The following is a 70,895-nucleotide window of genomic DNA, read 5'->3' on the forward strand; positions in this document are numbered from 1 at the left end:
TGTATTCATGGATGGCTCTCAGTGTTGTTCATGGATGATCTTCTCTTTGTCCATGGATGATCCTCACTGTGCTCATGGATGGATGATCCTCTCTGTGTTTATTCATGGATGATCCTCTCTGTGCTCATGGATGTTCCTCTCTGTGCTCATGGATGGATGATCCTCTCTGTGCTCATGGATGATCCTCTCTGTGCTCATGGATGTTCCTCTCTATATTTATTCGTGGATGACCCTCTCTGCACTGTTTGATTCACCAGGTCTCCCCCCCTACCTGGGGATTACACCAGGGCTCTGATTTTCCTGCCTCCTGTGTGTGTTTGCTCCTCCCAGTGCTCTCTGCTCAGCCCCAGTGTTTGTGCTCTTTTCACACCCACTAGCTGAGTTACTCTGCCCCTTTTCCTTGCGTTTCCCGTGGTATTTCCATCTTTGCAGCAAGCACAGCACAGGAGCACCAAGCTCCTGCCTGGCTCTCCCCTCGCTGTTCCTGCTGTTTCAGGTGATGTTCCCTGGTTTGTTTGGAACCTCACTGAGGATCTGTGTGTCCTTCTAGTGCAGTGAAACCAGAGCCAGAACCATGGTCTGTAATTCTTTTAGGGAAAGATGTCATAGTTGGTCTTGATTAAACTTCGAGTTTAATGTTGATTAAACCATGGTTAAATTATTCATGTGTCTACTACTCATGCAATACAGAAGGAGTTCATTGTAATGGGATGGGCTGACATGCCCAGTGTTAAAAACTTGCTGTTGTGCTCGTTAGTAATGAGCATGGAAAAATAAACAAATGGGATTGTAGGGGAAGGCCTTTCCTCATTCCCACCGCAGTGTAAATGGAGCTGACGTCTCAAATGAAACAGCGCTGGGTTTATGGTGATTTTTGGCCACAGATCTCATGTCATAGCCTGCTTTTCTGCCAAGGAAACATGGGCAGGCTTGCTCTCCTCTAATGGGGAAACCCAGAGCATTGCAGAACGTGGCCACTGCCATGGTGGTGGCACAGAGCCAGGCAGAACAGTCGCTCAGTGCCATAATAAGTAATGATTCAGCTAAGGGAAACCTCCAAAGTCAACGCTCAGAAGGAAAATCCCAGGGCTGTTTCGGTGTCTGGCACAGTAAAAGAAACACCAGGCTGAAGGGATTTCTCTAAGAGCTCTCCCCCTCTCCATTCAGGGCTGGCTTTCTTCCTTGGAAGCGGAAAAGGCGCTGGTACAGCACAGCCGACGCTGCTGGGGCAGGTTTGTGCTGGTCACTGGAGGATCTCCTCGTTGCCATCATCCCCAGGGATGAAACATGGACTTGAGGCTTTGTGTGAGCCTGGCCCAGTGCCTGGTTCTGACCGAGGCTCAGGGGCAGCTGGGCCAGAGGAGGAGCAGCTGATGGAGTCTGCCTTTGCATTTACAGAACCTCCCTACTTTGCCAGGCAAAAGCTGAGGGTGGGGAAGGAAGGTGGGGAAGGAAGGTGGGGAAGGAAGGAAGGAAGGAAGGAAGGAAGGAAGGAAGGAAGGAAGGAAGGAAGGAAGGAAGGAAGGAAGGAAGGAAGGAAGGAAGGAAGGAAGGAAGGAAGGAAGGAAGGAAGGAAGGAAGGAAGGAAGGAAGGAAGGAAGGAAGGAAGGAAGGAAGGAAGGAAGGAAGGAAGGAAGGAAGGAAGGAAGGAAGGAAGGAAGGAAGGAAGGAAGGAAGGAAGGAAGGAAGGAAGGAAGGAAGGAAGGAAGGAAGGAAGGAAGGAAGGAAGGAAGGAAGGAAGGAAGGAAGGAAGGAAGGAAGGAAGGAAGGAAGGAAGGAAGGAAGGAAGGAAGGAAGGAAGGAAGGAAGGAAGGAAGGAAGGAAGGAAGGAAGGAAGGAAGGAAGGAAGGAAGGAAGGAAGGAACGTACGTCCTGCAGGGGATGGTCTGAGCCCTGCCCTGCTCTGAGAGCTGCTGTGGGGCTGGGCAGGGGGAGCTGGCACTGAGGAGGGGCAGGGGGTGCAGAGGGACCTGCATCTCCTCTGCCAAGCTGTAGCTGAGGGGAAAGCTGGAGGTGGTCACACTTTACAGAAAAATAAAACCATTTTTGAGCATGGTAAGTTAGGAGAAAGGATGATATGGTGTGTCAGAGGAAAGGGTGATCCATGGCCCAGCCCTGCACTGTGCTGCTGCTCCATAGGAAAACTGCAGAATTTTGACAAAACCCCAGATCTTGAAATCCTGTAGTGTTGTTCAGAGGCTTGTCTATCCCCTCCTTGCTGAAATGGGCACCCACTGGCTTGACATTCCTGGACATTCCTGGACTGGTCCTGCTGCCTGGGTGATCTAAATCTTGAGGTACAAATTGGTTTCACCCAGCCTGCGTGGGCTTGCTGTGTGGCAGAAGGTGTTTCCTACAGTCTGTGCTGCTCACAGGCTCTGGAGGGCTTGGTGGGGCTGCAGGCAGTGAAGGAAATTTTTCTCTGCCCTGTGCCCACCCACAAGCAGGCTCCTCAAAGTTGTTTTTTAGGCCAGTCTTTCCTGGTGGGATCAGGATTCATGGCTTGTTCCAGCTGAAGGTCCCTCAGGAGCAGGGCAGTCTCACCCCCAGGGCTGGGAGGAGGATTGAACTGGCTGAGGAACCAGCTCCAAACCTCAGCTTTAACTCATCTCACACCAGCCTTGCTTTCCCACCCCCTCATCCCTGGCCAGAGGCTGAACACCAGTCAGGGTCTCTCCCATCACCTTGTTCCATGTAAGGGCTGAGTTTCCTCGCTTGGACCCTGCCAGGACACAACTCCAGGGCAGGATCTCATACCCAGCAAGAGCTGCGACCTCTCAGGAGCTGACACTGGATTTTATAAAGCCCTGTGTGCTCCTTTGGGTATCTGGTGAGTGGGGGGACAATCACACAGCCCCTGCACAGCAGAAACAGTGCCTGGGGACTCGTTTGGTCCTCGTTAGCAGATGCTCAGTAGCTGTTTTGTCATTTTTCTTGTTTGTCATAAAAAAAAATAAAAATAAGCACTGTTTAATAGGTGATCTTATGGAGCAGCTTTTGGCAACAAAATAGACCGTGTCCTATTACAAACTTGATGTGTATAATTTAAAGCAAGATGGAATATAAAACCGTTTCCAGCTCAGAGGAGGGAGAGCGAGACACAGATTTAGGTCTTGATTGTGCTGCAGTGAATAACAGCACATTCTCAGATAGTTTAATTAATCAGGCATTCTATTTTATAGAGGCTGAACAATAAACAGTATTTTTCAGAATAATTAATCACATCATTTATTTTTCTGGCTTAAAAAAAATTCAGGGAGCTGATTTCTTTCATTTCTTGGTGTATTTTTAGAGATACCATGTGGGAAAGAGCCTTAAACACCAGGAAGATTATTTGGAGGACTTTAAGGGGATGATCATGACAAAATCCCATCCATTAGCAGAGATTAGGGAATGGCCTGAGCAGCCTTCAGGAATGCTGCATGTGGTGGGGAGGGCTGAGCTCAGGAGGCAGGGGTAGGGCTGTGTGTTGCATACAGGTAGAGATATTATAAAAGAAAGGCTTTATAAAATCGTGATTTAGGCCTGCTACTTTGGCTAAGTGCAGTTAGCCTGCTTAATTCCCCTGAGAAAGAATCAGAGGAATGACAATCAGTTTAAATAACAGCCTGCTCTGGTGAGAAAAACAGTCTGCACCTGTGAAAGCAAGAAATCTGTCCCAGGAGAATCAGTAGGAAAAAAAAAATATATATATAAACTAACCAAAAATAAAAAAAGTTTAATAGATAAGCAAAATACCATTTACCAACCAATAAACTGAGTGTCAGGGTATTGTCAGCCAATTAGATCTTGCACAGTGCCTTCTGATAACCCTATAAAAATATGAACTATTCCATAAAGATGGGGCTTTTCCTGCATGAAGAAACTGAGTCCTGGCTGTTCATTGCAGCAGATGTGCTGGGTGGTGGTGGGGAGGTGAGTGGAAGAGGCAGCAATGCAGTGCAGCTGTGTTAACCCCATCAGGGAGGATGGTGGGCCTGCCAGATTGTCAGCAGAGGTGATGCCTTAAGTTTTAGCTTTTTTATTTTTCATTTTCTGTGGTGCCCACGTGTGTAGTTTTAAGTTTCATATTCAGTGTCAGTGAGCTCTCTTCACAGAGCAGGCAGACAGAACAATTCCTTTTCCAGCTCAATTCCAAGGACAGTCCTTACAAGTTTCAGGCCCAAAAGCAGAAACAGCGGTGGAATGAAGAGAGAAAACAAGGATGGGACTCCATAACCTGGAGCAGTGACTGGACAATTAACCCTGATATGCAGATGGACCAAAACTGATGAAAATGTGAGACCTCGTGACCAGTTGTGCATTTTGTGACCATTTTTGGTCCATCTTGGGTGAGGCCCTGGCCAGGCTCTTGTGCTGCCCAAGGTGTGTCCTTTAAAGCCTTTCAATAAATCCCTGATTTATTCTTAGCTGTGTCCAGCCTCTGTTCCAGGGCAGCCTCCTGCAGGCACCAGAGGCTGCTCCCAGTCTGGCCTGTGGTGTGCTCACCCTCCATCCAGACTGGAATGGGCTGTGCTCCTGAACTGGGCACTTAATTCTTGCTGGGGTCAGGACCAGGACAGGGCTCTGCTCTCACCATCTCCACCAAGGCCCCACTTCCACTCAAGCTGGAAGAGGGATGCAGATTTCTGCCAAGGAAAGGGAGAGCTCCACAGTGCATTTCCTCCATCCTCCCGTTGTGTAAAGACCCCAACTCCTCAGCTTTTGGAGCAGCAAGAAGTGCCTTGCCTCAGTCTACCCTGGCTGCTCTGTGCTGGCTGCAGCACAGCCAGTGAAAACCCAAAACAGTTCTGGGGAAATCAGTCAATTCCTGGAGACTGGAGGCTGGAGGAGATAGGAAACCATTTGCAGCTTGCCTGCAGCTGCTGACATGACATAGAAAAAGCTGGCTGAAGGCAGCACCGTGTGCTACAGGCAGGCACTAATTCTGCTCTTAGTAAGAATTCTGACATTTCCTATTATCAGAGCTTCTTTGCAGTTGTTTATAGGACAGCAAAACTTTAATCTTTTCAGCTGAAATGCATCACCCATGTGCTTTCCATGACACAGGCAGTGCCAACAGGAGAAATTTTGGTTTTCTTGATTTTGTTATGACCTAGAAAGCTGCCCAAACCCCAGCTGTTTAAAAATAGCAAACAATAAAGCTAAAAAGTCTTGTGCCCTGGAGAAGTTCAAGCCAGCATTCCTCCTGCCTGAGCAACTCTTGTGCCAGCCTGGGGAAGAGAAGGTTCCAGGGAGACCTTAGAGCCCCTTCCAGTGCCTTGAAGGGGCTCCAAGAGAACTGGAAAGGGACTTTGGACAATGGCATGCAGTGATGGGGAAAAGGGGGACTGAATTTATGCAGAAGAAGGACAGATTTAGGATTTTATGAAGAAATTCCTGCCTTTGAGGGTGGTGAGGGCCTGGCACAGGGTGCCCAGAGAAGCTGTGGCTGTCCCACCCCTGGAAGTGTCCAAGGCCAGGCTGGACAGGGCTTGGAGCGCCCTGGGGTAGTGGAAGGTGTCCCTCCATGGCAGGGGGTGGAATTCTTCTTTGGGTCCCTTCCAAACCAAATAATTCTGCAATTCTGTGAATAAATGACCCACCAGGGCCCATAGGAAAGCTACCCTCCTTCTACAGCAAGAGGCCATGCACTAAGGTGTATGTCCCAGAAGGTAAACCAACGGTTTTTTGAGCTAAAAATGAATGTTCTACTGGGAAACCAAACCAGTTTTCTTTGCCATCCTCGTGGCAGCCGTTCTCCAGGAAGTTACAACTGCCTGAGGTTTCCCCTCAGTCTTCTCCTGAACAGACCAAGTGCCCTCAGCCACTCCTCACACAGCTTCTCCTCGAGGCCCTTCAGCATCTTCATGGCCTCTTTTGGATGCTTTCTAATAGTTTAATATCTTTATTTTATTGTGGTGCCCATAAAGGCACACAGGAGCGGGGATGAGGCCGCTCCAGTGCAGAGCAGAGCAGAGCAGAGCAGGACATCCCCTCCCTTGCCTGGCCAGCAGCGCTGGGCCTGATGCCCCCAGGACCCTCCTGGCTGCCAGGGCACTGCTGGCTCATGTCCAGCTTGCCACTGACCCCCAGGTCACTTTCCATCTCCCCATGGTGATGGAGACCTTGTGTGGGTTGTCCCTCTCTGGTGAGCAGTGGCTGCATCTCCTGGGGCAAACAGCTGCAGGGCACTGAGCAGTTGTGCTGAGCTAATGACAACCCCTGGAGTGGGGGCTCTGAGGATTTCCTCTGGTTTCTGCTCTGCCCCCAGAATGAGTAAATAAAAGCCTCCTCATTTATTTATGATGCAAATAGCAACTGTGCATTCAGCTCTAGGATTTGTTATTATTTATTTAGAGCCTCTTGTCTCAGAGGCACTGGCAGTTTGCATGCAGGGGGCATCTGTCTGCCTTTATTACCCACAAATAGACATTTTGATTCTTGGGCTTTGGCTGTTAATGCTGTTGAAAGTCTGCTGTGGAACTGTAAATCCTTCCAGGGAGACACAAATCCCTTGGTCCTTCCTCTTCAGAGCAGCTCGATGTCCCCTCAGCCCCTCTCAAAATCCCAGCCACAGTGCCCCACTCTCATGGAGAAGCTGAACACTGAGCTTCTCTGGACATGAAGATTTTCACTGTGACAGCACCAGAAAGGGAAGGCTAAAATCTGCTTGCAGTAGGTCCTTAGCAAAAAGCTAAAGGGAGGATGAGTAGGAGATGGATAAGGGCAGGCACAAAAACAATGAGGCACTATTTGGCCAAATACCTTAGTGATGGCTCTTTGGAACCCCTTTCTCTCCCCCCACAATGGAGGACAGAGTGTTCCTGTGTGCCAGAAGTGCTGGATTGACACAAAAATCAGCTTTGTTGGGTTCCAGGGTGTCAGGGATGGAAGCGATGCTGTCTCATGAATGTCATCCTGAGGCATCTTTAAATACTCCTGCTTCTTCTCAGGCTTCTTCTCAGGCTGATTCAGTTTTGGCACGTGGCTTTAGGGAGGTGGTGACACTCATTTGGTCCATCTCAGGTCACCCCCTTGGCTTTGACAGCTGCTGGAGCACGAGAATTCCTGCAGACAGCACCCCATGGGTGCAGGGGTCAGCTCCAGAGCTTTGCTGAGCTCCCTTCTGGGCAGCATTTCCAGTCAGTGCAAAGGAGGGGAGGGCTTGTCCCAGGAGATGGGTGAGCCCAGAGAAGTCAGGTTGTGATGAAGGAATCCTGTCCCTTTCCTGCTGGCCACAGCTATGGCACCATCACAGGACTCTGAGAGGAGCCAGCAGCTCACCCTGGCCCCCTGCCACCATCTCATTATCCACCAAGTCATCCTGCTGAAATATCTCAGTACCCTCTGCAGAAACCCCTTCCTTGTGAAATGATGCCACAGTCAGGGTTTTGGAAGTAAGAGTTGATTTCTTTGAGATTTCTTTTCAAAAAGCTGCATTTACCCTTTCATGTGACTGCCTGTCTCACAGTCTTAGGGCCTGTGGGTTGGAGTTATTTTCCTGGTAGTTACATGGTGGGTTTCTGCAGAGTAATTTCCATCCATTAAGTCTCAGAACTGTGAGGTATAAATGAAGAATTAATTCCCACCCCATAGCACAGCTGGCCAGCCTGTAACAGAGGACGATTAAATCCAGACCTGGATGATCAAACTTAGCACCAAAAGGAGTGGCCAAAGCCCCTGGTCCAAGCTCAGGTTGTTGTAGGTCTTGGATCTCTTCTCTTGCAGACTGAGAAAAGATTGCCTTTAAGCAAGATAGATTTTGCTTGATTTAAGGCAGGATTTCCAGGATTTTCCAGAGCTTCACCCATTCCCATGTGTCTTCTCTGAATCCTTTTCCAGCTTCTCAGCCTACATCCCAAGGTGTGCAGCTGCAGGACCTTACAGACAGGATCCGACCTAAATTCCAGGTCCTTCGTGCAGCCACCCCAGTGGTTAGTGGTGAAAACTGAAATTCTTTGAAATGAAAAGTCTTCTAGAAGTTTTTAGAGCTAGGAAAGTTGAGAAAAGAGGGACATCTAGGAGCCCCCAGGCTTGGAGAACTCATTTAGGGTTTGGAGGGACAAAAGTGGCCAGATGGAGGTAAACAGCAGAGTGGTTGATGTTGTGCCTGCTCTGTGTGTCCCAGGACACAAACACATCTGGAGGGGTTTGTGGAGGCACTCAAATCCTGCAGAAACCTGCACAGACAGGCCTTGGTGACCACCAAAAGCACATCATGAGCTGGACAGGAGAGCTGGGATGGGGCTGGGCTCTGCAGTGGGGCAGGAGCCAGCTGCTGGCTGTGCTCCACAGACAGCTGGGATCACCCATGGAAAACCCTGCTGCAGCACCAGCTCCTGGGGCCACCACGGATCCTCCAGACACTTCTGTCTCTGGGCTTGGAGTCAAGCCAGAGAGAACCTCATTGAGGGGCTGGGATGAGCAGGGGGTAATGAACTCTTTAGAGGGCCATGAATAGCAGCTTTCATGAGCTGTCATTTCCCATTAGAGCTGATTCAATGTGCAAACACAGCGCAGGGCCCTGGCAGGAGAGGTTCCCTGCCTCCAGGTGCCAGCCAGCTCCATCCACAGGCTCCTCTGGCTCCTTGGACACTGATCCTTGCAGCTTGAACCGGCTGCAGTGACTGCAGCACCCACCAGCTGCAGGACCCTTGACTGGCAGCACGGAGAGGGAGCCAGAAGGAGCAGGACCTGGCTGGGATGTGAGCTGATGTGGATGGTACAAGTTCTGCAGTATCTAACCTGAGTGCAGGGATGCCAATCTTCAAACCAGACCTTATGCACAGGCTCCTGAAGCGTGGCAGCCTCCTGCCTAAAGGTGGCCAGGAATTTGATGTAAAAGCAGAAATTTTCTCCCGTTGTCTTGGGGTACAGAATCCTCCTGAGCTGGCTCAAGGATCACTTTGACCGCCCATCTACCAATACCTCCCAAACCTGGCTGAATTTCAGTGCTTGCTGTATAAAAAGAACAGGGGGGGATTGAGTGTCTCTGCTTCCAATTGACTGTGGGGCAAAGTGCCTGAACCTAAGGCTGAGGATGGAGCTACACCCTGTGTGTATGGAGAGCTGCAGGAGCTGTTGGTGTCATGTCTGGTTGGACATGGGTGTGGTGGTGCTGGAAAGGAAGGAGAGCTTGGAAAAGGAGTTTCCAGCAGGGAGTAACTGAAGGAAATTGGTAGTTTATATGCCAATAAATTGGAACTGAGATTACTAAGGCAGAGAGTGATTTTTATGCCCTGGAGCTCATTCATTTGCTCATTCTGGGTTTGGGTGGTTGGCACATGAAAGGATGAGGGCCAAGGGCTGGGCATGGAAATCCCCAAACCCTGTATCTGGCAGAATTAATCACTGTTTTCTGCAAGCAGTGTGTGGGCAGCTCTGGGTGGTGAGCGGTGTGCCCAGCGTGGTGGCTGCTCTCACCCAGTGCCCAAAACCACTCTGAGTGTCTGTGTGTGAGGGGGAGAAGAGCTGGGAGGAAGGAAGAGGTGGAAAAGCCTCATTGCTCTGAGGCCAGGCTGGAGATGGAGTAGAGAAAGGAGGATTAAGCACAAATGACACTTCTGCAAGACCGAGCCCTACACAGACAGCTGCTGCTCCAGTTTCGTGGGCTCTCCCCACCTGCAGCTCCCTCCAACCTTCCCTTTCATCCCTCCAATCTTTATTTCATTTGATTAACAAAAAACTTCTCTCAGCAGAGATACTGGAGCACAGCCTACGGGTTGGGAGAGAAAGGAGGAAATAGCTGCAGCTTGGCGTCTCCTCTCTGACCAGCAGCCAGCTCCCTGCCTTGGGATGGATCCAACAGGAGCACGGGAGATCACATCCAAGAAACCCCAGTGCTCTGCCAAGGCCACACAGGTAGCAAAGAGCCTGATAGAAAGTCAAGTGAAACATCTGGGAGCCTTTTTCTTTTCATTTTTTCTGCTGCCTCCACTGTGTTTCAGGGCAGGAACTCTCTGATCCTCTGCACAGAGGATTTGCCAGAGCTCCAAATGCTCCATTCTCCAAGGAAGAGCCCAAGGTGTGCACAAACTCACACCCGTGTCAGTCTAGGAAATCTGCATCAGAGGACAGCAACAATAATCCAAACCAAAATGTCAGTTGATTTATTAGAATCACAGAATGGTTTCTGTTAGAAGGGACCTTAAAGCTCATCCAGTTCCACTCCTGCCATGCTCAGGGACACCTTCCCCTGTCCCAGGCTGGCCTTGGGCACTGCCAGGGATCCAGGAGCAGTCACAGCTTCTTTGTGCCAGGGCCTCACCACCCTCTGAGTAAAGAACTAAATTCTGGTTCAGAAAACCATCAGGTCTGGTGCATTTTTGCCCAGGGAAGTGGTGGAATCACCATCCCTGGAAGTGTTAAAAAGATGCACAGATGTGGCTCAGTGGGGACGTGGTTTGGGGGTGGACCTGGCAGTTCTGGGTTAATGGTTGGATTTGATGATCTCAGAGGGCTTTTCCAAACTTAATTGTTCTGTGATTTTAGTAGGGGAAGTGAAGCATCCGAAATGCATCCAGTAAAGCTTTTTAATAACTTTTCCTTTATCCTGAGAGATGTCTTACCCAGCCTAGGAAAAGGAGTCCTGCCATGAAATTCGACTGATTATTCCCTAATACCAACAAATAGCTTAAATAAATAATTTCCTACCAACAGAACTAGCAAATTCTGGTTTTGTGAGCCATCCAGCTGAGGAACAGTGACAGAAGCAAAATGAATTATTTCAGGAATTAATTGTGAGCAGGGAAGCAATCCAGTGTCAGTGATACAGGAAAGACACATGAAAAGGGGAGAAAAAAACCCAAAAACACAGGAAAATATAATTTAAACATCCACAAAGACATGCAAATGCAGGCACAATGAGGGGAATTTTCCTGTGGATTTTTCCTAATGAGCTCTGATGCAAAGAGGAAATGAAAGAACTCTCTTTTCCACTCTCCCCCTTGCAGAACCTCGGTGCTGGAGTGGGGGGAAGGCTGAGGGGCTGCAGGGTGGGGGACAGGGAGGGACATGTCTGCTCTCAGCCTGACTAGCAGGACTGTGTTTTTGATGAAATATTCTTGTTTGTTAAGTGAAACAAACAACTAACTCAGCAAAACTGGAATTTTAGGCAGAAGAACAGCCTGGATAAACTTCTTGGCTGAGTGGTTTTGTTTCTCCTTTTTTTCTAAAAAGGGTTTTCAAGATGATTCAGTATCCAAGGCCATTTTTTTTTTGAAATAGAAAGATCCAGTTTTCTACTCTGTAATACTTTTCATTTTGAATTGTAAGCTAAATATTCCATGAATGGGACTTCTCTACTGAAGGTTTGGGAGAATTGAAACCAAATGTTTGAAAATTATCTATTCAAAAGGACTTGGCTTGACTCGACTCAGACAACTGTTGCTTTTTTAAACTATAAACAATATTGAAATTCTGACTGTTTATCCCCATATGACTTGAGGATTGTTTACAATTTTTAGACATTTCTCAGGAACTGAAAACCTGTTTCTCATGTATATTTATGCTGGCAGCTGCTATCAAAAGGACAGCTCAGCTCCTTGAAAAGTGGAAGCATATGACAATTTTCTCTTCAGTAAAGCTGGTAAAATCTGGGCTGTGAAGCCAGGGTGAATTTCCCAGGCTAGTGGGATAGTTTGGCTGTGCAGGCAGTGCTTGCAGGCTCCTCGGTGGCATTGCCCTCTGGAGTGACAATGCCCAGGGTCCAACGTGCACCTTGAACCCCTCCCTGTCCCCACGCCCTCCCCAGCCAGGGCACATCGTGTCTGGGAGGGGTTTAGGCTGTTCAAACATAAAACTCTGACTTGATGCCCATTCCCTGGGATCCCAGAGCAGCTGGGGCTGCCCCTGGATCCCTGGAAGTGTCCAAGGCCAGGCTGGACAGAACTTTGAGCAGCCTGGGATAGTGGAAGGTGTCCCTGTCCGTGGCTGGAGGGTGGAATGAGATAATCTTTAAGGTCCCTTCCAGCCCAAACCATTCTGGGATGGTGTGGAATGTTAAATCCGGGACCAGGCTCTGCTGGAAAAAGGTCAGTTCTGCTGTTTACAAGCTTTTCTAAGCTGGTGAAAGGCCAGACATGATCCCAGATGTGTATGTGCAGTCCTTTACTACATCAGCAGCATCTTCCAGACAGCAGGGTCACTGCAGGCCAGGGAGAGCTCACATCTTGCTCACTCACATGTCCAGGGTTAATATCCAATTTATACAGGCAGAGCTGGCTGTGCCCTGAGCCCCAGCAGCTCCCAGGAGTCATACAAATAATTTCTTCATTTAACCTTGAATCTTCCCCTTGTGGAAAATGAAGGAGTGAGGTCTCAGGACAATGCTGGGCTTGAGCCAAAGGAAAGGGTAACAGTGAGGGGGTTTTTAAGTCGTGGTGTGTCATTGCCATTGGTTTTGTCTTTATAATTCCCATGGCAGGTGGGTAGAGATGTTCCTGTGGGACAGGATGTGTCCCTAAACTTCAGCCCTTGGACTGCAGCTTCACTTTGGCCCACAGACCCTGTCTGAACTCTACAGAGCTGATTAAAACCCAGCAGGGAGATGGCCCCTGGCATTCCATCAGATCTGGTGATGGGCTGGGTGCTTCCTCTGCCTCCCCCAGCCCTGCTCCTCCTCTCTGGAGCCTGCCCAAATGGCAAAGCCATGGATCCCAGGAAACCACTGGTGGTTCTTTAGCCCTGGCAGAGCCCTGGAGAGCTGTGAGTGTGCAGAAAGGTGAGTAATTAGATTGGTGACTGCATTTGCCCTGTCAATAGGATGTGTTTGGCCTCTTTCCTCCGTCCTTCTCAAGAGAGTGTTCTCACTCCATTGCCATCTCCTCTGTGCCCAGCCAGGGGGTCCCCAGCAGTGAACTGGATAGAAAATCTATTGATTCTGTTCCACAAGCCCTGTCTAAGGGAAGGTAAGTGCTCCCCAGCCAATACCTCCCAGTCATTTCCTTTAGAGTGTTGCTCACACGCCCCAGATCACCGCGGCTGGGGGAAGAACAAAAGAAATGAGCTGGAGAAACTCTGGCCAAGCAAGTCTAACCCACAAATGGAGAACCTCAGAGAGGCTGCTGTGGCTGGGAAGAAGGACCTTCCATTTCCAGGACTGATCTGAGCTGTAGGGAGACATTGGTGGGGCTGACAAGCAACATTTGAAGTTCCTCTGCTGCGCTGAGGCCCTGGGGTAGCGCTCAGGGCAGCGGATTTGGCCTCCAGGAGTTCCTCAGCTGTCTAAAGAAGCGTGCCACGATGATGGCCATTATTATTGCTAATTAACCATGTGCAGTGCAGGTGCTTTCCTGAGGGGCTTTGCTTGGCTCCCAGCACCTTTCCTCACGAGCCAGGGGGGCTCCCAGCAGCTTTCCTGATGAGCCAGGGGGCTCCCAGCACCTTTCCTCACGAGCCAGGGGGTTCCCAGCAGCTTTCCTGATGAGCCAGGGGGTTCCCAGCAGCTTTCCTCACGAGCCAGGGGCTCCCAGCAGCTTTCCTCATGAACCAGGGGCTCCCAGCAGCTTTCCTCATGAACCAGGGGCTCCCAGCAGCTTTCCTCATGAACCAGGGGTTCCCAGCAGCTTTCCCCATGATCCAGGGGACTCCCAGCAGCTTTCCCCTTGAGCCAGGGGGTTCCCAGCAGCTTTCCTCACGAGCCAGGGGGCTCCCAGCACCTTTCCTCACGAGCCAGGGGGCTCCCAGCAGCTTTCCCCATGATCCAGGGGGCTCCCAGCAGCTTTCCTCACAAGCCAGGGGCTCCCAGCAGCTTTCCTGATGAGCCAGAGGGCTCCCAGCAGCTTTCCCAATGATCCAGGGGGCTCCCAGCACCTTTCCTCATGATCCAGGGGGCTCCCAGCAGCTTTCCCCATGATCCAGGGGGCTCCCAGCAGCTTTCCCCATGATCCAGGGGGCTCCCAGCAGCTTTCCCCATGATCCAGGGGGCTCCCAGCAGTTTTCCCCATGAGCCAGGGGGGCTCCCAGCAGCTTTCCCCATGATCCAGGGGGCTCCCAGCAGTGTCCTCCTCCTCCTCCTGCAGCTCCACACCCTGATGGATGATGATCCAGAGCTGTGTCCATGGTGCAGGGCTGGGCCCTGGATTAACCAGACCTTTCCCCACGGAGCTGCCCCAGGCTGGAGGCGCAGCCCCGATGGAGGCCACGTGGACAGGCAGAAGATGAAGGAGAAATAACTCTTTATAAAAGCCATGGCTGGCCAATGTCTTCACTAATAAATGCTGTGAACTGAGGAATGCAGCCTTGCCTCTGCCTGGCTGAGCAGAATTAATTCTGCACGTTGGCTTCTCCAGAGTTTTCTGCCCAGGTGTCGTTGACTTCTTAGCGTCACGTCGATATTTCTGTATTTCAGCAAAATTCTCCACTTCTAATCTGGACAGTCCCTTCTGGGTGGAGTGCAAAGCCTAGATTAACTCCGGATAACGGTAATTAAAAGAAAATAAAATCAAAGGTGCTCAGAAAAGAAATGGAAAATTTTTCTGTGGAGGCCAAAAGATTATATTAAACTTTGGTGGTTTAATAAAATATTATGAAGTTTGGGAGCATATTTTCCCTGGGACTTAATCTGTTTATACATCTAAAAAGGTAAATAGAATATCACTTTACTTGACCACACAGCAAACCTGATACAGGGGGGCTTCTCCACTGTATATATTTCTTGAGGAATTCCTTTCCCCTCGGGTTTCACACCGTGCTCTGTGATCTGGGACCATTCCTGAGCTACCCAGGCCAGGGGGAGCAGGAATTCATCCATCCCCATGGAGAAATGCTGTGGATGTGGCAGGGCAGGGACAGCCAAGGGAGAATTGACTGTTTTAAGGATTTTTGCAGGATTTGTACCAATCCATGGCATTGGCCTGGATGTGGTGGAAGACAGGAGGTCATGGGAACAATGCCACAGGAGGCAGAGACGTGGAGGGAGTTAGGTTTAGGAGACTAAAATCAGACACAAATGGGTAATTTTGTGGTTTTCCCCCGTTTTTCATAAACCTGCCTCCTCTTTATCCAGCTTGCTGCCACCAGCAAAAAGAGAGCACAGCCTCTCAGTACCCGTAAACTTTATTAAATGTGTGCTTTTTCATTCTTAAATTAAATTAAAATCAGGTTTTTTTCATACTGAAATAGCACCAAAGGGAGAAGGATGACAGTATCACCAAGTGAAGGGGAGGGAGGAGAGAAAACCCAGAAACTGTTGAATACAATCAAGGAATTTTTTAATGGTTAGGAAAATGGGCAATTTTCCCCCTTCATCTGGAGACTTGCTGCTGTGTGTGAAGTGTGTATGTGGGAGAACTGAGAATCAGTGCAAGTCAGAATCACTCAGAGCAGGGCAGGAAAGGCCAAATTATTGCTGGAAATTTGACTTTTTAGTGCTGCACCCAAAGGCCACCCTGACATCAGGCAGAGCAGTCTGACACTCTGATCTCCAGGGCACCTTGGGGCATAAACTCCTTTTTTCTGTGTAGATCTTTGAGTGGCAGCATTTCCACAGGAAATAGATATTTGAATATGATGAATTTCCCTGTAGCACAAAATCAGCACCAAGGATGGGCACAGCAGCAACATCCTTGCCCTTCCAGGAATTCCAGGATGGATTTCACAGCAGCAGACACACGTGGCTGCCTTGTCAAACTGCACTGCTAAAGAAAACTCCATTTCTCTGGATTTTTCAGTTGAAACAGAGAGCAAAGAGCTTCCCCACACTCCAGGTTTGGCTGAAAGCTCTTGCTGCAGCAGGTCTCACCTCAATGACCTTTCTGAAATGGGCTCCATGAACCTGTGCCAAGCACATCAACAGCAATTGGGGAAAAAAATGTTTTTTGAAGACTTTGGGTCAATCCTTGTGCTGAGCTCACACTCCTGGGGGTTTCAGTGCAGGAGAGCTGTGGTGGCATTTGTGGCTGTGTCTGTCTCCTCCAAGATCACAGAATCATGGAATGCTCTGGATTGGAAGGGACCCTAAAGCTCATCTCATTCCATTCCCTGCCCTGGGAACTGGAACTTTCCACCATCCCAGGCTGCTGCAAGTCCAGTCTGGCCTTGGACACTTCCAGGGATGGGGAATCCACCCCCACTCTGGGCAACCCAGGCCTCACCACCCTCATTGTATAAAAATTCCTCACCATCAGTTTGGCACTTGATGCTCATAGGATGCCTTGTAAAGATTGGTGTGGGTTTGGTTTTTTTCTTCAAACAAATCCAAAATTTGGATTTGTCCTAAAATCCAAATGTTACATTGTGTGTAAGCCTAAGCTTCTTCAGTGCTTAATGGCAGATTTGATTATTGAGACCAGAAGCATTTTAATAACCTAATTATTTTCTCATAGTTAATGTTTTCATTTTTCTGCTTTTTTTTTTTTTTTTTTAAACACTATACAGGTTACTTTTTTATTTATAGCCACTTTTGATTTCCCCTCCCATACACGTGCTCAGCACTGCAGGCCCAGGAGGGATGTGGTTTTCAGTAGTTTACCTCCAATTCTTCTTAGGTTAAAACAATCTAAACTTCATGGCTGGATTTTCAAATAAGCCTAAAGAGTTTAGAGGCTTAAATGCTATTAGAGTTCAAAGCAATTTGGTTGCATGACCTCTTTTTAAAAGCCATTGTTCATATGTGGAGGGATTTTCAAAACTACTTATGGCCCAGATCAAAACCAATCAATCACAGATCCCTAAATAGCTTTACAAGGTGTGCAACAAGGTATTCAAACCCTTGGAAATGAGGGGGAGGAAAAGCTTGAAGTATTTAGGAGAAAGTATTCCTAAGTGGCTGGGCTTGATGTGCTGGGAAGAGTTTTTAAAGGCACATTTGATGGGCTTGTGTACAGATATTGAGGCTCTACTGATTTAAAGCCAGGGATTTGTGGCAGGTGCAGATACTCAGCTGTAGGAATTGCTTGGTATTGCTGTAGCTTGTCCAACACAGGGAGACCAGTCTGTGGCCATTTAAAGCTTCTTCATAGTAGTGCAAATGTGACTGCATGTGAGGAAATAGCAATAAAACTATACTGATTTTTTAAAACATCATACTCCTAAGTGATTTGTCTGCTGCTTTTGGCTGGGGTAGAGCTGGTTTTGTTCATAGGACTGTGGTTTGGATTTGTGCTGGGAACAGTACTGATAACCCAGGGGTGTTTTCATTTCTTACACAGCACCAAGGCTTTTCCTGCTCCTCCAGTGAGGAGGCTGGGGATGCACAAGGAGCTGGGAGGGGACACAGCCAGGACAGCTGACCCCACCTGATGCAAGGGATATTCCAGACCATATGGCATCGTGCTCAGCAGATAAAAGTGGGGAAAGAAGGAAGCAGGAAAGTTTTGGAGTGATGGTGTTTGCCTTCTCAAGTCACCATTCCAAATGTGAGAGCCCTGCTGTCCTGGGGATGAGCATCTGAGCACCCGTGGGAAGTCTGGAATTAATTTCTTGGTTTGTTTTTCTTGCTTGTGTAGCTTTTGCTTCACCTATTAAACTGTCTTTATCTCAACCCACAGGTTTCCTTAGATTTACTCTTCCAATTCTCTCCACCATCCCACCTGGGGAGTGAGTGAGTGGAGCCGGGATCCCAGCTGGGCTCAAACCACAACAATTTGTCAAAGGCATGTCCATATTATCCCAGCCTTAATTCTCCCTGAAATACCAAAGAAATGGCACTCTTAAATCTTCTTTTCAGCTGGGAAGACCTCAGATTTTGTGCCTTGCTGGTGCTGGCACCATTTGGTTATGCCTGTGAGTGACTGATGCCTCATCCTCGCTACCACTGTGGTTTTTCCATTTGAATGAAAGAGCACAGCATGGGAGGGTGTCCATCCCCTGCTCCTGCCCCAAAAAGCCTTGCTCTTAGAATATTTTTCCCAGTAATTACCCTTTTATAATCCTTTTGGCTACACCTTATGCCCATTCTGAGCAGCACAGGTAGATTTCTCTGCTCACCTCCTGTGACACACTGGGGAGACCATTGCCATGAACCCAACGTTCTCCCAGCTTTTATATGAACTGCAGATGCTGGGAGGGATCGTGGTCTCATGGAGCCAAGGCTCTGTGACCATCTCTGATCTTCTCATGTCATGTTTTATGTGAACATTGAGGGGCTGAAGGCAGGCAGGGAGGAGAAGGGACTGTTGTGGGTCTGTGTGGTGCCTCATCCCCCTTTCTGCTGTCAGGTGAAGCGTTTATGCACATGGGACATTGCCAAAAAAGGCCTTGAAATGGGATATAAATGGGGGAAGGGGTGAAAGCATCAGTGGAGGTAGTGAACATGGCACTGAGCTGTGCCACACCAGGACAGAGCACTGAGCACAGCCTGGCTTTGGTGCCACCAACCCATCACCACTTCTCTACCAGCTGGGGCTCAGGTAGAGCTTTGCAATGGCAGCTGTGGGAGAAGCTCCTGGGGCCTCAGGGGTTGAATGAAGCTACTTTCACTCCCCTGGGAAATGGGCCTGGCATGCAAAACCCTGCAGGTTCTTCAGGGGACAGGGAGGTTCCAGGACTCAGCATCTTTGGGAACAGAAGGTGTTGATAGGAAGGAGGTTGGGGGCAGCCAGGAGAAGATGTGGCTCAACACATGCAGAGGAACTCCGTGCCAGGAGGCTGAGTGGGTCACCAGACTCTTTTCCTCATCTGCAGAGGTTGAAATGCATCTCTCTCATGCAAAATTGTAACTTCTGATACAATTCTCTTTGGACTCTTTGAAATCTCTGCTCTGCTGGGATTTTATTAAGCTCTTGGCTGGCACGCAGGCAGCCAGTGAAATTCATCCCCAGGCTTCTTCCTGATCACATTCCTGGGGGATCCCCACTTTGTTTTACCCCCTCAGGTACTTTTCAAAGTTGTGCTCAGGAGAGGGAGCACTGCTGTGTTGTTTGTGCAGCACCAAGCTACAACTGGGTACTCCCAAAGCTCACAAATGCTGAAGATCAAGAGCCAGCAGATAAATGAGCCCATGGTAATAAAGCACTCTGCTTCACTAACAGATTTCTGTCACTGAAACATTTCCACCAGCTAAAAAAACGTGGTAAAAGAGATTTGTTTTGCCTGACACTTTTTAAAGCCCTTCACAACTTTCCAGCTCCCCCCTCAGTTCTCCTTTAGGAAAGAACTATTGTTCTCTCATTCCTCTTTCTGGACATGATTATTGTTCACTTTTTTACCAACCAACCTTTCCTCCAGTCTATTTAAGAATGACCCAACTGAAAACATCCATCTTTATGGCTTAAACCACGTCCACTGAAGTTTCCTGAATATGCCTGGTGGGGTGGTGGGTCCCCCCCAACACCTTCAGGGTGTGCCACGAGCATCATCTCAGTGTGAACCTTCCCTCCCATCCCCAAAATCCCTTCAGATGGGCCCCCCTTAGAAAAAAAAAAAAACCTTAGAAAACCATTTTGCTGTCAGAGTAGCAGAAGGGATGCAATAGGGAGCACTGGATTTGGAGCCAGCTCCTGTGAATGAGGCCTTTTGACTACCTGGCAATTTTCATTATAGACTCAAAAGAATCATTTGTGTTCTTTCACTTTTGGCTACCAAGATTATTTTGTCTCAAAACAAAACAAAGGATTATTGGTTTTGGCTTCCTTAAGAGGAAAAATAAGTTTGGCTGATGAAAAGAGCTTGATTTAAGGGGGGTAAAAGTAAAACAAAAAATTGGATAAGTGGAAGCAAAATTCACCAAATGTTTCATGCAATAAAAAAATCCCCTAAGGTAACATTTGGAAAGCCAAATTAGGTATTAAGCCTCCTTTGTTTTATTGTCAAAAGTGGTGAGGTCTGGTGAAAATGGCACTTGCAAGCCAAAACCTGGCTGAACTTTCAGGAAGACTCTGAGCTACCCCTGTCACTTCTAAAAACTCTGCACCTGTGTTTTTTTACAGAGGCAGTGCTAAACCCTGGGCCCATTGTACCAATAGGACCAGGTTGCTGTTCACAGCCTCCTTTTCTGGATGTAACAGTGCCTTTCTCTGAGAGAAGAAAGGAAAAAAAGAAAAAACCAAAACAAATCAAGAGCAAATCATGTTTCAGCACAGCTATTTTTTTTTTTCCCCCCGTATTTCCCCCCTCTCTACTGATACGTAAAAAAAATATATATATATTATATTATATTTTCCTTTTCTTAAATTATTTCTTTCAGCCTCAGTCCCAGCCGAAGTCCTGCCCTGTCATCTGGTAGAACTTCATGTTGAAGGGCCGGTAGAAGTCCCGCAGCCTCTGCACCACCTCCTGGTCTATGTCAGGGTGGGTCCTGCCTTTGGTCTTCCCCAGGCAGTGGGGTTTGCTGCTGCCCTCTGCCTTCTTCAGGCACGGGAAGCCCTTGGTTTTGTTGAAGTAGAAGTGTTTGTCAGTGATGATCCTCTTGAGGCCCAGAAAGTCCTGGACCCTGCCCAGCTCCCCTGCGGGGTCGCTGATGAGCCTCTCCCCGCTGACAAAGAGGATCTGCCCGATGGGGAAGTAGAGGAGCCAGTTCTCCAGGTGCTTGGCATAGATGCCGATCTGGATGGCGCTCCATGAGGTGTCGATCAGGCCTGTAGTCCTGTTTTTGAAGGTCAGGCTCTCAAAGGTGGGGATGTCAGGCTTCTTGGAGAGCGTCTGGGTGTAGTCCGAGATGGCTCTGGTCACGGGGTCCCGCACCACCACGATGAGCTTGGTGTCCTTGGACATGGAGGAGATGCGGGCTGGGGCCTCCTTGGTGACAAAGTAGCTGGGGGTCTTCTCCATGGTGATCTGTCCCTCCAGTGTCCTGGGCATCAGGTCCCTGCCAGAGGGGGAATGAGGGACACGTCAGTGCCAAAATCCCCGGGGCAGGGTCGGGAGCTGGACGTGGGCAGCGCCCTGGGGATGTCCTGGGGATGAAGGGCAGGATGGTCCTGAGCCTCCTGCCTCTGGCCCAGCCCTTCCCTCCTTGCATTTATCATCAGCAGGCCCAAAATGCTCTGACTCTGCAAACACCTGAACTCGTCCCTGACTCCCCACTTCCTCTCACTGCCCATTTACCTGCAATTAGACCTGAACTCATTTTGCCTGTTCAAGCCCTGCCCTCTGGATGGGATCCCACCTCCCTTCTGGAAACAGCAGGAGCACATCTCAACCATCCCAACGCCCTATCCCTTTAAATTCCTCCCTGCCCACATTGGGGTTTCCTGCACAGAGGCTTAAATTCCCTGGAATAACAGTGAATTCCTGGAGCAGCAACCCTCCCTTCCTGTAGGACAGAGGAATTTTCAAGGGCCAGGATGGAAGACTTTATTTTTTGGCATTTCCAAGGAGGCAGCAAGTTGATGCCACATAAAAATGTGCAACATCAGCCCCCTGACCTCAGCAATTTCCTTCTTTCACCCAAAGACATCCTTCACGCTGCCTGCTTTGGGAACTTCTCCTGGATTGAAGTGGGAAGGGGTTTGGGGCACATCCATCCTGCTTCATGGTCCCCTTGAGAGTTCAGAGCCCTCCTGGGCCAGGATTGGGTGTGATTTACTACAGAGCCACAGGATTTGGTGGCTGGATACCCTGAGCTCCTCCATGTTAAACAAGGCACAGCAGGAAGGTGTAGGAGCCCTAGGAGCAGGTGAGTCCCAGCTCCTCTCCCTCTCCTCCTCATCCCACCTGCAAGCCACACCACATCCCAGCCCTCACACCCTTCACTCCAACACCACACCCAGGCAGGAGCATCCACAAAACTCCAGGTTTCCACTCCCTCCTTTGCTTACACACAAATCCATCTTGTCCCCTGGGCCCTGGGCTGCTCTTCCCACGGCTCCCATCCTTCCCAGGGGAATGGGGGATGGATGGGGCTGGCTGCAGCCTCAGGGAGCTTCACCACCATGGCACCAGCACTTCTCATGGCAATGCAGCCCCCCACACCCTGAGCCCTTGCCTTGGACCCCGTGTGTGAGGGGAACTGCTCCCGCTGCAGCAACATCTGCTTTGCAAACCTGTGCAATATGCCAGCAAAATTGAAGCCATCTATCAAAAAGAGCAACAATGAAAAGCCAACAGCAGCTAAAAACAGCAATAATAACCAAACCCCAGGCTGTCATGTTACAAATGAGAGAGAGCAAGGAATGGCCCTTCCTAGGACAATTCCCTTTGCAACCACATCACACAGGGGCTGAGCAAAGACACGGGCCCAGAGCAGCCAAACCTCTGCTGAGGGTTTCTGTCTGGGGCAAAACCCAAGAATTTGGGATATCCAGGCTGGGGAATAAGCAAGCTGAGGAGTGTGAAAGACCTCTCGTGCATCCTGAAGGATGTGAAGATGAATCACTGCTGATAATAAGGGTGGCATTTGCTGAGCAGGCACATAATTCTCCAGTGGAATTTGCCATGATTTTGTGCCAATTTGCCTGATGCTGCAAAAGACAAAAGTGTAAATGGTTTAGAAACAGGCTGGCCAAATTCTTGGTGGCTGAAATAAATGGAAGTACCAGAGTCTCAGTGCCCCTTCAGCTGTGGAAACCCCCAAACCCCACTGCCCTCAGCTGGGGGGAGGTAACAGGGGGAGACCTGCACTTTATCCATGTCTGTGGATGTCTGATACCATCTGGAAGGAGGCAGGACTTCACTCTGGACCGGTGCAGCTGGTTCTGCTCAGGGCAGCCTAACTTTTGACAATGGCATGGAGGGGCAGATAGGACAAGGGGTGATGGCTTTAAGCTGAAAGAGGGTGGATTTAGATTGGATATTAGGAAGAAATTCTTCCCTGTGAGGGTGAGAGGCCCTGGCACAGGGTGCCCAGAGCAGCTGTGGCTGACCCTGGATCCCTGAAGTGTCCAAGGCCAGGCTGGATGAGGCTTGGAGCAATCTGGGCTAGTGGAAGGTGTCCCTGCCATGGCAGAGGGTTGGAGTGGGATGATCTTTAAGGATCCTTCTAACACAAAGCAGTCCATGGTGATTCTAAGAATCACCCTTTTCCCCCTCATGCACCAAGCCCACATTTCTCAGATGTGCTGGTGTTGCCCTGCAACTATGGGGAGCACCTGAATCCTTGGAAAGGTGAAGAAACCAAGTCTGGGGCAGTCCCTTCCTGCCAGCTCCATCCCCACTGTCCCACAGCCTTCCACAGCTGAGAGCTGATGCTGAGCAGGAGCAGGAGAACAATCAGGAGAAGGGCAGGAGAATGGCACAGACTCCTGGCTGAGTTCTGCTGGATGGATGCTCACCCTTCCCTTCAGCTGCACTCCCACTGCCCTGGCTGCAGCCCCAAAAGGGGGCTCAGGTCTTCACACCTGTGGGATAAAGGAGTCCCACAGAGCCTGTGGACACAATGCTGGGCTCTCCCAGAGGTGCTGCAGGGTTATGAGACAGCAGAAGGCACTGCTGACCCCAACCCTGCACCCCAAAACACCCTGGGCTGGGGGCACCCTGCTCCAGCTGCCAGCTGCTGTCTCCATCTCTGCCACAGGTGCTGGTCCAACCAGTGAGATACACACAAAGAAAAGGTGGGGAAGGAAAAACCCCTGGGCAGGTGTCAGAGCACCCAAGGAGCCTCCCTGCTTTCATGGCTCGGGATGAGCCGTCAATGGATGTGATAACAAACACCCCAAAGCAAAGTGCAGAGGGGAAATCTCTCTGTTAGCTGTGCCACAGCCTGATTTTCCCCCGGAGCAATGTCCAGGGTCTGGCTGGGGTTTGGGGCACCCCAGCCTGAGGCAGTGCTGGGAAAGGAACCCTGTCCTGGTGAGAAATGCTGTTTTTAAGAAGTGCCACTGAAGGGCACTGCAGGGAAAGCTGTTATCTAAGAAATGCCCCACAGCTCTGAATCAGCTGTGGGACCTTGGCTCCTCTGAAAAGGGTAAGGAAGACTCAAATCTGCTCCCAGAAATGCAAGACAGGGTGGATGGGACCCTCTAGATAAGGTGGAGTAGCAGGGCAGAGAGGGAAAATGAACTGTCTGAGGGGGCTTATTTCATCTCTGACTTCTCCACAGAAACAGTGCCAGGATTTCTGTCTCCAGGAAGGGGCCAGACACTGTGGTGACAGGCATGTGACAGGCATGTGACAGAGCTGGCAGCCCTGGGGGAAACACAGAGCCTTCTCCATCATGAAGCTATCAGACAAGGAGGACAGAGCAACTGAGGCACAGCCAGCATCGTGGCTTGGTGCAACCTCACACCCCCAGCGGGGTGTGTGCTGCTCCCTGGACCACTGCTGCCACCAGCAACTCGTCTTCTTCTTCCCCCACCAGCTCTCTTTTTCTTCCAAATCATTTTAAGCACCGACTCTGCAACAGGAATTTATAAAAAACCCAAAAGTCGCTCTCACAAGCAGTCAGTCCCCTTCCCCCACCTCCAGCCCACACTCCCAGAAGTACCATTACAGCATGTTCAGATGATTGAAAAGAAAGATGCTCTAGCAGGAGTGATAACTCGATGTAACCAGGAGCTTGTATGGATGTATAAATTCAAAAACGCTGCCTAAAGAGATTAATTCCTCCCTCCCATGAGGCCAGCTGCTAAGCCCAGGGGCTGTGCTGCCCCAGCAGCTCTCACAAGGCTCTGCATTTGCTTTGATGAGCTGTGAGTGTACACAGGAGTTAGCTGAGCCTCCTGCTCTGCCTTCCTTTAGATCTCAGGTGAAATCGATACACGGAAAGATGCACTTCAGGAAACTGAGAAAAATTAAAAAAAACCCCAAAAAACCTCCATGAGAAGCTGTGAGACTGAGGAAGCTGAAAGGAGAGGGGCAAAAGATCAGAGAGCTCTGCAAGGAAAATCACTCATTGTGTTGTTGGATGTAAGATCAAACCCAACTGGCATTAATAGCAAAAGGACACCCTTGCCACTGATTTTAATGATGGATTAAGCTGAGCTTGGAGCAAAATAAGAGGCAGGAATAGTCCCAGGAGAGGACAAGGAGCCCTGGGTGTCTCCTATCCTCACCCATCCTGCTGCAGAGGCATTCTCTCTGCATAAAGACAATGCTCAGGGAATGATACAGCTGCCATCTCTCTGAGGATGCTGCAGCCTCACAAAACAAGTCAGGGGCCTTGGAATTTCCTTCATCTCTGCTCTCCCACCCCCATGGAAGCAGTGTGTGCAGGATGTGCCTATCACCTGCTGAAATACTCCTTTTTCTTTAGGCTGTGGGCAGGAAGGTGTCCAGCAGGACTGCTTCATTTCCACCATCAGGAAAGCATTCCTGGATTCTTTGCTTCCACAGGACGTGCTGAGGTGCCTGTCCTGCCTCTGTGGCACGGTCCCTGTGCCCAGTGCAGTGAGGGCCCTCCCAGCAAACAGGTTTTTACCACCTCCAGTACCCCAGAGGAGTTGAAGCATGAAAAAAGTAGATCAGCTATGAAGAAGATATTCTTTACTATGAGAATGGTGAGATCCAGGCTGCCCAGGGAAGTGTTCAAAGCCAGAGATGTCTTCAGTCAACTGTGATGGCTCAAGGGGATAAAACTTCACATTAAAGGTGAATATCCAAGGTAAACCTGAGCATGGGAAATATCTGATTGTTAATCTCAAATAAGTCCAAGTAAGCAAAGAAAACACTTTACTTGAAAATGTTAGGAAGTAGAATAAATCTTAATGACTGAAATCTCGAAGGATTTTTTTCTGTTTTTTACTGTACATTATTAAGAAGCACAGACTATTTTCATTAGCAGGTAGAGACCCATGGACATCATGGAAGATTAGCATGTTAAAAATTATTTTAAATAATGTTTTACAGGGCTTGGAGCAACCTGGGCTAGTGAAAGGTGTCCTTGCCCAAGGCAGGGGGGCTTGGAATGAGATGAGCTTTAGTGCCCCTTCCAACCCAAACCATTCAGGGGTTCTGTGAACCCGGAGCACTGAGCTGTGCTGGGATGACAGGAACAGCTCTCAGAGCACATGGGACATGCTGACACTGTCAGGAACTCACAAAAGTACCCCAAAAACCAGGCAGCCACCTAGAGCTGTGCCAGAGCCCAGGCTGCAGGGACAGTCACTGCTGGGTGACAAACACAGCACACCATTTCCACACCAGCTTCCCCAGCACAGCCCTCAGAGCCTCTCCTGCCCCCAGCCCCCAAACCTGCTCCCTCTGTGGCTGCTGGCATTTATTTGAGCAAGTCTCAGTATTTATGTGTCTCATTACATCTGCAGCCAGCAGCAGCTGTTTCCACACTGGCTCTGTCAGGCAGCATCTCAGCAAAACTGCCTCCCTCTCCCTCCCCTCCTCTCCTTCCAGTTAAGCTCCCTCTGAAGTTTAGGGTGAAAATGCAGCCCTAAAATGCAGCCCCCACAGCTCCTGAGGTGTCTCCTCCAGCCCCATCCAAAGCCCCAGCACTGCCCAGAGCCCAGATCCAGCCTGTGCAGCAGGGCAGGGGCTCATGCAGCCCGTGCAGGCACCCAGGCTGTGCCCAGCATCACCCCTGGCACAGGTGTGTCCAGCCCAGGTGTGTCCAGCAGAGCCTCCCAGGGACACACCAAGAGCCAGGGGCACATCCACTCCCTTCACCATTGGGTTTAAACACCTCAGCAGTTCTAAGAAAAAACCACTCCAGGAATCTCAGTGCCTCCAAAAAGGACTGGGACCCCGGGCTGCCAGTGCAGGGCTGGAGGAGGAAAGAGCTGGGACCATCCCGTGCTGAGGTCACTGCCAGGAAGCCTCATCCTTCCTGAGGAGCTGGGAAATCCCTAAGGAATGCCATGGACAATGCAGCTCGTTTGCTGATAACAAAATCCTTCCTGGACCTCAGGCTGTGGCCTTGCTGAGGAGGAGCAGCATCAATGCTGGGCTGAGGGCAGGGAGCAGAGCCCAGGAGGCAGCGGTGTCCCCAGGATAAGGGGGTCACACACCCCCAGGAGACCCTGCCAGAGCTCCCAGTGTCACTCCCTGGCAGCTCCCCTGGCTGCTGAGCCACGGGGCTGAGGAGTGAGGGGCAGCATCTGCACGCAAAGAGGGGGCTCTGCTCAGCAGCCCCTGCCCAGCTCCTGCCCCACTGCTCTCCTGGGAATGAAGCTTGTGTGGATCAGAGCTAATTACAGCACGCAAACCCTCTGTCTAATTGCTCTGATTAATTATTGATGGGCTGAGCTGCTGCTCTGAGGGCAGCAGGTAATGGGGAGCGCTCTGCCCAGGCACCTGCTGGCCTCCTGGCTCCTTGTGCTGAGGAGTGATCCCAATGTCCAGGCGTCCCATGGCCAGTCTGGGAGAGGAAACTGTGCCAAAAGGTTCCAAAAAATCCACTGTGCTGGAAAGCACATCTGGAGACCACCAGTGCCTAAGTGCTATTGACAGGCAGAAACTCCCTGATGTCATTAGCCCTGCAAGCCATTGATTTTCTCTGCTGGAACAAGAAACTCATCGGAGCCGAGGCAATCGCAGGTGGCACTACCACCTCCTCTAGGCTGTCCAGCTGGGCTTTGGAAGAGGGATTTCAGGGATGTTTTCTTCCCAGTGGCTAATTGCTGGAAAATCCCAGCCCTCTGCCTAGCAGGAACAGATGAAGAGCCCCAGGGCTCTTGGTCACAGCCCCTTCAACACGTGTCCATCCTTTGTACGGGAATGGAGCCACCACCAGGCATCTTCTAAAGGATCTTTCTCTGCCAGGGTTGGGGCTGGGTTCATCTCTGCAGTGCTTCCCCCTGGGGCTGGCCATGAGCTCTGTGACCCAGCCTCAGCTCCCCTCTCCCAGCAGCTCCAGCGAGCAGGGCCAGGCACTGGGAAGGACAAATTCCTCCTGTCCCCATCAGACCTGGACCCAACTCTCATCCCCTGTGGCTCTGCAGCAGCATTCTGCACCTCTCCCAGTGACAGCTCAACCCCAGCAGTGGGCAGAGCTCCTCACACAAGCCATGAGCCACTCGCCAAATTCCTGCAGCACCAGCTGATTCTTACAAGGGAGAAAATCAGGCTCACAGCGATTTCATCGTATTTCCAACGTAGTTCCCAAATGAAAAGTGATTTTTCATTAGAGGCTGCTGACTCTCCTCTCTGTCATGTTATAGCAAAGCAGGGTTTTCCAGCTGAGACAATGGACACGATCCTTTTGCATCCTTGCTCCCTGCCCTTCTCCCTTGCAAATCAGGAGTTCCCTTTTGCCATCCCACCACACACAAGGGTCACTCACTGCTGGAAGAGGACAGCAAGGACATGGCTGGACATGAACCCCATGAACCCAGCACTCACCTAAAATAGTTTTGCTGGGAAGTCCTTGCCTGTTTGTCCACTGCACATCTGCACCATGGAGAGGGAGCTCCCAACCTCTTTCCATCACACAGAAGGATGCCAGGAGCCACAGCCTTGCCAGGGATCAGCACAGCCTTCAGCCTGGACCTCACCTTCCCCAGTTACGGTCTTAAACCACCCAGTTTTGGCACCTGCTTTGCAATTTTTTGTTTGTTTTAAAGATGTGCCTGTGTGGGCTGGGGTTTGAGCCCAGCCAGGATGTGAACAGAGCAGGAGTTGTTCTGAAAAGTTCAAAAAGTAAAGACCAAGGGATGAGAAAAAAACAGGTACAAATGGCCCAGCACTGATATAAATAAATCTCAATGTAATTTTTCCTCCCTAAGGGCACTCCTGAAGTTTGACAAAGGTACATCCTCCCAGGAGCTGCTGCTGGTCTTGGAGGGACCAGGGCTGCACCTTCCCCCTCCTGGACCCAGGAGAACCCTCTTGATGTCCTCAGCCTTGTCCTCAGCCAGGACAGAAGGCTCTGGAATAGGGAGAATATGGAAAAACCTCTATCCCCAAACCAACAACCTCCTCGTGCCTCTCTCACTCAAAGATCTCCAAGACCACACATTTCAGCCCTGACTAAGCAAATCATCTTAAGGAGGAAGGTTAAAAACTGTTTGTTATTGGAATTGTCTCCCTCTTTAGGATTCGTTTTTTGATAAATTAACTCCAGCTTCATTACTTCATGATATATTTCCCTTGACATTTAATTATACTTACCCCAAACACATTAAGCCAATCAGTCTGAACAGCTTCTTATTAATATGCAAATTTCTTCTTTGAAAAGCCATGAATCTGTGAAAAATCTCTACAGGCTTCAATCAAGGCCCTTTTGGGAAGTTGGGAAGTTCCCTGAGAAACACCCTCCTGGCCCAAGGCAGGAATCCAGCCCCACAGACACTTCCTGGTGCCTGCTTTGGGAATGGGAAAAGAGGATCTTAAAGCACCTTCTCAGGTCTGGAGCTGTGAGCAGGAGAGGTTGAATCTTGCAAAGCAACACGGTGTTGGCAGCTTATCCCCATCCAGCACCTTTCCATGGGAACCACTGCTTGTCCTGAGTGCAAATCCTCCCTCCCCTGGGACCACAAATGGGAGCTGCAGAATATTCCCTGAAATATCAGCTTTTAGCAAAACAAACAGGAATCTGGTTCTCCTGGTGCCATGGGCAAATGGGACATGATTTGCATTAGGCAAATAAATTGAAGCTACACAGTTAACCATCTGCCCTGGAACAGATTTAAGTTTTGCTTTGAAGCGGCACTTCCAGCCTCCCTCCACTCTCACATCCATCTGAACGCTGCAGGATTTGCTGCTGGGAAACCAACTGGGAATTAATTCATTGAATCATTCCTATAATTGGAGAGAAGAAACATCGATGTAGGCACCACAGCCCTGGTGGCCTTTGGCCTCACGGATGTGTTTCCTGTGGATTACACCAATGGACAAACCACAAAACTGCTTCAAAACCTCCCAGAGCCTCCAGTTCCCACCAAAAGTCTTTAGTCACCAAACCCAGATGATTTCCTGGGAGCTGCTGAGTTCCACATCATCATCTTGAGAAAAAGTCACCCATTTCATCTTATTTCAAGAGAAGTTGCGGGTTTTCTTAAAAAACATCTGATTTTCTGTAATTTTTTTATATTCCTTACAGTTAGACATCAAGATCAGAAATACACTGCAATCAGTGTACTTTATAAATAGTCCAATTTTGGGAAACGGCTCTCATGAGCAATAAAGAAACCCAATTTACTATGCACTATAATAAAAATATCTCTTTTACCGTATAAATCAAACCAAAGTGAACAGATAAAAAAAAAAAAATAAACTCAACCCCCTGGTTTCTGCCCACAGGCACAAGGAGACGGCCCTGGGGAAGGGCTCGCCTGCCCTGTATAAATATATACAAGAGCAAATCTGTTAAAAATTGCAGCCACCACTTTGTTTTCTAAAGGTCCCAGTTTATCCTTCGTCAGAAGAAGGAGGGCTGGGGAGAGGTCGGCCAGAAACACAATCCTTTCCTGTATAAACACCGTAGTCTGTGCTGGTTTTAAGTGCATCATATGGCCTATATTTTATATGTGTATATAGCAAGAGAGAGAGAGAGGAACAGAGATTTTTCAAGCCAGTCAGAGACATAAAGTGATCTTATATCATCTAAAACCAACAATCAGACTTGGACTTCTGGCAGTTTTCCTTGCAGTCGTCCCTGCCACCCCCCTGCCCCTTCCTCCCAGCTGCTGGAGCACACTGCTGTCTGCCCCCATTATTTTTCAAAAAGGCATATAAATCACTGTGGAAACTCTTATTATCTTATTTTCCCTCTGCTTCTCTCTTGTCTGTTTGGAGAAAAATTAATGCATTTGTCTCTGGAAAAATGTGCAGTCTCTATAATTCAGTTTTAAAACAAGCGCAACTAGCAAATGGATAGACCTCTGTTAGGAGACTCATTTTTCATGAGAGTAATTGAACCCTTCCCTTCGATTTTTCCTTTGGGTGTTAAAGACAACTGATGCCTTCCTGGAATTTGCTTACGTCTCAGAAAGGTGGAAAGACAAGACAGACAGAAAAAGCAGAAAAAAAGGTGAGGAGAGGAGAGGAGAGGAGAGGAGAGGAGAGGAGAGGAGAGGAGAGGAGAGGAGAGGAGAGGAGAGGAGAGGAGAGGAGAGGAGAGGAGAGGAGAGGAGAGGAGAGGAGAGGAGAGGAGAGGAGAGGAGAGGAGAGGAGAGGAGAGGAGAGGAGAGGAGAGGAGAGGAGAGGAGAGGAGAGGAGAGGAGAGGAGAGGAGAGGAGAGGAGAGGAGAGGAGAGGAGAGGAGAGGAGAGGAGAGGAGAGGAGAGGAGAGGAGAGGAGAGGAGAGGAGAGGAGAGGAGAGGAGAGGAGAGGAGAGGAGAGAGGAGTCCAAAGCATACAGAGCCTTGGCTTTCTCTGTAGGGGGACCCTGGGGAGGCTCCAGGCAAACATCCCAGATGGGATTTTTCCAAAAGCTGGTGGAGCTTTGATTTGGGCAGCCTCTCACCACCCAGGCTGCTGAGGAAATCCATCCCCATCACAGGGACAGTTCAGTGTCCCACAGACCCGTGGATCACCAGCCCTGTTGTGTCCTGCAAGACCCCCAAACCCAGAAGTGCCTGGGGACACACACACACTGCTTGGGTGATGGCAGAAGTTTCATCCTGGTGCCTCTTTCTGCACCTGAAACTCAGGGAATCTCCACAGCTTCCCTCCCACTGCCAGAGAATGGGAACCCAAACCATCAGTTCTCCAGGAAAAGTCCCCCAGACAAACAAACCTCAAAAATCAGAGCCAGCTTGAAAATAATCCTCATCCCTGGTGCTGGGGATGCCTCTGCCCAAATCCTGATCACTCATCAGCCCTGGGGCTCGATTCAGAAGAAGCCAGACAAAAGTGAAAAGTCAAAAGAATGACACAAACAATCACAAAGAAATCAGGAATAATTCCAGAAAAGCCACAATCAAGTGAGTGCTCAGGCCAGCAAAAACTGTTGTTCCTTTGTCTCTCTCTACATTATCTGTGTCCCCTGGGAGCTACATTATTGCCTGCAATACATAATGCAATTTGCTCATTTTCCATGTCTGCCTCGTTTTCCCTTGGTGCAAGCAGGCCCTGCACACAGTGCCTGTGCTCCTCCTGTGCAAGGGGAGAAGGATGGGAACTGGAGCTGGAGAGAGGGGTGGTGCTTGAGAAGCTGCAGACAACATAAAGGGGAATAAAATGTTGTCTGAAAATTGGAAGGATGTGATTTGTGAAAATAAAAAACCAAAAACAGTGTCCCTCTGCTCTCCTCCCTGAAGAAATGCCACCAAATCTCAGAGACTGGAAATCAGGCCCTAGTGAGTGCACCAGCTAAATGAAGGCAGCTGAAACTGGAGGCAGGGAAAAGACATTGGAAATGGGCAGTGGATGCAGCAGGCTGGGACCCCCTGGGCTATACAGAACCTGTGGAGTTCTGCACACCCTGGTGCCTCTGGAGATTGTGAACTGGCTGCCAGGGTTTTGGGAGCAAGGAGATGGATTTTCTCCCTTATCTGCAGAGGTGAAAGGATCTGTCCACCAAGATATTGTTGTGGAGTCCTAAAGAGCTCAACAGAGATTATTGAAGAGTTTGGAAATTCCTGTGGCGTGCCCTGTACTGCTGGAGATGGTGTGTGCACATCTGTGTGTGTATCTGTGTGCTGAGAGTTTTATGAAAGACCCAGACACCTCAAAGACCTCAACACTGAGAATAGAGGTTGCTCTTTAAATTATGCTGAGAAGTGACTTTTTTTATGTATCACTCCACATCTCCTCCTGCTGCATGGCCAAAAACTCCTCCATCTGTATTATAAAAAAGGGAGCCTGACCTCAGGCTGTGATCTGAAATATATAGAGTCACACAAGTTTACTCTTGCAGTGGTTCTTCATCCTTCCTGTGCCAATTCTTTGTCCTTTTGCTAAATGAAACTTTAATGGCTGGGAAAGGGCTCTGTGCTTTCATTCCTGGAGCAAAGCAGTCAAGTGCAAAGCAGGACAAAGTCTGCAGAAAACAGAAAGCTGAAAAAGATTCTTCCTGGCCTAATTTGCAACTTCTGGGCAAGGCAAGGGCCAGTGCAGAGGAAGCTGCACAGAGATGGATGCTGGTCTCTCCAGCCCCACAGTCAAGGCAGGGAGTTCAGCCACTACTCACAAGATCATGCAGAAGAGCTCTTCCCTGAGCTCAGCAGTTCCACCTTCTCCCAGGGAATGCATCGCTGCCCAATCCAGCATCAGCCATCTGACACAGTCCAGGAAGTTTTAGTTTGCAGCAGATCTAAATCTCATGGGTGAAGGACACAGCAGCCAGCTCAGCTCTGGCTGGTCTGGAGGTTTGTACCTTCATGGCACAGGGATGTGGAGGCTGAGGTTTGGGCGTTAGCGGGACACCGAGGTTGTTCAGGGTGAGCACAGCTCAGTAATGTGAAAGAAAAAAAAATAGAAAAAAGAAAGGTGAAGTGTTCTCCAGAAGATGGATGGATGATGGATGGATGATGGATGATGGATGATGGATGGATGGATGATGGATGGATGATGGATGGATGGATGATGGATGGATGGATGGATGGATGATGGATGGATGATGGATGGATGATGGATGGATGGATGATGGATGGATGATGGATGATGGATGGATGATGGATGGATGGATGATGGATGGATGATGGATGGATGGATGGATGGATGGATGGATGATGGATGGATGGATGATGGATGGATGGATGGATGATGGATGGATGGATGGATGGATGGATGGATGGATGATGGATGGATGATGGATGGATGGATGGATGGATGATGGATGGATGGATGATGGATGGATGATGGATGGATGGATGATGGATGGATGATGGATGGATGGATGGATGGATGATGGATGGATGGATGATGGATGATGGATGGATGGATGGATGATGGATGGATGGATGGATGATGGATGATGGATGATGGATGGATGGATGATGGATGGATGGATGGATGGATGGATGGATGGATGATGGATGGATGGATGGATGGATGATGGATGGATGGATGATGGATGGATGGATGATGGAGGATGGATGGATGATGGATGATGGATGATGGATGGATGGATGATGGATGGATGATGGATGGATGATGGATGGATGGATGGATGGATGATGGATGGATGGATGATGGATGATGGATGATGGATGGATGGATGATGGATGGATGATGGATGGATGATGGATGGATGATGGATGGATGATGGATGGATGGATGGATGGATGGATGGATGGATGGATGGATGGATGAAAAAACCCCAATTAGTGACCTCAGGTTCATTAGTCAAGTGAGTCATTTGGACCCAGGTCAATAAACACTGCTCTTCCTCACTCAGCACTGAACTAGTGTGGGCTGCAGGCTTCACATCAGCTCCTGAAGATGACTCCCAGCCTCTCCTTTGCCAGGGCCTCCCTTCTTAGCAAGACCAACCCTCCCTCACCAATCATTTCTCAGCATCCCTGAAGAGAAAACCCAGCCTGAGTGTGTTTCCTCTGTCATCGTGCTTCCCTGGGAATACAGAAGGAAACAGAACTAAGCCCACGCTGAAACTCTTCAGAGCAGCAGGGATTCTGAATCCCACAGCCCACCACAACAGTCAGCCACCACCCCATGGTGGGGTCCCACCTTGCAGTGGGACCACGGGGACCCCTGGCATGCTGTGATCTCTCCATTCCAACACAGGGAGCCACGAAGGGATTTGGAAAAGGATCCTGAGTCTTGGGAGCCCAGGTCTTCTGCTCTTAAGCCTTTGGAAAGCCCAGACAGGACCCCTGGAGATGAAGATTTTGAAGTGTGATCAAAGAGACTTGACATAGCAAGGAGGATTAATGTTTCTGCAAACACACAGGGAAAGCTTCTTAGTTATTCCAGTGGGGTTTGTTCCAAAGGGGCCTAAGGGAGTTAGGCACTTAAAACTCACTCAGATCCTTTATTTATTTGCAAATCCTGCGCTGCAGCAGCGCAGCAGTGGGACCCCTGAAGCGTTACTTTCCGAGCGTGTCTGCTCGAGTGAGAAGCTGAATTGATTGTGGCTGTATTGGTGCCTCCTGCAGCTGCTCCTGCTCCACATCCCAGGGAGTGAGCCTGCCTGGGGAGACAGCTGAGGGCACAAAGTGTCTGAAGAAATCAAGGAAGACACCACACTGAAACCACGAGGGCTGTGTGTTCACCAACAAACCCTTCCTGCAGGGGTTTGTGCTGGATGGAAGGGGCTGGAGGATGCTGCCAGTGATCCCCACCTGGGCCAGCAGCATCCCCAGTCCTTCCTGGTGGGTCTCACCACCATCTCTAAGAAAGTTGCAGGAATCACTTATTTAATGACTTTGGTTACTCTTCACTGCTCATATATCCCTGCTACATTTTTTTCTCTATCACCAGCTTTTACAGTCAAAACTGTGCAAAGAAGACACAGTGAGGGCTTTGCTCCCCAGCTGGTTACACACTCGTGATGTCCTAATCATTCCTACCACCACTTCTAATCCTATTGCACAGGGTTCCAACCTGGGCAAAGCAAAATGAGGAAGCTGGAAAAAAGACAGAAACAATAAACAAAAGACCTGTTTTCACACTGATACTCCTCATCATAATAATGATAATAATACTACTAAAAATAATCATAATAATGAGAAATGCAGCTCATGGTCCAGCTGCTTTCCTGGCCTTCCCACAGGGTCCCCTGGATTTTGTGTCACCTCATCAGCACAAACTGGCCAGGGAGCCGTGGCACAGCGCAGAGGGGTTGTTGGGAAACGTGGCACACATGTGACATGCTATTGTCCCTAATTTGATTAATGAAGCCATCACGCTAACGGAGCGTTCCACACACCCCCAGCACCCTGTCACTAACCCACACCAGCAACTTCCCAGCAGAGCATTCCTTCCCCAACACTCGCCTTTCCCAACTTTGTCAGGTAATTGTTTATGAAAAGATGAATGTATACAATAATACTGGGTGAAGGGAGCTGATGTATGTGGTGTTAATGAATGAAATAATCAGTTTGGTAATAACTGGCATGTGTATTTGTCAAAAGGGAACCAGCAGGGCATTAGCATTCTGCAGCCACCAAACCTTTATCTCCTGGTCTTGTGTTTGACAACCGCCCCCAGATAGTCCATGAATAAAATACAGAGTAGCACCCAGACATAATTAAACTGCCAATGTGGATGTACCTAAATGAACTTGATATCTTAATGACACTAGATAGCAGGGGAATAATGAAGGCGGTGTGAAAGGGACGTGCATAATGAGCCCAGACTGCCCGCGCCTCCTGCTCAGCACAGCCAGCATCGCTGCTCCCACGCCACACACGGCACCTCCACCTCACCCATGCCAGGGCTGAGAGTGCCACCTCTCCAGGGGCAAGGGCTGCTCCTGCAGTGCTTGCCAGGCTGTGGTCACAGAGCCCTCCCTCCTCCAGAAACCCCTCCTTTGCCCCATCTCTCTGCACCTGCTGCATCTGCTCCTCCAGAGAGCTCTGGCACGCTGCTGTGCAGTGCAGACCTGGGTTTGGGAGTGCTTAACGTGAATTAAGTACCAGACATGCTCCTTTTTAATGTTTTTTTTTGTGTTTTTTTCCCAGCACAGAGATGGTTTTCGAGGAAAGAAGCTGCTCCTTGGGGATGGGCAGCTCAGAGGATGTCCCAAGATAACTCAGCAGCACAGAGCCACAACCCCTCATTCCCATCACATCCACAGACACTGAGCCAGATGTGTCCTCTCCCAGCACCTATGGGTGCAATCTTTCCTCCAGAGGATGCTGGGCACCCCTGACAGTCATCCCAACTGTCCCAGGAAAGCTGGTCCAGTGTGAGACAGGAATTTACACCTCAAAAGCAGATTTGATCCCTCTCCTTTGGGGCAGCACCACACTGGGCTCCTACCCCACACTGCTCAAAAGGTAATTGTCACTTCCTGCTCTAATGGCTCCAATTTTAGCAGCAAATGAGCGAAGCAGAGCAAGTATTGGTCTTATTAAAGGAGTAATAACAGGAAACTGGAGCATGCACTACGGGGAAGGAACACTCCCCCAGCACACAGGACACAGCCTGGCTGGTATTTGACAGCAGCAGAGTCCCTGCCTTCTGCTGACAGAATTCCAAGGTATTTGAATACAATAAGCCCAGCATGTAGGAAAGCAACTGGTGCAATAGGCTCGGCTTGACTCTGTTGTGATGTAATTGATTGAAGGCTGAGAACTTGTCACAAAGCCAGCGTGGGAAATGTGACCCGGAAGAGGGCCTGTCTCCCTCGATAAAGCAGATTGGGAAAAATTGCTTAATGCAAATGGAAAAAGTACAGCAGCTTGGGGGGGAACCATCTTAAATCCCTGGAGGTGTTTAAGGTGAGGTTGGATGGGGTTTGGAGCAACGTGGGCTAGTGGAAGGTGTGGAAGGGGCTTGGAATGAGCTGGTCTGCAAGGTCCCTTCCCAGCCAAACCATTGGTGATTCTCTGATTCTGTGGAAATCCAGTGGCCAGCACAGCCAGGAGCAGCAGAGTGCTGAGAACAACCCACTGCAGGAAGCACAGCAGGTGTGATGCTGGGTGTTGAGATGGGCTAAGGAACATAACTCTGTTTGGGCCAGCAGAAGGGAAAAGTGGCACCATGCAGTACAGCCTGCCCAGGGAGGTGACAGGAGGAAGCTGGGCACGGCCTGAGCAATGACAGTCACCACTGGAATGATGCAGCCAAAGTGCTCTGAGCTCCTCCTGCCAGGTGAAACCCTCAACTTACTGCACTCAGCCCCTTTCCCCTACTGGATATTTGTGCTTGGCTGCCAATTCTTTAACCATTGCCTTCCTTCCTAGGAAAGACATCCCTGTGGCGCACCCTCATGAGACAGTAATGGGATTTCATTAGATTAAATAACTCCAACGAACCCCAGAGACCAACAACACTTTAAACACGGAGCTCGGAGTTAGAATTACTGTTATTTAACATTGATTAGATTACAGGGTAAATCCAATTCCTCCCTAACCATATGCTGGCTATGATTTGCCTAGTGGGAGATGTTAAGGATGGCATTCCTGGAAATCTCTGCTGAGGGAAGGGCCCGTGGCTGAGTCAGCAATGTCAGGGTGACCCATGGGCTTGTGTCTGAAGGTCCTCCTGCAGAGCAGGGCTCAGGGGATGTCCCCACTGTCCCTGCCCTTTGCTAAAGCTGGTGTGCAGGTAGATCTGGATCTGTCACATCAGCAGGAATATCACCAGGAAATAACTGGGCCTCTCTGAGCCATGGCCCTGCCTCGGCTGAGGCTGTTAACCACTCCCCAAAGCTCCCTCCTGACTCTTTTCCCCCTGGAATACCATGGCTTGTGGCTCCCAGCCAGGGATGTGCCTGGAGCCTCTGGCACTGCCCAGCACCAGAGTGGCACAGTGTTCCTCATCTCCAGGAATCTGCCTTACAGCTCTGGGCTGTGAGAGGCCTGCAAAGGCTGGTCAGGGCAGGAGTGAGATGATCTCAGGGTTGCAGTCCATCTGGAGGCTGGCAAGGGCCCTCTCCCTGCGGACAGCACGGGCATGGACAGCTCGCAGTGCGCTTTCCTTCCCAGCATGTGCCACGTGCTTAACGCCTGGCCTGGGAGGTCAGCCAGGACACAGCTTCCTCTGGACATCCTGGCTGATGCATTCTGGAAACTGAGGGGTTGAAAAACTCCTAAATGCATCCCCCACAGCCTGAGTGCAGGGATGGGAGCACCAAGAACGGGGACACACCGAGGCACCAGCTGCGACCCCGTGGCTTGCTGCCACTCGGCCAAACAACTCAAGTGCAATTAGGGAGCCTGGGGCAGATGAAGCTGTAAACTCCAGGGTGCAGCCCCTCAAAAGGCACAGCCCCCTCAAAAAGAACAGCCCTCTCAAAAGGCACAGCCCCCTCAAAAAGAACAGCCCTCTCAAAAAGCACAGCTCCCTCAAAAAGCACAGCTCCCTCAAAAGGCACAGCTCCCTCAAAAAGCACAGCTCCCAGCTCACTGACCCTGTCGTGTCACACCGTGGGGACAGTGGGTCCCTGGGATGTGACACCAGCCTCGGTGCAGGCAGGGCAGAGCTCAACGTGTCCCACACCAAGGAAAGCAGCTCTGGCGCTGGGGCAGGCTGTGCACCCAGGGCTGACCCCGAGCGGGGGCACTGCCGATGGTCAAACTCAATTAAGGGCTGTGTGCTGCATCTGGGTCAGGCTGGGCAGCCCTTCCCCAGCCCCGGCCTCTCTGCTTGCACGTCCTGCTGAATTCTTCAGGAGCTGTTCCAGAGGATGCACCGGGGCTGGGAGGGAGGGTGGCGGGGCCAGGAGCAGGCAGAGCAGCATCACGACTTGTGACAAAGGCAGCTCCGGGTCTGTGCTGATCAGGGATCACACCCTGGGCATGTAAAAACAAGATTTCAGCTCAGAGTGACTCCCCTGCCCTGTCTCTGGGCACCTTCAGTGTCTGCCTGTGGTCAGAGCAAACACAGCCCAGGGAGGGCAGTGCTGGAGGGACAGGTCATGGTGCTCACTGGAAACCCAGTCCCAGCCCTCCCAGCTGCACCTTGAGCAAGGTTTTGTGAGTTCTTCAGGCCCTGACTCGCCACCAGCCAGCTGAGTGTGTCCCAAAGCCTCCTCAGCTGCTCTGGACACGACACAGAACATGCTGTCCAGGCCACAGCAATGCCCATGCTGGCCCCTGGACCTCTCTCTCTGCAGGTGCCCAACAAAATCCCATCCCTGCTCCTCAGGAGGGTCCAACTGAGCAGCTGGACAAGAAACATTTGGTGTTCTGCGGGACACACATTGACTCTCAGCCATTCACACCCGCCCACAGACTGTTTTGGGGTTTTTTGTGCTTGTTCAGAACCTCTGGCAGCCCTTAATCCCAGGCAGGTTTGCAGGGGGCAGAGGAGCTGGGCTGATGATCTCCAGGCAGCACAAGGGTTGACAGGGAGCAGGGCTTTGATTGCCATTTCTACCCAAATTTCCCAGACCATGGTGCAAAGTGGAAATGCTCCCTTCTTTGCTACCAGCCACGTGATGCCAACTGGAAAATCCATCCCTGCACACCCAGCTGGGTTTTTAACCAAACAACACCAACCATAATTCCCCTCCAGGAACAGTTATGGGATGAGCCTCCCTGTGATCCACAAGAGAATTCCTGGGCCAGCAGCAGGAGCAGAGCCCTGGGTCCCTCCCCAAGGAGACCTGGCAGCTCCCTGAGCTGGACTTTGTTTCTGGCCCATCACACCCAGCAGCTCCTGGTGCATTGTTCTTTGCCAAGCACTTTCAGGGTGTTTTTTAGACTTCTTTAACTAAAAACCTCCCATGGCAGCCCATTTCACAGCTTAATCTCACACTGTTTGAGAAAGTCTCTAATTCTGCTTCTTTCCAACCTGTTGCTGATAGAACAGATGGAGACATGAGAGGGGTAGGAGGGACAGCCACTGCCTCAGTAACCAGCCCATGAAATCTCCTCCCAGAGGCTTCTGGAGCTGTGGAATGAACATGCACAAGCCAGGGCTCCCCAAGCCCTGCACAGGAGGTGGCTGTGTCACCCCAAACACGCTCCTCTGGCCCAGCTCTGCATGTCACTGCCTGTGCTCTGCTTGCTGCAGGCAAAGGGAATTTCCTTTTGTGCTCTTATCCTCCTTTAGAGGTGATGAAGGCTACAACAACCTTTGCCACACACGTACAAGAATGCTGAACACCAGGCAAACATTTACAGGCAAATATTCACATTCCCACAGCAGAGTTCAGCAGTGCAGGAGGACAGGATTATTGCACAATATTCACTTCATGCTTTGCCGTGACACGCAGCTTTTGCGTGCAGAAAAACCCAAATTGTCCTTCTGAGCAACCATCTCCCAGCAATCAAAGCCAGAGCACGCCAAGCCCTGTGGGGAGGCTCTGCCTGTCCATGGACAGGGAACAAAGGCAACTGGAGCCAGCTGGAACAGCAGAGCTCAATTTTAGAATTACCTGAGATGGAAGTCAGCCCAGATGTGGCAACTAGCATCCCCAACCCTTGTGAGAGGCATCAGGAGAACTTTTCCTGACCTTCAGCACAAGCAAGTGGTTGGGGAGCAGCCTGGAGGATGCAGCTGGTGCCAGGGGAAGCTCAGCACACCTTGAACACCCATGGTTGATGCTTTAGTAGCCAAGCTCCCCTCTCACCACACTCAGAGGAGATCAGCACTGGCTGAACACGTGCCAAGAGCTCCCACGTGCTCAGTCCTGCCCTGCCACAGGCTCTGGGTGCTTTTCTTTCCCCACAGGCAGAGTGGAGCATCCTCCATCCCCCAGTGCTGCTGATGGCCACAGCACAGCCCCAACCTGCCAAGCACGGGATGGGATGAGCCGTGATGAGCTTCAAACCTGAGCTGCCTTTCAAATTTACTGTCCTGGGGAAATGACCACACTTACATGGGTTGATATTCCAATGGGCTGAGGAGCAGAGAGATGCACTCTTAATCACAGAGTGGGTCTTCCTCTCCCATCAACAACCCAAAACCATCACCAAGCCACAAGAGCTGATGGCTCTGCTGATCCAAAAGGCCAGGGTGAGGCTGAGGGAACTGGCTGGTTGTGACTGTGTGTGTATTCACCTCCCAATCAGGCACCACTCTGCTGTAAATATCAAACAAATCCCTCCATTCTTGTCCCTCATAGAGATGTGTCTGCCCTGCACAGACTATGGGGTGAGGGGAAATCTAATAATAATATATTCAGCATGAACTTGGGTATTTGGACAAAGGAGGCTCAATCTTGAGAGACGTGGTCCCGGGTTCATTGTGCATGAATCGCCCAGGGCAAGAGAGGGAAAGGTGTCAGGGTGCTCTCTCTTAAACCAGGGGAGGGGGAGGTGAGGAGATATGGGGGTAACAGCCAATGGGGTAGGGAAAAAGGAAGGGAGGCCAGGAAGGGACCAACATTATACAAAACCAAGGGTGGTTCCTATGGATGCTAACTGTGAAGCAGGCAGCACAGTGCCTGTGGAACAGCAGGCTGCTTAATTTTACCAGTCTCGCCTGAGAAAGTGGTCTGGGAAATCATAAGGAGGAATTAAAACAATCCTCAGAGACAGAAGACAGCCTTGCAGGTGCTGTTTGTCTGTTTCTTGTTTTCTTGCAAGAGAAGTTCAAGGGGTGGTGTACCCCACTGACCAGTGATGGTGATGTGTTAATTCACTGACCAGCAAGAGCTTTACCTTTCTGTACTTTCACGTATCAGTCTATAAAAGAAGATCTGAGGTAATAAACCTTAAGAAAGAGGAGAAAGAACTCTCCTGTTCGACTCACAAGAGAGTCTGTATCATTCTTCTCGCCGTTCCCAATAGAGTGACAGGTTTATCCTCAGGGACACACCATATATCTCAATGCTCTGCAGCAGCGCCCTGGCTCTGCTGACATTTCCTACCAGCACGGTTTGGGGAAGGGAGACACAGCCCAGAGAGGCCACTGGCACAATGCCTGTGTCTCACAGAGGGGAGATCTCCCTCACCTGTGGCTCTGGCACATCACCCAGGCTCCTCCTGCCATCACCAGTTTTACCTGTGCAAATCCCAGCACGTTAATGGCACAGTACTAATTGCACCCACTAATTGCTCCCCCCATCCAGGCCTGGGGACCCTGCCATGGGTGCAGGTCCTGCAGGAGCAGGGGAAAGCTGTGCCTTGCTGCACCTGCAGGCCCAGGGACCTCCCAACAGCCTCTTATTGAGGCCCAAAACACAGCTTGGCAAGGTACAACCCTGAGTCCAGCAATGCTGGAAACCAGAGGGATTCAACAGCGAGTTTCCAACTGAGATAACAACTCTGGAGCCAAAGTGCAGCTGCAAAATGGGAAAAGCAACGTGTCCTGCTGGCTACAGGGGCCTGGAGCCCATCAGCACTGTGGGGTCACTGATCTGCAGGGTGTTTTGGGTGTCTCAGCTGGGCCAGGCACCTCCTTGGCACAACATCTGTCCTGGGCATCACATCTCCAGCCTTTCACTCACTGACTCTGTGCTGGAGGAGTCAGGACACAGAGCATCACCCAGCTGGGAAATCCAGATGTTTCCTCACTTGTTCTACTGAGCCAATGCTCAGGATTTCTCCCTGTAATTAGGTTTCCCAAACAGCCCAGCTCAGACTGTGCTAAAGTGTTTCAGTAATGTCCAAAGGTGCTCTATGTTACAATACAAGAGCATGAAGGCAGAAGTGAAATGGCAATGACAAAATGCAATATTGAGAGCCGAAAGCTGCAGATATGAACACACAGAACAACCCATGGAAAAACACAGAAGGCAAAACTATTGATCTGGTGATTTTCCATAAAAGGCTTCCCCAGACAGCTTGGTTTATGGGAGGGAACCCTGTTCCAAAAGGCAATGGCAGAACAAATCAGCCTGGCTTTTTGCAATTTTTAACAAAAAAAAAAACAAAACCCGCCAGAGAAAGAAATAAATAATCAAATCAATAAATAGCCAGCTTCCCATCGTGATGTTGCACTTGAACCTGAACATCTCTCCCCGGGGGATGATGTGAGAAGGGTGGTTGTGGAAAGAAATGATCCAGCTGTTAATATCCCAGCTTGCAGCCACCAGCTGTGCTCAGGAACTGGAGTCGAGGGGTTGAGTTGGGAGCCAGGCAGGATCCCAGTGAAGCTGCAGGAGTTTGGTGCAAGAAAGGCCTCCAGAGGCCTGGAATGGCCCCAGTGGGATTTTCTTACGCCACACTTGGGCACAGCTGCTCAGCCACGGGGAAAACAACCACACGAGGCCTCCAGAGCTCCCCTGGGGCAGAAATGAGAAGTTTCTCCTCCATCTCCCATCAGAGACATAACCAGCAGCCTGGGGGAGTTGTGAGGGATCTTCATATCCTGCAACAGATGGTGCAGAGAGAGAAAGAGCACATAACGAGTCTCCTCACTTCCAGGAAGCAAGAAGGATGGTCTTGCCACGCACGAAGGGAACCGGTGATTTCTTCTGCTGAAAGATTTCCTCCTGCAGAATCACATTATTCAATGGAAGAAATGCCAGGAATAATTCACTTCCTCGAGCAACTCTATTTATACTCTCACTGCGGGCACCATCCTGCTCACGGAGCTCCTGGCACAGGGCTCAGGTGGGCGCGGTTTGGAGCTGAACGGGTTTAACCCCAAACCATGAGAAAAAAGCGAATTTCCCAGGAGGTGGGATATGCAGGAGAAAGGCAGGAACACCAGCCACTCTCACAATCCCTGGGATGACCCCAGACCTTGCATGAACACCCTCACTGCCCCACTTGGGGCTTTGTAAAGGGGTAGGACCCCAGCATCCAACCCCAGCAACACAAATTTAACTGCAACCTAATTCACTTCCCTCCTAGAATACCTGCACATAATGAGAATTTGCAAAGATTTATGGCCACAACACCCGCCCCTGCTGCCCCTCGCCAGCATCTGCTGTTTCCCTGTGAAAGCAGTTTGGGTTACCTCAGAATTCTCCAGGGAAAAAGCATAATTAGCAGCTCAGGAGTTTCAAGGGGGGTTCATGGGGGGTTATTCTCAGGTTTTCTGATCGCTGGTTGTTTGCTCTGAACTCTTTGGAAATGCACCAGCTCCCTTCCCCCTCCCCAGACCTCACTGCTCCTATTATAAACTTCAAAAGGTCAGGGTGAAATCCAAGCTGGGCTGTGGTAAAGACATCCTGGTGGTGATGGTGTGGCCAGAGCATGGCCCTGGACCCCAGACTCGATGGAATGACTCCCAGGAGCCCCCCTGAAGGCAGCAGGACAGGCTATGTGCATAGCTGGAGACTCACAAAATCCACCCAGACTGGTTAAAGCAGGTGAATCTGCTGCTTCTCTAAAGTTTATCTCAATTTTTGCCATCAATGAGCTCTCACCCCAGCCAGCTGCAGCTCTGTGCTGCTCTCCACGAGAGCTGGCTCTGAGAATTTTACTGACAACATCTTGGACAGCCCAGGCCATATTTTCCCAGTTGCTCAGCACCAGCAGACAGGGCCAGGGGAGCTCTATTTCCAAGCATCTTGGGCCGAGGCAGAGCCACAGTGGGTGAGAAAGGTGCTGTTCTCTCCAGGACCGGGGTGTGAAGCAGTACTGAAGAGGAGGATGGGTCTATAGACTTCTGAACCTCCTCAGTTGGCCCCAGTGCAGACCACAGCAACTGGAAAAAATATTCCACTAAAATCTTAAGTATTTTGATGCTTTCTGATAGGAATGGGGTTGACTTCTCCTAATATGTCAACTCAGGAGCTCACTCCATCATCAGGCACACACAAACCCCAGATAGGAACTTCTCCATTAACAGAAAACAGAAGGGATATGTAGAGATACAAAACACTTGAAAAAAAAAAACAAAACAAAACAAAACAAAAACAAAAAACCCAACCCTTTGGGGTCTATTTAAGGAGTAAGAGGGGTAAGAGTGCAGGCCCAGTTCTCTGCAGGGAGATCTCCCAAGGAGATCTGGACAGTGCCATCCCTGGATAGAACATCCAGTGAAAGGGGACAGCCAGCCAAAGCTGTGTCAAGGCTACAGCTGCTCTGCCAGCTGGGGTTCACCTGCTTTGGGTGGTGTTTAGCCCATCAAACCCCACACAACTCCTTGTCTGTGCTGGAGAGAGCTGTCACATCACAGCCCTGCTGGTTCCACCTGCAGCACAGGACAGGGACTTCCCTTCCCCTTTACACGAGGGCAAACTGAGGCACACCCCGACATCTCCCCAGCTTCCAAACTGTTCCAGATGTCTCCTGAAAATCCTTGGAGGATCCAAGTCCAGGCAGTGGCAAAACACGTGAGCACCAGAACCAGTTACTGTCTTAACTCAATGACTCCAGCCCTGATTTCCCCAGCACTTCCAGCTCCTTTTCCCAGCAAAGAAAGGTCCCTTCAGCCACCCACAGACCCACCTCATCCTCCATCTGCAGGGACTCCTTGCCCCAACCAACACAGGCACCCTCCACTGTCTGTGCCAGGCTCAGCCCATCTCCACCTGATGTTTACAGAGAATTAGCTGCACTTTGGGGCCAACACCACCTTTTGTTCCCTCTTTGTACAGTACCCAGCCCTGAGAGCTCAGTGCAGGAGGTGTTTGATTACACAGCTAATAAATAAACAAGGACCTTGATCCTCTTCAGCTGTACAAGGTTGCAATTTCCAGAGAAACTGCTGCAGGCTGTGCTTGATGCTGTTAGTGATTCAAATGTGTTTGGGAGATGAGATGTTCCCAGGACAAGAAGGGACTGCTAAAGCAGCCCTTCCTACATGCAGCAGGGAGTGGAAAACCCAAACTGGTTTAAAGTCAATGTCCAATAACACAGGCCATGTTCTGGGCACACCCTGAACACGAAGAGCTGGTGTTTCTTGCAGAAGCAGCAAGGATGGCTGGAGAAAGGTGGGGAGATGATCCCTTCAAGGCAACTACTGCTACAGCATCTCCCTCATGCAGCAGGGTTTGCAACAAGGTCCTTCCTGAAAGACACCTGGTCCTGCTGCACCTTCTATAAACTGTGTTCACTGTCCTGATGTCCCCCCGACATCCTCCACACACTCCTGCCCCCCACACCAACACTGCCACACTTACTCACTCACAGAATGCACTGCTGGATCACAAAGACCTCAAAACCTCTCAAAACCTGACTCCCCCATCCCCAGGGCTCTGATTTCACCCTGCTCCAAGGCACAGAGGATGGGACACAGCTCGAGGTGGGATGCAGCTGCTCACAGCTGCTGTGATCATGTCCCCTCCAACAATCCTGCTTTTCCTCCATCCCAGACCTCTTCAGCACCTGAGATGTTCTCTGTTCCCTTTGACTCAGAAATATCAGTGGTTTCCTAGATTACAAAGAAGCAAGGAAAAAAAAAACCAAACCACAAAAAACCTTGGAAAAAAAATCCCATGAGGACATTAATTAGGAGTCAGATCTCCCCAGCTCTGGAAGCATCGAGGAGGAGTGATAGTTAAACTCCCAACCTGACGGAGTAACTTTGAATTATCTTTCATCTTCCCCTGGATCAGATGTAATCTAATGACATTAACTTGGCTTCACTCTAGTGAAAGTGGCATTGGTGCTACAGAGGCAGGGAGATTAAAACATATGAAATAAATGTTCCTGGGGTGACTGACAGTATAATGGCATTCCAACAGGCAGCTCAATCAGTGCGAGACTAACAAAAGATCAGAGGGAAAGAGCCAGATTTGCCGTATCACCCACAAACACAGATATTTTCCTTTAATCCAGGCATTTTTTTTTCATGACTGGCTCAGCCCCTGTTCTTGGGAGTTTTCCCCAGGCTGTACAGCCGTTCTTGGGTGGGGGTTGCCAGTTGAACTCTATTAAAGCCCCTGCTCACCTGCTATTGAACTCTTAGCTCAATAGCCTTGTTCAGGGCTGCAGCAGCAATCCCAGCACTGAAGTCAATGCCAGCATTGTGGGCTGCCCCCTCCCTCCTTTTGTCCCCACTGGCTGAGGGGACTCAAACCCAAAACAGAAAAAGCTCCTTTGGGCACACAACTCCCCTTGATATTCAACCCACACACGGGCCCACACGAGGTGTCACACTCACCAAATTCAATCCCACAGACGCTTTTTACAAAGTCAGCTTCTCGGGGGGACAGCTGTCCCTCACCCAGGGGCTGCAGGAGCTCCACCCTTCCTCCATTTGATGTCCTGGGTGATGTTTCCATGCTCTGTGTGGCAGCCCAGCAGGTGCCCTGCGTGTCACCCAGCCTGTTCCTGGCAGCACACCTGGCTGGCAGCTCCGGGAGCATCGCCCAGCGCTGCAGCCACAGCTCAGGGCAGCTGCTGGGGGAGCAGCTCCTTTGTTTCCAGGGGGAACCAGGGCTGTCCTGGTGCCCTGTCCCTGTCACAGCTCACCTCCAGGCTGCAGTGACAGCAGCACCAGCTACAAAGGCTGCCTGCCTCTCCAGTTCTTCCAGAGCCAGCAGTGTTTTGTTCCCTGGGCCAGGGCACTGGCTGCCTGTGCCGGCTTCCTGCGGGCGCTGAAAACAAACCCGAGTGTTTATACCTTGGAATGACGCTGTTTAGTCTGACTGCTGCGAAACAGCAGCGCGCATGAAACCCAAGCCTCTGATGGCTGAGATAAGGAATCGGGACCTCTGGCAAACATCTGGCCACTTCCCCAGCACTGAACCCTCATCAAAGATCACAACAAAGCGTGCAGAGGGACAGGTAGCTTTTGAAATGAGTATTTTGAGCAGGCTGGTAGCTGGCACCGCAGCTCTGCCATCGCGCCGGGACTCTGTGCCTTAGCAGAGATTACTCACACAAGCAAAGCCAGCAAGATTAGGTCTCAAAGGAATAATACCATACAAAGAATTCACTGTACCTCAGCCTCCACGGGGCTAATAAAAAAAAAAAAAAAAAAGAAAAAAAAAAAAGATGAAACTCAGTACATCAAATACCAGAATAAACAAACTGCAGCAATTAATGGGAGAGCTCATGTGCCAAGTGCTAAAGCAGAACGATTACACAAACAGCGCACGGGACAACACGCCCAGTGAATAAGAGCTGCAAGATCAAGACCAAACCTTTGGAAAATTATATCCCCAACACCGAGGACTGCACTATGCCCCAAATGCCTGTGGCTCCTCCTCTGTCTAGGTCTGCACTCCTCGCTCAGGGACTGCTTCCAGAAGCAGGTCTATCCCACTGCCATCTGCTCCTCAAAGCTTCCAGAGCGTCTTTGATAAATGAGCTTTTCTGCATATCCACCATAAATTTCAGTAGATGCCACCCCACAGCCATGTGTTTATTTTTCAAAGTCAAGACTTGATTAGAGTTCTTGAGCTTTTTCAGATTCATTTTTAACGTTTCCTTTCTGCTACAGGGTCAGCATGTGGAAATTGGATAAGCACAGACTAAAAATATAATTTTGTAGACAGCTTCAGCCCACACAAAAGGAAATCTTTCTTCTCAAGAGAACCCACACTTTGCAGCCTGCAGAAACGCAGCGTGTTTCTGACATTGCTGGATACACAGGGAAGCTCATCCCTTCCACGTTAAGGCTTCTACATAAACACTCGGACTGTCAGTACTACCCTACTCCACATTTCAATACTGTCACCACAAGCTGAGCCAAAATCCTCTTCTCTCTGCTAATAGCCGGGCTTTACGCGAAAGTAAAACAAGCTCCGGGGGTACCCAAAATCCTCTCCTGTCTGCTCGCTCACTCTAGAAAGCCACAAACACGAGACACACTTTTCGAGACAGCACTTTCACCCTAACCCAGCCCTCCTATAGGAATCTGCCGGAAAGACGCTCCTCTGCTAACTTTAAAACACACAACAAAAAAAGACCCCAACAACTTCAGTGAGAGCCCTTTCGGCTTTAGCGTTTACTGGCTAGCTTAACAAAACATTAATTCATTGAAAGAACCACCCGATCAACCTTTTGCTAGTATTTCACAGCCAAGGTGAGCATGTGGGGTACGCTCCTGGAAGTGATATTTTTGGTCAGTCGTTACTGGGATGCAGAAATGTTTACGTGGGAAATAGGGGGGGTTTGTCCACACTGAGTACAGGAAAGTGAATTTTATGGCTGGGAGCTGCGGGAGGCGATGGGGGAGCAGCCGGGGCTGCGGGGGGGCTCGGTCAGAGTCAGCCACAGGTTTTGCAAAGAGCCGGGAGAGCATGAAGGGTTTTGGGGGCCTGAGCTTCTCGTGGCAGGGTTTAACTCTGCCTCAGCATCCCCGCGCAGCCCTCGGGCCAGCGGGGCATCCGCGGCTTCTCCCTTTGTGTGTGTGTGTGTGTCTGTCTGTCTGCGTGTGTGTGTCTGTGTGTCTGTGCATCCGTGTGTGTCTGTGTGTCTGTCTGTGTGTGTGTGTGTGTGTCTGTGTCTGTGTGTGTGTCTGTGTGTCTGTCTGTGTGCCTGTCTGTGTGTCTGTCTGTGTGCCTGTCTGTGTGCCTGTCTGTGTGCCTGTCTGTGTGCCTGTCTGTGTGCCTGTCTGTGTGTCTGTCTGTCTGTGTCTGTCTTGTGTGCCTGTCTGTGTGTCTGTCTGTGTGCCTGTCTGTGTGCCTGTCTGTGTGTCTGTCTGTCTGTGTGTCTGTCCGTGTGTCTGTGTCTGTGTGCCTGTGCACCCCGCAGGCGGCAGCCGGGCTGCAGCGGGCACCCCAGGGGGACCGGGCAATGGGGAGAGCCGGGATGCGGGAGAGGAGAGCTGCAGGATTTGGGAGCAGGGACGGAAGAACGGGGGGAGCGAGGGGCTGGGGGGAAGGAAGAGTGCTCGATGAGCGGAGGAACGAAGGCAGGGGCTGAGGGAAGGAGCGGAGGAACGAAGGCAGGGGCTGAGGGAAGGAGCGGAGGGTGATCTGGGGAGCGAGGCTGGCGGGAGCGGCGGCCAGCGGGGGGCACTGGCGGCCCGGCCACCGCTCCATCCCCGTCCCCGTCCCCGTCCCGTACCTGTACCAGGCCAGTCCCCGCTCGTAGTTGCGGTCGAAGAAGTGAGGCTCGGCGCCGACGGCGCGCACGTCGGGGTGCACCCGCAGGAACTCCAGCAGCGCCCGCGTCCCCCCCTTCTTGACGCCGATGATGATGGCCTGCGGCAGCCGCTTGCTGCCCTCGCCCAGCAGCAGAGCCAGGGTGCCCCCGCCGCCCGAGCCCCCGGCCCGGCTCCCGCCGCCCCCGGCCGGCATCTCCTGGCCCGGGGCCGCCTCCTGGCGCCGCCGCCGCTGCTTGAGGCGCTGCAGGAGCCGCTTGCGCCGCGCCGCCGCCGCCTGCCAGGGGGGCAGCTCGGCAGAGCCGCCCAGGAACTCGCCCCCGCCGCCCTCGTCCTCCTCCGAGCCGGCGCCGGCGGCGATGATGGGTCCGGGCAAGGTCTGGCAGCGGTCGGCCAGGCAGTAAAAGACGTAGAGGGACATGAGGAGGGAGCAGAGCATCACCAGGAACTTCTTGAAGATGCTGCGGGGCAGCGGCTCGGCGGCGGGGGCGGCCGCCGCGCTCACGGCCATGCTACCCCGAGAGGGCGGCCGGGGGCCCTGGCCATGCTCCGCCGCCGCCCCCCGGCGCGGCCCCTCCGCGCTGCGCTCCGCGGGGCTGGGGGGCTGCGAGCTGCCGCATCCCCGGCGCGGGGACCACGCTTCAGCCGGACATCCCCCGCGGGGGACGGCGGAACGGCTTCGGGGCAGCGGAGAGCCGGCCCCGCTCCGGGCTCGGCGGGGATGCGGTGCCGGGGCTCGACGCGGGGCTCCCACGTGCGGAGCCCGCCGCGGAAAACTTCGGCGGAGGCATCGCCGGGCGTGGGGCGGAGCGCTGCCGGCGGCGGGGCCAATGGAGCGGCGGGGGCGGGGGGCAAAGCCGCCCCCGGAGCGGGCGGACCCCTGGGAGCCGCTGCCGAGCCCTTGCGGGGGGAGCGGCGCTGTCCGGGAGGCTGTGCCGGGGGATGCGGGGATGCTCGGGGGAATGCGGGAACCCCCCGGGAGGCTGTGCCGGGGGATGCTCGGGGGGATGCGGGAACCCCCGGGAGGCTGTGCCGGGGGATGCTCGGGGGGATGCGGGAACCCCCCGGGAGGCTGTGCCGGGGGATGCTCGGGGGGATGCGGGAATCCCCGGGAGGCTGTGCCGGGGGATGCTCGGGGGGATGCGGGAACCCCCCGGGAGGCTGTGCCGGGGGATGCTCGGGGGGATGCGGGAATCCCCGGGAGGCTGTCCCGGGGGATGCGGGGGAGGTTGTTCCGGAGGCAGACGATGCAGGGATGCCCCGCAGGCCGTGCCGGGAGGTGCGGGGCTGCCTCAGAAGCTGTGGCGGAGGGTGCAGGGATGCCCTGAGTCTATCCCGTAGGGCAGGGAGGAGATCTGGGAACGCTTTTCTAGCTTTTCTCTCGGTGCTGGCTGCTCTCCAGCCCCGGTGGGACATCCTGCTGCCCGCGGGCAGCCTCTCTGGGCAGCCCAGCTCTGCAGGAGTTTTCTGTGCCGTGCGATGAGACGCTGCTGCTCGGCTGACCGCGCTCTCCACCTGCCTGTCCGTCCGCTCAGGTGTTCTGAACCAACCCCCCGCATCCCTCCGGACCTGAGAACAAATTCCTGATGTGCCCAATAATCCACCCTGACAGACACAAATACCTTTGCGTGGAAGAACAGTTCCCCTAAAGCTCAGCAAAGGCACTGACAGGGGTGTAAAACACGCTCACAGTATCGAAACCAACAGCTCCCCTGAGCTCTGAACAGCACAGAAACACCCAAAACCAGACTTTTCCCCTCTAAGCTGCCCCTAGGCTGGCTGCAGAATCTGGCCCACGGTTGGTAAGAAATATCTACAAACACAACACGATATTGCTCTTGGAATTTGCTCTTCTCCTCTGAGAGTACATAAAATGTGGAAATAGCTCTCAGCTTCATGGCTCGGCTGCCTGATTCCAAGAGCTTCGTTATTTCATTGCCTGTGGGAATGCCCTCTTAATTTGAAATGTTTGTCATAGATTATAGAATTTTCAAACAAACTTGCGCATGAAACACTTGACTCTAGATCTTTTTTTTTTCCTTCTGTTTGGTGTAGACCTAGCTGAGGACTTAAGCTTCAACTACTTGGAAATAAAGCTGGTGTATCCACAAATTATGCAATGAAAAAAGGGGAGAAAAATTGCATTGAATTATAATCAGCCATCTGCAGAGCTGGCTGGCTAATAACAATGTATTTCCAAATAGTAAACACACCAAAATTAATTACAAATGCTATTTGCAATGAGTTACTCTACTAGATCTCGGTGTGACCTCAAGATACTGTAGCATTTCAGGTATTTCAATGCTCCAACATATAAGTAGATTTACAAAATGCTATAAACAGGTTAGGCCCCCAACACCTCTAGGAAACTCCTTACATCATTAGGAACCTAAATCATGAATCTGTGCTCTGATCCAGCTCATTGAAGCCAATGAAAAGACTTTACTGACATCAATGGGCTTTGGACTGGGCCCTGCAGAAGGGCAAAAGTGGTTTGACTTCTTATTATTCTCATTATGATAGTTTTTTCCTAGACACTTAAAACATTGCTACACTTTCTGTTTGAAAAAAAAAAAATATTGTTTCAAATGGAGAAAAACAGAAAAGAGAAGTGAAATCGGTGTGAAAGAGCATAGAGTGTGTATCTGCTGGGATTGCATTGCAAGACTTATGTTTGCAGCTTTTTTCCTGGAAATATTTGTGGGAATCTCACTTTGCCTTTAAAGACTCACTAGCTGACTAGGGAAAATATGACCAGAGCCCATATAAAAAAGTTTCAGTGTCTAGAAAGCAATAAGCTAAATATATCTATATTTAAAAGAGCCCTATGATATTTAAGGCAAACTTGTGATATTTTTACAGACCCTGACTCACGGTTTCTGCCTCCTGGGGCTGAAGGCACCAGTAATTCTGCAGCCAGGAACAGCTCTCCAAGAAGGAAGGTGTCTTAATGCTTTAGAAAGGGCAATACAGGGAAATAGTTTCACCCGTATTGCTGTGGACTCTGTTAGTACAGCTGCAAATCTGAGATTCTTTATGAGCAGCAGACTGGTTTGGACCTTGCTTTTGGATGAGTTTTTCTTGCTACAGAGAACATTTGATGAACACTGTACTATAAAGCCAGAAAAATGATGTGGCTGACATCATGACATCAAGCACTGAGAACTTACTCGTCTTATCTACTTTAGCCCTGCTGCAAAAATAACCCTTCTCAGGGATAACTTCAGGGGTTTTAATGACTTAGGGCTGGAGCTAAAGTTGCTTTTCCTTTTGCTCAGCCTCTTGCACAACTGACTTAACATTTTCAGCGCAGCCTCTTTCTTTTCCCCTTCAGTTTCTGTCTGCCCGTCTCAGAGACTTTCATGACACCCATGCCAGACCCAGCACGGCTCTCCTGCAGCCTGGCAGGGGTGTTTGGATCTCTGGGTGCCCAGGACAGCTCTGGTCACTGTCCCCTTGTGCTGGCAGGGTGGAGGGGAGCGTGGCCACCCCCAGGGCTGTGTGTGGCTGTGACTCACCGTTCCCTGGCTCCAATCCTGCTGCTGCTGTGGGCTCAGCCCTGGGATGGTGCTGGCAGGTTCTCCTCTGAGGTCCTGTTTGCACTTGCTCCTTACTTTGCTCCGTTCCTTTCTCCTTTTATCTGTTTGCAGTTTTATTGCTGTGCACTCCTGCCTCCCCCCAGGAGTGCTCCACTGCTCCAGTCATTTCAGGTGCTGCTGTTGAGGGTGAGTGGGGCTCCTCTCCTGGCGTGGCTGGTGCCAAAATCCTCCTTTCAGCATCATCACCATCATCACCATCATCACCATCATCACCATCACCAGCACCAGCACCATCATCATCATCAGCAGCAGCAGCAGCAAGGTTTCCTACTCCAAATGGGCTGAGATGAGATGCCCTTCATGGGGGCACTGAAGAAACAGAGGTTTAAACCTCCACACAGCCTTAAACCGAGCAACCAAAACCTTCTGCCTCCTCGGCAAACTGGAGCTGAAGGCTTTGCTTCCACCGTCTGATATTTCCAGGTGCTCTCAGCTGGGAAAGGGGAAGGCTTCCACCTCGGATGCTTTGTGCATGCACAGCCCGTGCCAGCCCCGCTGGGATGAATGGATTTTTTCCCCTTTCCCAGTGACCCGTAGCACAGATGGGATCAGGGGTTAAACTGGGAGTAGGGTGGAAAAGGGACCGGGAGCCCGAGGCTAGCGCAACTTAACAAGTGATTATAAGGTCTGAAGGGAAAGGGAACCCCTGCCTGTCAGGAAGCTGCTGCTGAAGAAAACATCCCATTGTACTGGGGAGATGGAGTATGGGACAGAGCAGAGGGAAACAGATTGATAACCGAGGGGTGATGTGACCCCACATAGGCTCCTACAACAAAAGCCCCTTCATCTAAAATGAATAGGAACAATGGCTAATGGGGACAGGCCAGCAGTGGCCAAGGATCTGAGAGCCAGGGGAGAGGGAGGAGGCAATGACAGCTCCTGTTCTACCCAAATCCTCTATTGATCTCAATAATCTCCTGGGCTTTCCCCCCCTTGAAATCACACAGAAAGTTCAAGGACTTTTTGCCTTTAGATTGTTGGACCACGCATTGTTCTGCAGAGTCACTGAGGTGTGCTGGGGCAGGCTGAGGGAGGAGCTGCTGCTGTCCCTGGATGTCCCCAGGCCTGGGCTGGCAGTGGTGGCAGGAGCACCGTGGCTGCTGCCCTCGTCCCAGCACTCACTGGCTCCCACGGGGCTTCCAAACCCACTGAGATTTTTGGGATGTCCAGAGACTGGCAGAGTCAAATGATGTCAAATTATTAAAGAAAGGAGTTGTGGTCTTTCTATGGGGTGTTCAGGGCAGCAGCAGAGCCATGAGGGCACTGGGAGCAGGAGCTGCATCCCCATGAACCATCAGCAGAGTCCAAGCAGACAGGACAGGTGATGGAGAGGTGTTGGAGACCTGATCATCAACTCCAGTCCTGGTAGTTTTGTTGAAAAGGTATCTTGAAATATTGATCTGGAGACACTAAAAATGGAGGGATGGGATTTTGCTTTGGTCTTTAATTATTTTTTCTTTTGGAAGGACAAAAGTATCCACAGGAAAGACCACATAGACCAGAAGAAAGAAAAGTTTTGAGAGACTGTTTTCACTCTGCACTCTCTTAAGCTGACAAAAGGACTCGGTGTGTTGTACAATTTGCAATGCCCGTGCCCCAAAGCAGGCAGAATGAGCAGGAAGCCGGTGAAATCTGAGTCCTGCTTTGGCAGGGGCTGGAGGCCACATATCTCTGTACCTGAGGGCTGGCCATGGCACTGAGTGAATGCACCTTGTTTCTGATACCTCCTGCCCTGCTGGGACAGGGCCAACTTGATTAGAGAGCTGGCACAAGACATGAGGACATCTGGGAGGCCTCAGATCAGGAGCATGAATTAATAAGAACCAGAAAGAGGAGGAGATGGAACTGGACAGGAGCTCATGGTGCCTGGCTGTGGATGCTGACTGTGAGCAAAAGCAGGGAGCACAGTGCCTGTGGAATAGCAGGCTGCATAACTCTCTCAGTCTGGCATGAGAAAGTGGCCTGGGAAATCATAAGGAGGAATTAAAACAATCCTCAGAGACAGAAGACAGCCCTGCAGGTGCTGTTTGTTTTTTGCAAGAGAAGGTGGAGGGGTGGTGAACCCCACTGACCAGTGATGGTGATGTGTTAGTTCACTGACCAGTAAGAGTTTTACCTTTCTGTACTTTCACATATTGGTGTATAAAAGAAGATCTGAGGTAATAAACCTCACTCTCCTGTTCAACCCACAAGAGAGTTCGTGTTGTTCTTCTCGTGGTTCCCAGCAGTGACACCTGGCTGCTGTAAAAGGGTCCTGAGCCCTGGACCTGCCCTTCCCAAGGTGGCCACCCTGCCCAGGGGGATGCCTGTGCCATGCAGAGCCTGCTGGCAGCTCGTGGTGGCTCAGCCTCCTGTTCCAGCAGCTGCAGAGGTGTTTCCCAAAGGCTGGGGTGGGCTATGGGCTCCTGGGGCCAGCAGGATCTCCCCTCCTGACTGCAGCCACGGCTCCCAGCGGCGCTGCTGGTGGCCCTTGGCTGCTGGTGGCCCTTGGCTGCTGGCATGGTGGGACAGGCTGGCACAAGGCAGAGCCAGGCAGGGCAGCCTTGGTGCCTGGCTGGGATCCTCAGCGGGTGCCTGCCCACCCCAGCTCCTTCTGCAGCCCACCAAGGCACCGGGGACCACCAGCCCACCCCTGGTGCCCAGCCAGAGGCAGGGCCAGAGGAGGAGCAGCCCTCACTGCAGCCAGTGCCCTCAGGGGACTGGCACCACGTCTGTGAGATGCCTCAGCCCAGCTGAAACACACAAAGGTGGCTCAACATATCCCACAGGCAATCAAACACCCATCCTGGCCTCCTGAGGGAGGCTTTCTGCGCCATGGATGTGCCTCTGTTCTCGCCAGGAGCAGGCACAGAGCTCCTTTCCTCCAGGCAGGCTGGCTCCATGGGGCAGTGCTGGGAGAGGGAAGCCTGCATGGGAAGGTTTGGAGATACTGGGAATGGAGCTGGGTGATGCTTTGAGGGGTCTGTGTGCTGCACTGGGGGCTGAGAGCTACACTGAGGGCTCAAGGAGCTGCACTGTGGGATCTGGGTGCTGAGCCCAGCCCTCATCCTGGCTTTTACCAGATGGGAAAAGGCAAGGTGCCATCCAGTGCTGGCTGGAACGACATCCAGCCCTCCCCAGGCTGTGGGAAACAATGGATTGCCAGCTGGAGAGCCAGGACAGGCAGCAGGGGTGGGGACACTGTGCTGAGCACAAAGCCACACCAAGAGGAGCCTCACCTCTGAAATAACCTGTTACACCCCAGTGCTTGTGCATCAGCTGTGATCCATGGAAAAGCCGCTCCTGGAATAACCTAGCACATCCTGAGATGGCCTGTGCTGCCCTCTCTGCACATCTGCAGGGTGCTGGGTGCTCTCTGGACACCCCAAGCTGTGGATTTATTGTGGGGCTGGAGCCAGGGATGTTCCCAACAGCCCTCAGCCACTGCAGGCAAATATTTACAAGAGCTCTCCAAGGGGAACCTATAAACTGCTCCCTGCTATAGCTTCCTGAGGATCACTCCAGACAGCTATATTATCTGGAACATGAAGTAGTTACACTCCTGCTGCTCTTCCAGAGCTTTTGAAACAGATACTTGTCTCTTTTATTACCTTTGTTTGTGTCTCGTTTTATTTGTGCGCTGCGTGCTTCCTTGTGCCGGGTTCCATACACTTGTGAGTGGCTGTGGGTTGGAACAACAATAAATACCTTCCAGGCCTTTTGTGCTTTTTAATATTATCCTCCATTAAAAAAAAAAAAAAAAAAAAAAGGAGGGGAAAAAAAAAAAAGAAAAAACCAAGTCAGGCAATGAAAACAATACAGGGAAAATTAAACCCTAAATCTGCATTTTATGGTTCTTCATTAAACACGCAGGGAAAGCTGGCTACTAACTGTTGATAAAATGTTTTGGTTCTGGTGAAAATGTTCTTTTGGTGAAAATGGCGTGTTTTGTGGAGAAGGGTTGGCTTTGATGAAGATCTGTACTTGTTAAGGGTTCCCCAGTCCAGGATGGACATTCCAGCTGGAAAAAATCACCCCAACAACTGGACTGGGGAAAGGTGTGCCCTCCATGGGGGGAGAGTTGTTCACTTCCAGCTTCACCTTGTTCCTGCATAAAATTCCTTGTCTCTCTGTGAATTCTCAACCAAGCAGCTTTGAAGTTAAGGGCTTTTTAATGGACTTTATTGGGTATCAGATAATTCTTGGAGAGCACTGAGGGCTGAATCAGTCTTCCAAAAGGCTGGAAAAACCAGCCAGAGACACAGCAATGAGGGCCTGGGTGTAAAACCCTTCACAGCAGGTTTTAGGGGTAATTTGCCCTCTGTACAGCAATGGTACATGTGCAGGTTGAATGTGGAGGCACTCATGCTTCGCTTTTTTCATGCAATACCTTTGGAACGCTCCCCTCCCCTCAGGAAGGATGAAACCACAGCTGGAAACAGCTGGCCCAGCAGCAGGAGCTGAGCCCAGAGCCCGGTGATGCTCCTGGGGCGTTTGTAACACCCAGAAAACACCAAGCACAGGGAGAGGGGCAGTGAGGCACCCCCAGCACACCAGGGCTGGCAAATCCCTGGTGCCCCCTCTTTGTTCCAGCCTGGCTGAGCTGGCTCCGCTCACAGGCTTTGCTGGGCTGAGGAGAGCACTTTAAAAGGAAGCAAAGCAGCATCACAGCGTTAGTTCTTGCTGGAAGGGGGAACAAGAGATGCACATTCCTGCCTTGTATGGGAAATTTGGCCTTCTTGCATCAGCCTGAGGGTTTGGGCTGGATATTCTGTGTTCTTAGCACCCCACCCTGAGGCAGCCCCTGCTCCTGTGGGGCAAAGCTCAAAGCCACTGCCAGCCCTGGCATGGCTGGGCTTCAGCAGAGGGTGAAGTCACACCTGCAGAACTCACTGAGGCTGAGGATGGTTCAACAGTGGCAAGGGCCATGCTAAACACACCTAAAAAAACCCCAGGGAGGGGGAAACTGCCCTGGTGTGTGTTTGGCAGCGTGTCCTGGTCCATCTGCTGGGGATTCACTGCCGCACACCAGGAGTGTGTGAGCCCTGCTAGGATGGATACAACCAGGGCAAGGTGCAACTTGTGACCCTGGGAGCCAATTCCAGTGTGTCCCAGGTGCTGGAGACAGCACCAGCACTGAGCATTTGTCAGCTTGGGAGCGTTAATTCAGGCCTAATTTGCATGTTCAGCATGGAGAGTGTAATTACTGAGCTGCACGAGCAGCCGTCAGCTCGGCTGTTTCCAAACATCATCTTCAGTGCTGCACGGAGCACGGGCAGACACTTCTCCTCAACACAGAGCCTGTGAGCTCTGCCCAAGGGGAGCAGTGGGGCTGGGGGAGGTTGCACAGCTCCTCCCAACCAAGCTGGACATACCCAGGGAGATGTGGTCACCTCCTCCACTCGGGGAAGAGGGAGGAGAGGAGCACAGGTTAGTTCAGGTCGTTATCCAGCTGTCTCTTCAGAGGACACAGACTTAAGCTGAGCCAGAGCAAGTTTAGGTTAGCTGTCAGAAAAAAATTCTTCACTGAAAGAGGGACTGGGCACTGGAATTGTCTGCCCAGGGAGGTGCTGGAGTCTCCGTTCCTGGATGTGTTAAAGCCTGGACGTGGCACACAGGGCCGTGGTTTAGTTGATGGGGAGGTGTGAGGTCACAGGTTGGACTTGATGATCTCAAAGATCTGTTCCAACCTGGTTCATTGTGTGATTCTGTGATTCAGGGGTTTGACATCTTCCTTGCACTAATTGGATGTGCCCTCTTTGCCCCACCCCCAGGCACCAGGCTTCCTCTTCCCCTTCCTTCTGTCGCCTTCACATCTGCCCAGGAGCCCTCTCTCGCTCTTGGCAGCTGTCAGAGACACCTGCAGAAGTGTGGTGGAAGGGCTCAGGCACTACTGAAGGTGGGAAAACCTCAGCTTTGAGGTTCCCCTTCACTGTCTGAGCTCAGAGATACCCACACAGACACAGGAGGGAAAAGTGGAGCTCAGGATCCCGTGTGTGTGTGCTGCCAAGGGATGCTCCTGCCTGTGTGGAAATATTTGTGTTGCAATACACTCAGGAGCACAGGCAGAGGTGTGGGGGTGTGTTTAGCTGTAGGGGACACCCACGTGGTTGCACTGTGTGGGCTCTGAGCATCTGCACGTCAGGCATGGTCTCACTGAGGGCTCTGTTCCTTCAAGGTTTCCTCTGCATGGATGCTCCTGGAAAAGGGACTCGCAGTCATTTAAAACACACCCGTGTCTGAGAGGGCATCCCAGGCACTACAGCTCCAGAGCCTGATGGAGAAGGTCTCAGGGAAGATGGAGCATCATCACACCCTGTGTCACTCTGGGGTTTTTCTCCTGCCAGCCTGGTTTCCCATCGCGTGCACTGAGCAATGCAGTGCAGAGGGAGGTGATGGGCACCCTCTGCCATCAGGTCAGCTTCCCAGCTGCCTGTCTCTTTGCTTCAATGGATTTTACTTCTTTCTGACTGCTAATATCAACAAAACCTGCCAGGGCACCTCATCACTGCTGCTCCCCAAGAGCAGACACGACATACTTGGAGCATGCAGTCAGCTTTTCCATCCCGTCCTCACAGCCGGTGTAAACTGCCTAAGTGCCATCAAAAACCACTTTATAAACTGAGGACGGGAAGGGGATGATTGATGGCTCCACACTGGACATGACACAGCTTCTACACTTGCCTATATTTATAATATTTGCGTGTTGCCCCTACCTCAAAGCCTGACTGGGCTGGTCCAATTCACTTAGAGATAGGAATTTGGCACAGCCTGACATAAACTCCATCACTTTGGGCCACCAAGGGAGAGCCATTGTTATAAACTTTCTCCCCCACACCCTGCTTAGCCCCCTTTTTAACCCCATTGCAGTTGCATTATTTCTTTACAAGCCAGCAAGAGCAGAAACAAATGTTTCACATCTGTTCTGGCCATCCAGCCATTTGCATGAGAATCATGGTCAGTGTTTCAATGAGCACAGCTCGATGGCCAGCAATGGGGACACAGCTGGCCACCACTGGCCCCTCGTGCTTCTGCCAGATGTCTGAGCTCTGCACAGAACAGACAGACCCACAGTATTAGGAAATCACCTTCTTTTTGGGGTCTAATCACTCTAGAGATATGCCTGGTAATTTTTCTCTCTGGATGGTGTTGTGCAGCTGATCCTCACTCTGGGGTCAAGCCTTTGGAACCTCCTGTTTAAGGGGTTTGGTGGTGTTCTGCTTTTCCAGTGCATCATGAAGGGAAGGCTGGTGCACCAGCCAGGCTCGAGGCAAGGGTGTGTTTTGTTCAGTTTAGTGGATCAAAAATGGTGATTTCAGTGGCAGAGCATCTCCAGTGATATTGGCACCACTGGGAAAGATCCTTGAGGATTATGCCCATGTTTCACAGAGAGTTCCCATTTGAAAGAAAAACAAAAACAACAGCCAAATATCCATGGAAAAATATCCATTATTCTGCTCTTTTTCCCCTTCCCTGCCTGCTCTTCTGCTGTATCCCAGACTCTGCCCTTTCTTTGAGTCTCTTCAGCTCCTGCCCTTGCCCCGAGCTGGCAAAGCTGCAATTTTTGGAAGTTGCTTCTTCTCTTTCCAGTCAGGTTGGGCATTATGAGCTGCAGGTTGACTGACACAAGAAAGGCTGAAAGACCCAAATGCCTTGGAAATCCCAGCAGGAAGCTGCAGCATTGAAACCCATCTGTGCCATTCGCCTCCCTGTTCAGTGGATGCTCTTATGAACTTCCCAAGCCACAGGGTTCCCCTAGGAGAATTACCATGTAAAGAAATGTTTAAAAGCATCCTGGACTGCAGAGCCTCTCGGATTAGAGGCTGTGGATCTGGCCTCCAAGCAGCTCTGCACAGCCCTGGCATGGAGGATGTGGGATGCCTTGGTTCTTTCATCTCTCTTGGGTGCATCTGAGAGGCTCAGGGTTGGATCACAGTGTGAAATGAAGATTATTCCAGGTGCTGGCTGCTGGGTCTGTGCTGGGTCTTGCCTCAGGATGGTAAACTGATATCCCTGTGCTGGCATCCGAGCCCCGCCTGTGCCCTTCAATCCTTCCCAAGAGCTGGGAATCACCCCGTGGGGTTATTTGGGAATGGCAGGGTGGCCTCACAGGAGCAGGCATCTGCCAGGGTCACGAACCCCAGCTGCAACATCCTCCTTTGGGCCTGTCCAAGCATTTAACTGTTTTTTGAAGGATTCCCAGCCACAAAGGCGAGACAGATTGTGTATTGATCCAGCCCCTTCAGTCGATAGCCACAGAGCACCCCAGCCATGGCAAGCACCTTGCAAGGGCTGACAGGCCTGGAGAGGGGCTGGGCTGGGCTGCAGCTGTGCTAGAGAGGCAGCAGAGCCCCATGAGATACCACGTGCCTCCAGCTGTGTGCCAATTCACCCCTCTGGGGTGGCCTGGATGCTGCTGGCACTTTGTGCCCACCTCAGCCTCGTGTGTCCCCTGTGCACAGCAGGGCAGAGCAAACAGCAGCTGAGGGACTGGCCCTGAGTGCCATGGACATGACACAGCTTCTACACTTGCCTATATTTATAATATTTGTGTATTACCCCTACCTCAAAGCCTGACTGGGTCAGTCCAATTCACTGGCCCTGACTGCTGCCCCAGCTCTGTCCTCACCTGCAGCCAAACCCTGGGGCAAGGCAGCGAGCAGAGCACACACAGCCCCAGTCCTGCCACCTCAGGGTGCTGGCAGCACAGGTGGGTGCCCTCAGCACCCCTGGGGGCTCCACCAGCAGAGCTGGGGCTGGGCTCAGCTCTCATCACAGGAGATGGAGCACAGGCTGAGTGTGCTGCCATCAGAGCTGCCCAAGCCTGCAGAGGCTGCACAGACCCAGCGAGGATGTGCTGCAGGACATGGGCAGTGCAGATTTCCTGCTGGGATATCAGCTCCACAGGGCACAGTGCAGAGAGAGGCTGAGAGCAAATCCCTGGGCAGTGAGAGCACATCCCACACTTCATCACCCTGGGTGTGAAGGACAGCCTGGGGACAGCTGAGCAGTCCACACCTGGGTTCAGTGATGGAGGACAGGCAATTGGCATTGACTACAGCAGGTTTGATGCAGGGAATGAGAAGATTCCAGAAGGGAGAATGTGCTGCTGGCTGTGCAGGTGAGAGGGGACAGCTCAGGGTGCAGGTGACCTCCCTGCCACAGCCAGGGCTCATCGAGTGCAGACAGAGCTTGGCTGTGGTGCCCCCCTCAAGGCTCAGGACAGTGGCTCCATGGCACCCAGACACCCAGCAGGGGGGCAGTGCTGTCTCTCCAGGGTCACCCTGTGCCTCACAGGGACCAAGGTCTCCCTGCCATCCCCATTCCTGGCTCTGCTCCACAGCCTGGGTCTCACTGGCAGCAGGGACAAGGACAAGGTGTTCTGCCTCAGCTCAAGCACAAAGGGGAGTGAAAACAGGACACTGAGGCAGCAGAGGTGTTCTGGGGGACTGGTTTGTGGCACCTGTGGCCACTGCCACTTCCCTCAGCTGTGCCCTTCACTCCCCAGCTGGGCCACTGCTGTGACATAGGCTGACCTTTAGGGAACAAGTATTTTCTCAGGCTGCTGTGTGATGGGCTAAAGGTCTGGAATGTGCCAGGGGAATCCCTTTGAAGTTGACTTTCTCATCGAGCTGCATTTTCTTCCTTTTGCTGGTGAGATGTGTTCAGAAAGGCTCGTCTGTGACACCAGTGCTTGAACAGACACAGAACACAGAATCCCAGAAAATGCTGAGTTGGAAAGGACAATCATATCCAACTCCTGACCCTATGCAGGACACACCATGTGCCTGAGATTGTGTCCAAATGCTTCTGAACTCTGTCAGGCATGATGTTGTGACTGCTGTTCCAGCGCCTGACCACCCTCTGCCTGAAAGATTTTGTTATCTAATCATGTTAATAGCAGTCCTTGGCTCATGTGCAAAACATTACCAGCTCCAAAGGTTTGTGGGCACAGTTGTCAATGACAGCATCAAGCTCAGGGCATGGAAGTATCAGCACCTGCATCTCTGTGCCTGCCACAGGATTTTGTGATGCCACAGCCCAGGGGCAGGTGTGGGGTAGCAGAGAAGCAAAGCCCTGAGACAGCCAGAAGACTGTCAAGAAGAGAGCAAGGCAGGCATTTCAACTGGTGCCTTGGAGCTCAGGGCAAGTACTTTTGTTGTTTGGGCTCTGTGGTCCCACCTGACAATTCAGAGTTTATAAAATCACAGGACAGTTTGAGTTGAAAGAGAACTTTTAAAGATCATCCAGTGCCACCCCCTGCCATGGGCACTGACACCTTCCTCTAGAACAAATTGCTCCAAGTCCAGCCTGGTCTTGGACTCTTCCAGCAATGGGGCAGCCTCTGCTTCTCCAGGCAGCCAGGGACAGTGTTTTACACTCTGCACTTGTCACCATGCAGTTTGGGCATTTGGAGAGAGGAGGCTGAGGGTGATGAGTCTGCAGCTGCCATGGGTCCTTACCTCCCTGTGCACAGCTGCTGGAAACACCCTGTGCTCTGCATATCTGAGAACAGCTCCATCCCCCCCAGCTGCCCCCAGCTCCTTCCCCTTCAGATGGCAGAAATCCTCCCTGTTCAAAAACAAAGCAGCTGAAGAGTCACCTGCTCCATATTCATGCTGATGCTTTAAATCTGGCACCCAGTCTCTCCTCTCTCCAGCATCCAGTGAAAATAGATACGTCAGGCTGGGAGGCTGCTGAATATCCTGGTAAGGTCTGAATTCATATTAAACAAATAAATAAGGTGGGCTCATTGTAAGAGGTGCTGGCTGGAAGCAGGAGAGAGGATGTGCAGTATGTATTTGTGAGCACAAGAGGGAGAGCAAGGAAGGAGGAAGGACAGGAGCGAAGGAAATGGACTTGATACCTATTTGTAAACCAGGTCAAGATTAATAATGATTTGGGTAGTCCTGGCTCCAGGCCCAGTTTTACTGCATATAAAGAAATGTCAATTCCTGCCTGGAAGAATGAGCTGTGACTTACAGAGTCTTCACTTCACACGTGCCAGGACCCCAATTTCTCCTCTCACAAACCCAGCCCCACGAGCGAGGATTCGCAGGCTCTGGGCACAGCAGGCGAAGTCAATGCTCTGGTTCAATCCTACTTATGTCAGTCAAGAAAAGTCTTACCCGAGGAATAAAAAAGCAAACCAAACCCTGCTTGTGACTACTTTTATTTCAGTGCTTTATAGTTTATCTGCTTAGCTCTGCCATTCCCTCTCATCCCCATATCCGAGCAGACATGGAAATGACTGTGCCAACAGTTTGACTGACTTCAGGGAAGCGATACCAAAAGAAAAAACGAGTGCTGAGGTTGGTATTTTGCAAGACCAGCTCAGTGTTTGCTCCCTGCACACAAGGTTGAGTAACTAAGCAAAAAATCCTGCAGAAGCCCTCTAGAAGAGGGGGAGTGATGGTGCAAACAGGAGCAGTGCCTGGCATGGGGCAGGAACCCTGTCCCAAGGCAGCATTCCTGAGGCTCTGGAGTGCTGGAGAGCCTGATGAGAGGGTTTGAGAGCTATTTAGCAACACTGAATTGGGACTTGAAGCAGAATTAATTGAGCTCAAATTGCATCCTCCTAGCAATCCGCTAATCTGCTGCAGCAGGAGGATAATGACATCTTGAGAAACCGGCTTCAAAAATGAAACTTGCCGAGCTTTAATAAACGGGCTGCTTGAAGAGGGGATTAATACTCGCATATAAAATATTGCCATTTCAAGACTTATGTTCACATGGGAGTCTTTTGCTTCCAAAAGGAGGGGGTTCTCAAGAGAATTTGTGAGCTCCAGGCTCTTGTACACGCACACATACACACGATTACGCGCCCAAGAGCTCACAGAACCGAGCTGCTGTCATGTCCCCAAATTACTTTCCTTAAACCCTGTTTATTAGTTCTAGGCAGTTCCTAGCACGCAGGAAGTTTAATAAAAGCTCCTTTCAAACAAAGACCTCAAAATGCTCTGGAAACAGCAACAAATCAAGTGTCACATCATCCCTGGTGACACGGGGACAACGCTGCAGCCTCTGAGGAACGAGTGGTGTGTGGCAAACACATGGCAGCCCAGGAACAGAAGCCTCTTTGAATCCTGCACCCTCTCCCCCTTCATTTCATATCTCCTGTTTGCTGACATCTCTGTCACTGGGAATTGAGAAAATGGGGTTTTTGCTCTGATTGCAGCAGGATCCTTTTAGGAAAACACCCTGTTTGCAGTGTCCACATGCAGCACGGTGGTTTCAGGATGTTCAGTGGGAAAGCAGGCGAGTCAGACCCCTGGAAAACATCCCTTTCCTCACTCCATGGTACCTGCTTGGGTTCAGCTGCTGGAAAACATCCCTTTCCTTGCTCCATGGTACCTGCTTGGGTCAGGCTGCTGGAAAACATCCCTTTCCTCCCTCCATGGTACCTGCTTGGGTCAGACTCCTGGAAAACATCCCTTTCCTCACTCCATGGTACCTGCTTGGGTTCAGCTGCTGGAAAACATCCCTTTCCTCACTCCATGGTACCTGCTTGGGTTCAGCTCCTGGAAAACATCCCTTTCCTCACTCCATGGTACCTGCTTGGGTTCAGCTCCTGGAAAACATCCCTTTCCTCACTCCATGGCACCTGCTTGGGTCAGACCCCTGGAAAACATCCCTTTCCTCACTCCATGGCACCTGCTTGGGTCAGACTCCTGGAAAACATCCCTTTCCTCACTCCATGGTACCTGCTTGGGTTCAGCTGCTGGAAAACATCCCTTTCCTCCCTCCATGGTACCTGCTTGGGTTCAGCTGCTGGAAAACATCCCTTTCCTCACTCCATGGTACCTGCTTGGGTGAGACCCCTGGAAAACATCCCTTTCCTCATTCCATGGTACCTGCTTGGGTGAGACCCCTGGAAAACATCCCTTTCCTCACTCCATGGTACCTGCTTGGGTCAGACTCCTGGAAAACATCCCTTTCCTCACTCCATGGTACCTGCTTGGGTGAGACCCCTGGAAAACATCCCTTTCCTCCCTCCATGGTACCTGCTTGGGTTCAGCTGCTGGAAAACATCCCTTTCCTCACTCCATGGTACCTGCTTGGGTTCAGCTGGCTGGAAACACCAAATGCCAAGTGACTCCTGCCTGTGTCCTCTCAGCAGCTTCCCTGCATCCCTTCACATCTCCCTCTTTCCTTGGGTTTCTGTGTTAATTCAATAATACAGGAGCTCTCCAACCAGGTCTTATGCATCACCCTCAATTTACATTTTATTACCATGGGTATCCACAGCAAAGCAAATAAACACCAGCAGGCTGCTCTCTGTGCTGCTGTCAATAACATTGTCGCTGCCACCGACCCAATTAGAAGCATTTGTCGGCATTCAGTAATTAGCTTGGAGCAGGGCTGAGGTCTCTGTCTTTCACCAAAGGGCTCACAGGCTGCTATAAAATATTTATGAATGATCTTGGATGACATCTGTTTGCTGTTTTGCTGGTGATGTTCCCGGTGAGTGGCTGACCTGGGGAGCACACGCTGGTCGGGGCAGTGTGGGCATCAGAGGAGTGCTCACTGTGGGCCAGCAGGAAAATAAAATAAAATAAAATAAAATAAAATAAAATAAAATAAAATAAAATAAAATAAAATAAAATAAAATAAAATAAAATAAAATATAAGAAATAAGAAATAAGAAATAAAATAAAATAAAATGAAATAAAATAAAATATAAGAAATAAGAAATAAAATAAAATAAAATAAAAATAAATAAGAAATAAAATAAAATATAAGAAATAAGAAATAAAATAAAATAGAAATAAAATAAAATAAAACAAAATAAGAAATAAAATATAAAATAAAATAAAACAAAACAAAATAAAATAAAAAATAAAAAATAAATAAAATAAAATAAAATAAGATATAAAATAAAATAAAATAAGATATAAAATAAAATAAAATAAAATAAAATAAAATAAAATAAAATAAAATAAAATAAAATAAAATAAACCAGGCTCAGCTGCTCCATCCTGGAGCAGGTCCCAGCTGCTGCCTGGCAGCATGGCCCTGGGCTGGTCCAGACACATGAGAAGCAGGCAGCACTGGGTTTGCCAAGGTTTCAACTGGAGCTGGGGCTGGTTTCTTTCACAGAAAACTGCTTTGCACTGGCTCTCTTCATCAGCTGGTCCCAGGAGGAAGGGAAACTTTATCCAGGTGGAAAATATTGGAAGGATGAGCTACTTGAGGCTTGGGCAAAACAGTGAAATATTATGGCCAAGCACTAAAGTTATTGTGCCAGGAGAGAGTTGTGCTGCTGACACGAATTGGTGCCCCAAGCTGCCATGGCCTGGGGAAGGGCAGGGGGTGGCTGGAGCCTGTGACTGTGGGAACTGGACCCATTGCTGGCTCTGGAGCAGCACAGGATGAGCAGAGAGGGCTGTGGGGAACACAGGACTCCTCTCCTGAGCTCAGCCAAATCACCGTGCTGGCCATGGAGTGAGAGCTTCCACGGCAAATCACAAAATGCCTTGAACCATCCAATATCCCAAAAATGTCATCATGGTGGTCTGAGAGCCATCACTCAGAGAGGATTCAGCTCACCTTGTTTTAAGCACTTCCCTGAGGTCCCTAAACAGGCATTCATTGTCCTGGCCTTCCTTCACTGCCTGCACTGAGCAATTTGCAATTTTCCCCTTTGCTCAATCTGTGCCTGAGACAGCGTGTACATTTTAGAAATGCTTGTTTCTCTGTGGGGAGATGTGATTCCCAAAACTTCCCCAGGGTACCACAAACCCCAGCAATGCTGAGTAGGATCCAAATAATCTGCTGATGTTCAAAGGCTTCCCCCCGAGGCTTTGGTGGCCTGTCCCTCAGGAGATGTGTGGCAGCTGCCCAGTTTGGGCTGGCAGGATCCCCCGTGTCCTGCTCTGATCCTCATCTGTGTTTCAAGGGGGGAAGGAGGGCGGTGGGGGAGGCTGGAGGGGCAGGATGAGTGCTCTGAGAGCTCACAGAACTAAAGGGCTGCCCAGCAGGGAGGCTGGATGGGTAAAAGCCTGGCAAATCCCCCAAATGACACCCTTCCCACCACGAGGAGAAAACACAGGCTGGGCTGGAGCGGCAATTGGCACAGGAATAGCAGAGTCATTACATCCATGTAACATCGTGGGGCTAAGTTCAGCTCATTCCCTGAGCTCTGGGTACCACCAGCACTTTGTCCTGACTCCCCATCCACACCCCTCGAGCCTCCAGCCCACCTCAAACCTGCTCTGAGGTCATGCTGGAGCTGCCAGCAGCAATTCTCATTAGGAGGGGAATTAATGACAGAGGTGATGTGCTGTGAGGCTCTGAGGGAGGTGCTGGCTTGGCAGCAGTTAACCCTGTCACCACCACGCCTTGGGGAGAAGCTTTCCTGCAGGTCCTGGCAGAGCCCAGGAGGATGGAGGAGGCAGAGGTGGAGCTGGGGTGTCAGTGACACTGCAGGGACACACCAAGGGCCACCAGGCGAGTTGGTGCCAGAGCCAGGACTGAGAACAGCTCTGGAGACCTTCAATGAGGGCAGCCCTGCACACCCAGGGCACACAGAACCATCCATGAACATTTCCTCTGGCAATTCAAAGCCCAAGATCTTTTCTATTTATCTCAGCCACCATTTGCATCTCAGGGGTGGCAGCTAATGGACAGTGGCAGAGCCAGGATCAAGTGAAATGACCTGTGGAGAGGCACCCATCTGGCTGCTGAATCTCCTCTGGGAGCCACAAAACCTCTTGGTTAAAAACCTCCCTGAGGAACCTCTCACTTTTCCACCCAGGGCTATCACAGAATCACAGAATGAACCAGGCTGGAAAAGACCTTTGAGATCATCACATCCAATCTGTGACCCAACATCTCCTCATCTAAAACCATCTAAAAAACTCATCTAAACCATGGCCCTGAGTGCCATGTCCAGGATTTTTTTAATCCTGTCCAGGGGTGGTGACTCCAGCACTTCCCTGGGCAGAACATTCCAGTCCCAGCTGCTCTTTCAGGGATTAATTTTTTCCTGGTGTCTAACCTAAACTTCCCACCAGCTTTAGATTTGATGGGCTCAGAAACTTGTGTCAATCCCATCTCTCTGTGTTTGGAGGCTTCATCTGGAGAGCTTTTGGTGATGTTTCTGGGGGCTTTGTGCTTTGAGCACCCACCACTGCAAATTGTGTCACTCCAAAAGTCAGGAGCAGAGGAGCAAAAGGAACAAGGAGAAAAGCCTTTCCAGCAGTACCACTCCAGGTGTTTTCCAGGCTTGGCAGGAAGGACCCACCACCCCTTCCTTCTCCCCCAGCCATTCCATGAAGCTGTTTTAATTGAACCCAGCACCTCTGCACATCTGATTTCCAGCCAGGCACCTCCTCATGGTGACTTTGCTCGTGGTGGAGGGTGCTGCTGTTAACACTTTGTTCCAGCTGAAGCACGTGAAGATGAAAGATAAGTGGAAATAAATTTCCACTGAAGGATATCAGTAAAATGTATGAAACCTGCCTGTCTCTGGACCATCTGTCTGCCAATAATACAATATTAACAACCACAGCCAATTAAGCTGAGCCTCCCTCGGGGAGTTTCAGTTGGGCAATGTCACACGAATCGATGTAATCCAAGTTCTGATGCCACTGATAGCAGCTGGCCTGGAAGCCAGGGTGCCCAGAGAGGGGTCCAGGCACAGCCTCAGCTCTCCCAGGAAAGCTGCTGCCACCAGCAGATGCTTTGCAAGGATCCCTGGAGGAGGAAATGTTCAAGGTGAGCTGCAGGTGCTTTGGGAGCCCAGGCTGGGCTCCAGAGCCTTGTGTTGTAAGGAAAAGCACAGGGAGGTGATGCTGGACACTCTGGGAGGTGCTGGGGGGAACTTGGATAAATCCACAGGCAAAAGGGAAGAGTTTTGCACTCCTGGGACTGCACTGGAAGTGGCATCAGTTGTGATCCCTCATGGTGAGTGTGAACATGCCCTGTGGTGGAGTCACAGCTGCTTCAAAGGAGACAAAACTTCCCCTCCTGCTTTCCCATCACTTGTAAAAACCTTCTCTTCCCTCCAAGCCAAGGACTTTCCTTGTTTCCTTTGTTTTGTTTTTTTTTTTAAAGGGTTGGGGCTTGTGGCTTGACAGGGCTTTGCAAACAGGCAAGAAGGAGCTCCAGAAGGTAATGGTAAGGACATTTGTCACCCTCTGTCACCTGCCACCATTGTCCCTGGTGCAGCTGAGCTTTCAGCCTGTCCCTTTGCAGGATTCCTGCTTTCCAT

At 50.8% G+C, this 70,895-nt stretch overlaps 1 protein-coding gene across 1 annotated transcript; it reads right to left on the reverse strand.

Moving 5' to 3' along the window:
• Window positions 1-19,598: 19,598 nt before the first annotated feature.
• LOC131585977 (heparan sulfate glucosamine 3-O-sulfotransferase 3A1-like) lies at window positions 19,599-50,878 on the reverse strand. Its single transcript, XM_058852671.1, has 2 exons — window positions 50,066-50,878; window positions 19,599-20,728 (listed from the first exon to the last, which is right to left on the reverse strand). Exons 1-2 carry the CDS (start codon window positions 50,611-50,613, stop codon window positions 20,110-20,112), a joined length of 1,167 nt encoding a protein of 388 aa, XP_058708654.1. The 5' UTR covers window positions 50,614-50,878; the 3' UTR covers window positions 19,599-20,109.
• Window positions 50,879-70,895: the final 20,017 nt, after the last annotated feature.

This window comes from Poecile atricapillus, chromosome 17 (assembly GCF_030490865.1).
Source record: "Poecile atricapillus isolate bPoeAtr1 chromosome 17, bPoeAtr1.hap1, whole genome shotgun sequence".
NCBI classification, from domain to species: domain Eukaryota; kingdom Metazoa; phylum Chordata; class Aves; order Passeriformes; family Paridae; genus Poecile; species Poecile atricapillus.

Coding starts and splice junctions, on each gene's coding strand:
- LOC131585977 (XM_058852671.1), bottom strand. CDS start 50,613: ATGGCCGTGAGCGCGGCGGCCGCCCCCGCCGCCGAGCCGCTGCCCCGC. Junction 20,729..50,065: donor CGGGGACTGGCCTGGTACAG/GTACGGGACGGG, acceptor CCCCTCTGGCAG/GGACCTGATGCCCAGGACAC.